The 72,089-nt window shown below is 40.9% G+C and overlaps 1 non-coding gene across 1 annotated transcript; it reads right to left on the bottom strand.

Moving 5' to 3' along the window:
• Positions 1–47,576: 47,576 nt before the first annotated feature.
• Positions 47,577–47,683, bottom strand: LOC116761448. The gene has a single exon (XR_004352015.1). It is a non-coding gene; the product is annotated as a U6 spliceosomal RNA (small nuclear RNA).
• Between the last annotated feature and the right edge of the window lie 24,406 nt (positions 47,684–72,089).

Here is a 72,089-nt window from a genome sequence, read left to right as displayed (position 1 = left end):
TCTCTTCTCTGAATCCCTACAAAACTTAGTCTGAGCTTCCTTGTGTTCCGGACCACTGTCAGCTTAATGTTGCCTATTTTGAGGGCTTGACCTCTCTGCTTCTCTCCTCTCCAGTTCCTAAGAGCTTTGGAGGGAAATAGTATATCATAGAACTTTTTAGAACCTTGCACAGCATCTGGGCCAGTGTCTTCTACATAGTCGTCTCTGATATATATTTGTGCAATGTTGAATTTTTAAAAAATCACTATAATTTTAGGAAACTTTAAAATCCATTTCTTCTGCTTTGAAAAGTTTTTGTTTCTTCCATTTACTTTTTATTTTAATTAATAACTGGAAAGCACTAGAAACTAGTCACCACACATAAACATCCTCACCACAAACTCATTTATGCTCTCCTCTTCTACTCTCACTAACATTTTTAGAGTGATCATGAATGCCTATTTAAATAAGTTAGTGGAAAAAGAAAATATAAAAATCCAATTGTAATGTACCCAGAAGCTTCTAGGCCATGATGTTATGGAATTGGTACTTCTTATTTAAAAAAAAAAAAATGCCCAAAGCTTTGTAATAATGAGACATCCAAGGTCCTGAGCACAAAGTCCCCTAGACTCTTTTCCAACACCCATTCTTATCCCCTTCATTCTGCCTGTAAGAGGATTTAAGGAAAGACAAATAACAGAAGGGTCTATACCTCATGACAAAACCTTAAGGAGATCCCTTACTGGTCTTTGTATGTTTTTTTATGACCCTGTACATCCAGAAGAAAAAAATAAAACTCAGTCGTCTACCTGGATATTGGTTCTTTATGTTTAAAATATATATATATATAGGGAAAATATCCTTAATACTAACAAAAAAAAAGTTGGCTATTGAGTGCATATCAAACCCTTGCTTGTTTCTCCCACAGGATTAAATCCTGATCTTAACACATAGTGAATGACGAATCAGTTCTCATCGATGGATTGTAGATGGCAGATTTACTTTTAAGGGACTATTTTGGAAACTTTCCTTAATCCCTCAACTCAGGTGAAAGTTGACAACATGTGTATCTGTATCCAGGTTCATGTATTGGCTGAGAACCACAAGAAAATTTTGTCAAAAAATTGGTTGTTGACAAAATTACATCTCTGTTAAATGGGGGGAAATGTGGTTGGCAGGTGGAATGCAAATCTTTTCATTTATGTATTTATTTATTTTTGGCTGTGTTGGGTCTTCTTTGCTGGGTGCAGGCTTTCTGTAGCTGTAGCGAGCGGGGACTACTCTCTCTTGTTGCGGAGCACGGGCTCTAGGCACGTGGGCTCAGTAGTTGTGGCTCACGGGCAGCATGTGGGATCTTCCTGGACCAGGACTTGATCCCATGTCCCCTGCATTGGCAGGTGGATTCTTAACCACTGTGCCACCAGAGAAGTCTTGGGATCCAAGTCTTTTAAAGCCAATTTTAAACCACGTATTTGTGTGCATGCGTGTGTATGTGTGTGTTTTGTTTCCAGATGCATTTATATGTAGTACAAATTCCCCTGGCTGCAGAATGGAAACAAGCAGTTCTATCTCACTTGGGGCGATTGGAGCCCTCTTCAACAGGTAGACTCCTCTAGCCATCTTGGACCACTTCTGTGCCACAGGGAAAGTTTTCTTCTTCCCAAACTTTATTTTGAAACAAGTACAAGGAAATTCAAAACAGCAGGGTTGGGTAAAAAAATAAGAAGTCTTTTGTTCTGCATGTACAGTTCGGATCGTGTCAGGAAATATTGCTACTTCCATTTCATTACACTTTACTTTGGAAGAACCATTTTTTTCTTTTAAACAAAATCAGGAGAACTCTAAGTCAGGAGGCTGTCCATAGCTGATTCTCATGGACAGATGGCCGGCTCAAACACATAACAAAGGGTCTGTTGTGATGTTGCCAATTCTATTCCATGAAATCTTTTTTGGTATAAACTGGAGAAAGCACTTTGTTCAGTTAAAGATTTTTTTTTCCCTGCCAGTTGTCTTTGCCAAGGTCAATGTTTCTATTACATGTGGGAAGTATACACTCCCCCTGGCGGCTGACTTAACACATTTTTCTTTAGAAAAGACCCATGGGTCTCAGTAGCTAGAATGTCCTGGTGTGATGTAAATTCATTTAACAAATATTTATTGAGTTCGTATTATGTGTCAGGCAATATACTAAGTAAGTAGTGTTGGAAAACCCAAGGTCTTGCTCTGGGTCTGCCCCATATTAACTAACCATTGGATCTGTCCACAAGGCAGCCACTCAACGTCTTTGTGCTTCATTTTCTCAATGCAGTAAATATCTGCCCTGCTTATCTCAAAGCATGGTATCAAAGATCCAAAAAGATAAAATAACAGCAAGAGTGATCATAAGTTGTAAATTAGATTAGGTCACTCCAATGCTTAAAGTAATTTAGTGCCTTCCTATTGCCCTTAAAATAAAATCCAACCTCTTTTCATGGATTCAAAGACCCTTAATAATCTAGTCTCTGCCTCCTTGTCAGCCTCATCCCACACCATTCTTCCTCTGGAGAATCTCACACCTCTGTGCTGGCCAACCATCATTTCCTTGAAAGCACGATTTCCTCCTCAAGGCCTTCATATATTTTCTCCTCTACCCGATAAGCTCTTTCTCGTGCCCTTCGCCTGCCTAAACTCTTATTTTCCTATTTTTCTTACTTTAAAAGCCACTTTTTCCAAAATTCCTTTGCTAACCACTAACTCTAAAAGTGGTTCCCTTTACTATTTTCTTTTATAGAATCTTATTTTCCTTCATAGCATTTATCCCACATAGGAAGGTATTTATTTGTTTGTTCAAAAAAAATTTTTATTGACTATCTTCCCCACTAGCTCTAAGAGGGCAGGTACCATGACTGTAGAATTCATTACTATATACCTCACATCAATTGGAATTTGGGGAATGAATGAATGAATGAATGAAACCTGTGGAGTATTATGGAAATGTGAATTTGTCATTATATAAAAATAAAATAATATGTACTATCTAAGACAAAGAGGATTGGAAATGCAGTTTGAGAAAGAGGAGGTTGTATACTTAAGAAGTACTATTGTGATATGGATTTTTAAAGTTCTTTTAATTGTATACTCAATTATGTTAATATCATATATTTCATGACTGCTTAGTTAAATAGAATTATAGAAATTCTAAACCCTCATGGTAAAAGGGTTATGATAAAACCCTCATGAAACGATGTGTCTAAAGTCACACAGGGGCAGACACAGGGCTAGAATGTGTGTCTCTGACCCCAATCTAGAGTTCTTCTCACTACATTATGCTTATTCATGTATGTCATTGTTATTATAAAACCTCATTTCTTAAAACTTGACAGGTTTATTAAACTCTTGTATTAATTCTAGACTAGAGCAACTGTAAACAAGTTGTTTAATATTTATCAAGCATTTTACCTTTCCTTCTGACCTCCTGGTACTAAAATAAACATATCTCTTAGCTCAACCCCTCTCTTCCTTCCTTCCTTTTCTTTCTTATACTTTTCCATTACTGGGGGCAATTTGTCATCCTTTGTGCTCAGAGAGTCTTTTCTGCCTGAAAACTCATACTCTTCAGTTCTGGGGAATTTTCTTGAATTATTTCTTTCATCACTTCTTTTTCCTCCATTGCCCATGTTTTCTTTTTCTGTAACTCTGCTTTCCCTTCAAACTCTTCTATTGAATTTTTCATATCTGCTATCATAGTTTTAATTAACAGTAGCTCTTTGATGTTTTTTACTATTTCTTTTTAAAACAAACTAATCTTGTTTCAAAGGTACAACATCCTTTCTTAACTTGCTGAGAAAACAAATGGCACAATTCTTGAAATTTTTCTTTTCTTTGCATTTTCTGGTCTTTATGCTCCTCTTCCCCCATTTGTATGTTTTAGTCATTGTCTTTGTGTTGAGGTTTTCCTCAAATGTTTGGTGATTCTTGGCTGTCCATTCTTATCTCAGAGAGGATAAGTTTGCCGGATAAGAGGCAGAACAGTTTAATTTGAATTTTTGATAAACAATGAATACATTTTTAGTGTAAGTATGTACCAAATATCACATTTTTTTATTTGCTAAATCTGGCCAGCTTAAGAGAGGAGCATAAAGCAGCTGAAGAAAGATCTGTGCACATGGATAAGACTTGCTGACTCCTAGGTGTCACTAAACTGCTCTAGCTGGGCCATTTCGTTCGAGGATACCTGGCCATCAGTATCTTTAAGTCTTAATGTTGAGCCGGTCAGAGTCCCCAGACCAGAATCATTCAACCTTCGGTCTAGGGGATAAAAGCATGGCTGTCGGTGTTTTCTGGGAGGTAAATTGAGACAAGAAGTTGAGATTCTCACCATTCAGAATGTGTACTTTAATGAATCTCCTTGTTCTCAGTAGGATATCTCTTCTCTCAGTAATGCCTGCCATCCCTCTGTCTACAGTCTTTCTGATACAGCCTCACTAGAGAGTCTGTCTGCAGTCTTCTCCCAAGGGGGTGAAGAGACCACCTCTAAAATACACTATTAGCAAATCCTGTATCAGCTTCAGCTGCGTGCCCACTTTCAGAGGTACTACTTGCTGCCACTTTCTGAGCCTTTCTTGGATTTTGCAGTGCAAATCAGGTTGCTTCCGGGCTTCCCCCACTGTAAACTTAAATTTCAGCTTCATGGGTCTGCTAAGCCAGTTACCACTCAACCATCTGCTTTCTATCTTCCAAAATGTTGTTACTGTTGTTTTCCTTCTCATTCTTTTTGTCCTTATGGGTTAATGTCTTTAAAATCAATCCCTTTATTGTCTTTTTAGTGGGTTTTGGAGATGGAGTGTAATGTAAAGCATATGTTAAATCTGCCATCTCTAACTAGAAGCACAGCTACGAATTTTCAAAGTGACTACAGGAGAGTCATTTAATTGCTCTTTTCTCAATTTTCTTTTCTGTAAAGTGAGAAGACTAAGAGAGATGATTGTTGATGGACCCCACACAAAATTTTATGATTGTATAATCTCCTGCATTATCATTCTTAACTGAGACCATCAGGTAACAACTTCCTAAACCTTCAAACAAATTCTGTGTTCAGTCTTCTAAGGAATAGACAAAGACACGGTCTACATTTTCAATTATATTGAGCCTCCCAACTCTGCCACTTGCTATCATGGGGTATTTTCTGAAGTTTATTTCCCCTCAAATGGAGATAATAATAGAAATTTCTCTCATAAGGCTATTGAGATGAGCAGATGAATTAATCCATAGGAAAGTGCTTCACATACAGAAAATTGCTACTCAAATATTAGTTGATTTTTCTGGATTATGCATCTTCTCAATACATTAGTTCTTGGCCTTTTAAAGTCTTCTGGTTGGGAAATCATAGTATTTAACCTTTAGTTGCCTGAACGTACTTTAATTTGTGCTACTAATCCTTGCAGGTTGCCAGTGAATTTGTTCCTATGAAGCATTGAGTCCTCCAAGACATTAATAATAATATGAGCCACTCTTAATTGAAAGCCATTAATGTGTCAGGTAATTCATGAAGTGTTTTATATAAAGTCAGCCCTCTGTATCTACTGATGCCGAACTGTGGATATGGAGGGTGGAGTATAGTGGACTTGAGCATCCAGTGGATTTTGGTGTCTGTGGGTGGGGTGAGGGTGCTCCTGGAACCCCAGATACCAAGGGATGATTATATCTACAGCATCTCTAATCTTTACAACACTCCTGAAAGGTGAAGGCCTATTGAACCCATTTTACAGGTAATGAAAAATGAGTCTCGTGGAAGTTGTCACCTGACGAAGTTCACTTAGTAAATAGTGAAGTTGGGATTCAAACCAGGTCTATCTGGCACCAAGATTCATGAGTACTCTTTTCCTTATGTCATAATGTCTTCTTAACTCTTCAAAAACCACTAGTAACTTTTATTATATTGTGAATAAGCTTCAAATAAGAGCTGTAATTTGGTTTCTTCTGGTCTTTATTTGGGCATCCCCCCAGTGGATTCTGAGCTCTGATCATAAGAGTCTATCGGTCACACTTTCTCATCTCTCCCTTTTTCTGCTCAGTGACTGTCTACTCAGCCTGCAGGGCTCCATCAAGGTCTAGCTTCTTTGTACAGTTTTTCTTTACTTCTCCAAGCAAAATCAATTACTCCCTTCTCTATGTTCTCTGAACATTTTAATTTGTGTCAAACAAAATTTCCTCTTTTTAACCATTCCTTTTTTCTAAACAGTTTTGACCTACAAAAATGACTTCGAATTGTTTGACCAAATATCTCTTTATGCCATCGTATTGTACTTGGGGACAGGATCTGTCTGTCCCCTCCCCACCCTGCTTTCAGAATATAAGGTTCGTAACAGTTAACCATAATAAGAGTTGGACTTCCGAGCACTCTCTATGGGGCAAGACTGATCTAAGCACTTTCTGTGAAAGAACTTTTAATTCTCAGAGCAACCCTGTAAGAGTTGCATATATATGCATTATACATAAAAATATTATATATTATAATAATTATATATTATATGTAAATATTACATAATATATAAAACAATATTATATATACTATGATGCAGTATATTATATAATATTATGTATAAGCTAAGGTGCTCCCAGGTATTATGGTTGTAGGCACCAAGAAAACTGAAGCTCAGCTCTTGCGCTTACGGAGATCATGGCCCTGCAGGAGACTCAAAGAACACAGCAGTGACAATGATAATGAAGAGTGATCGCTGGACTCCAGCGATGAGCCTTAGGGGAGGCATGAATGCCCTGCTGAGCACCTGGCAGAAAGGAGGAGGTGACGGAAGAGCCAGCCCAGTCCTCCAGGAGGGGAGGGGAGGGGTAAAATTATCCAAGTGAATAGGTATTCCAGGTCAGCGCAGTTGTGTTCCAGGCCTACGGAGCAGCTTATGCAAAGGTCCTGAGTGGGGGCGGGGTGGGAGGGGAGGAGCAAAGCAGCCGGCGAGAGTTCAGAGCCCAGCAGAGCAGAGTGGGGTAGGACTGGGGGCCGTGGGACCAGTGGCCTGGATTTGAACTCCAGCTCTATCACTTACTACCTTAGTGGCCTTGGGTAGATTTCTTAACCTCCTTGTGCCTCAGCTTTCTCTCCTGTAAAATGAGTGTGATAACAGTACCTACTTGGTGGGGTTGGAAGGAAGATTACCTGAGTTAATACTTGTAAAGCCCTTAGGACAGTGCCTGGTTTATAGAAAATGCTTAAAAATAGTTCTTGGGTAACGAATTTTCCTTTGTTTAGAGTTAAGGAAAGAAAAGTTTTGCTTCAGAAAAGGTAGAAGTTTATGATTAGAGCCCGTAATTGGGTTCTCATAATTATAAAATAATTAGAAGAATAGCCATCGCATACTTATTGTGTGATTAACAAGCGTCCCGTGGCATGCTAACCTCGAAACAACGTTGGAAGAACAGTACTGATGTCGTCATTTTACTCATGAGTTCACTGAGGCATAGAGAGGTGAGATAACACTCCCACACTCTGAACAAGTAGCAGAGACAGGTTTTTTTAAACCAGGCATTTGCTTCCAGAATCCTTGAGCTGGGCCACCATGCTGTAACGCCCTTTTGGTTTGCAAGATTTAAAATGAAAGGGAGATGTGTTGGGGCCTAGATCATTCATGGTTTAATGGGGCTATTTCAAAACAAAAACAAGAATACAAAGGAATGAATAGATGCTTATATGATGTATTCTTGTTGGTTTCTATTGCTTCAGGCTTTTTTCAGTGAACGGATGATGCCCCAGTCCCCCTGAGAAAAATCAGTAAGACCTCACATAGAGCTAAAAGTGGCTCCCTTGAGATGCTCAAGAAATAATGATCAAGCCAAAAAAAACAAGAAAATTAAAAATACAAAGAAATCGGTGGAGTTTTCTCTCTGCCTCATCTTTCATCTTCTCCTTTAAAATGTTAACCCAAGCCAAAGATTTCGTTTAAGGTTTTGATTGCAGTCTTCAAAAGAAAATATTTTTAAAAGAAAAAAAATCATAAAACACTGTCACTGGTAGAATTCTACATAATTTTAGAAAACAAAGCAGTAGGGTGTGGCTTCAGAACTAAAGATTTTGGAAGCTTATGACAGTGAACCTATATGAGACTTTCAAGAACATCCAACGGTGAAAAAGTTGCGGGCAAGGACCTTCTTTGAAACTTGTGAACTTAGGTAACTTATTTAACTTCTCTGTGCATCAGATTCCCTTATCTCATGAATGGGGATGATAATAATACTTGCCACAAAGGTGATGACATGAAGAGTAGGTGAGTTAATTCATGAGAAATGCTTCCTACGATGCCTGGCAGACAGTCAGTGCACAGAGTTACTTTCCTGGGGTCATCCAACAAGCTAATGTCCGAAAACAGAATTCTCACCCCCAGTCCTGTTTTCCAGGCAAGCTGTTGTTTTTTTAAACAACAGATTATTGTGAACACCCTCAACATAACTGATATTGAGTTCCAGGGTTTGTGTTGCTTCTAGGAACTGAATTCATATTCATTTCCTCTGATTCCCTTTTCTTCCAGTGTTGTAATGTTAACTCCTTAGATAGAAAGCCCTTTGATAAATTTCTGAGCAAAAATCATAATCTTAGGTCAAAGCTAGGCAGCTGAATTTATGGTATGTATCCTTTTAAAAATTATACTTATTTTAAATTTACAGAAAAGAAAAAAGCAACACCTGATGTTAAAACTCAAACGTGTGTTTGTTTTTAGCTAAAAAATCCAAACAGAATTACCGACGTATTAAAAATCTTCAGAAATTGTTGTAGAGGGAGCTATTAAAGTGACAGTGATGCTGGCATCTGAAAGTGATATAATTGCAAGGCTTAAAATTTAGCATCTTTTTGTTTTTGAAATTAAACCATTATATAAAGACACAGACTCAAGTTACCTACAGCTCACAGAGTCAGAAGCAGGAAAACTTGTCTCTTGCTCATTTTATGTTATGGAGTACAAGGTTAATTTGAGAAATTTTGTCATGGGTTGGGGAGACATGGCCATTCCTCCCGTCTTTCTCTTCTAGCCTGGCTGAGGGGCTTAGGAGAGATTCACAGTGGAGGGAATAAGGATTAGGAGGCTAACTGTATTATGAGAAAAAGCATGTAATTCGAAGAGGTCATCAGGAAATCATTTCCCAAGGAGGGCCCTTGTCTTTGAAATCCGTTCTCACTCCTGGTCTAACAAAGCCCTAGTTCATTGAACCTCAAAGGATGATCTCAAGCAGCTGGTTTTGGCTGGCCCGCTTTGATGGCTGGGGTGTTTGAACTGCAGTGGGGGTTAAAACGGTCGAGTTCAGTTGAATTATTTGTGTATCTGCTCAGGATTCCTCTCAAGGAAGAATGGGCTTCAGCCTGTGGGAAATGAACATCTCTCTGTGAGTAATATAGGGTCTTAGGCGAAATGAAATACCTTTTTCGGGAGCTCAAGTTAATGTTTTGGCGAATTAGTTCATCCTATAACTTGGTGCTTCTGCGGTCCATTTGGTTTGAGGGAGAAGAATCTACACTTTCACATCTCTGTGCCTTTTATCTTCTGCAATCTAGAAGACCCCTCCACACCTTCACACTTTCCTAAATCCTGCCCTTTCTCCAGGCATTTCCGTCTGTAACCTTTCCAAATCATTTAACTTAAAAATTCAAAATTAAAATATGATTTTAACATCCCTTTGGTATCCTGGGGAAGGAGCAGAGGGACCAGTGCCCTCTGGACTTGGCTTCATTTGAGAGAAGATTGTTAAAAGTATATTACAGGATGGAATTTTCTGTTTTTAGCCTTGTCTTCAAGGAGAGAGGGTAATTTTCTTCTACAGTATATCCCCTCTTTTCTGGGATAAAGAGTTGCTGAATTAGATCTCACTAGATTCTTCCATTAGAATATAAGTTCCAGGAAGGCAAGGACTTGTCTATTTTATTGCTATATTAAGAATGCCTAGGACAGTGTCTGGCACAGAGTGGGTTCTCATTCATTTAAATGAGTAAATGAATGACCCAGTGTATCAGTCAGGGTGGGCTGGGTTGTGCTGCAATAACGAGCAACCTTCAAATCTTAATGATTTATTTCTCATACATTGCAGGTCAGCTGGGAGCTTTGCTCCACTCCACACCTCCTCTCTATGGAACCAAGGTTGACAAAGCAGCTTTCATCTTGAATGTAGAGGAAAAGAAAGTTGTACGTTTCTAAATTGCAAAAGAATGTTCTGACCTGGAAGAGGTATGTGATCCTTTCACTTACAACTCAATGGGCAGAACTAGACACAGCACTTCCCAAACCACATGGGGGTATGCTAGCAGTCTTACTGTGTGCTCCAAAAGTATTGGTAGCAGTAATGACTATTACACTGAGAGTGGTGAGGTTTTAACTGAAGTGTTTGGGGGGATCTTATCCCTTATTAGAATTTTGGTGAGGCCATGAGGCTGTTTCATTTCTCAGAGTGACTTTTCTTTTTTTTTTTTTTTTTTGCGTTACGCGGGCCTCTCACTGTCGTGGCCTCTCCCGTTGCGGAGCACAGGCTCTGGACACGCAGGCTCAGCAGCCATGGCTCACGGGCCCAGCCACTCCGTGGCATGTGGGATCTTCCCGGACTGGGGCACGAACCCACGTCCTCTGCATCGGCAGGCGGACTCTCAACCACTGTACCACCAGGGAAGCCCCTCTCAGAGTGACTTTTAAAGTCATAAGTCAATTACTTTAAACAAGGGCAATATTACCCAGAGATGTGAAAATTGGTCCTTGGAGGGTGAAAACATTTACAACTTTTAGCTTTTCTAAGGGTCACACTACATAGACAGATATATAGTATATGGTGGTATTTAAATGTCATAGTAGTGGCAATTAGGAAAAATGTTTATACAAGCTCCATAGGGATCAATAATGAAAAAAAGGTTAAAACATTGCTTTAAACCTATGTGATGTGAGCTTGTATCTGGACATCTTGTTGCTGGTGGTATTTCATGGGAGTTATGGCTCCCTATGGTTTGTGGTTTGTTTCTTCTGGTAATGAAGAGATGATGCCTCCATTCCAGGCCACGTTCATTAAAGTGGTCCTTTCTTTCACTGTATCTGCTGTTCTCTAAAATGTCCTCATACCTGTTGGTATAAAAGGCCTATAGAGAGGACATTACTAATATTAGTAGCAGTAGTAATTTCATAGTCAAGGCAAATTTCCCCCCTCAGGACCACCATTTAGGATAACCAGTGCCAAATCAGATGGGCTCTTTGCTAAATAATGGACTGACTGGTATTCTTGTTCTGATATTTTTGGTCATGTGACTATGGAAATTTAAGTCTCAGACTCACATTGGCTAGTTAAACATTTGTTGACTTTCAGTGGAAAACCTTAGTATAAAGAGAAGATAAAAGAAGCAAAATGTCCCTTTCTTATTTCTTACGAAACCTGGGTTGGAATTTTTGTTCCATCTATTTCAATTGCACCTTGAGCACTTATTCACCATGGGCTCTTCTTCAAATTGAATAATTTCTTTGTGCCGTGGTTTCCTCATAGGTCAATGGGAAAAATAATAGTACCTCCCTCATAAGGTTGTTGCAAATATTAAATGAAGTAATTACCATATATATGTGTCTTGAACAGTGCCTGGTGTATAGCTAGTCCCAGATAAATATTTGTTACTGCTAGCTATATTACATTATTATTACTATCAATCCTCATACATGGTCCTCAGCCTTCTTTGGTATAAGTTTTCTCCCTCTTTCTGCAACTCTCTTTCTCCTAGCTCCAGAGCTTTGATTAGGTATGCGTGTGTGACTCAATGAGCTCTAAATGGAAGTCGCTGAATGGGACTTCAGGGAAAGCTACTTCGAAGAACTGTACCCAGAAAGCTTCTACTTACCAGCTGAAATGCAGATGGACTTTATTCCTGTTGGTGCAGCAGCCACCTTGTGACCATCAGGCAACAACAATGATGCTGTTACTTTAAGGGCAGTGCAGCAGAAGGCTAGAAAGAAGTTAAGTCTATGACATCACCCTAGACAAAAATCCCTCCTGCTTCTTGGTATGTGAAAAAAGCACATGCTTATGTGTTGAAGACACTGTTTTCTGTTGCTTGCAGCAGAAAGAAGGCATTTTAAGTTGATACACTATTTTTACCTATTTGAAAATGTGTGTGTAAATCTGGACACTTTATAAAAATGAATGGAAAATGAAAAAAAAGGTATACATTTATAAATTACTGGTAAGAGGCACATTACTGGAACACGGTAGGGGTAAAATAAGTTTTTGAATTTCTTTACCCCAAAATTATAAAATACAAGGGTCACTCCATATGACACTAGGCAAATAACAACTTGTCCATATTACTGTTTTTTAAATATTATTTATTTAATTTAATTTTTTTACAGCATGGCTGAGATATAATTGACATATAACATTGTGTAAGTTTAAGATGTACAAGGTAATGATTTGATATATATGTATACAGTCATGCCTCATTATCCACAGGGTATTGGTTCTGGGAGCTCCCACAGATAGCAAAATTCATCAATGCTTAAGTCCTCATATAAAATAGTGTAGTGCAGTCAAGCCCTCCATGTTCCCAATCCCCAATCTGGGGTTGGTTGAATCCGTGGGTGTGGAACCTACAGATACAGAGGGCTGACTGTATATTGAGAAATGATTACCACAATAAGGTTAGTTAACACATCCATCAACTCACGTAGTTACAATTTGTGTGTGTGTGTGGTTGGGGGGTGGGTGGTGAGAACTTTTAAGATCTACTCTCTTAGCAACTTTCAAATATATAATAAAGTAATTGTTAATTATAGTCACCATGCTATACATTACATCCCTAAAAATTATTCAGCTTAAAACTGGAAGAGTGTACCCAATGACCGCCTTCATCCGTTTCCCTCCCCTAATCCCACCCTCGCCCTGGCAACCACCAATCTTTTTTGTTTCTATAAGTTTGGGCTTTTTTAGATTCCAAATATAAGTGAGAGTATACAGTATTTGTCTTTCTCTGTCTGATTTATTTCACTTAGAATAGTGCCTTCAAGGTCCATTCATCTTGTTGCAAATGGCAGGATTTTCTTCTTTTTTATGGCTGAATAATATCCCATTGTGTATACATACCACATATTCTTTATCCATTCATCTGCTGATGGGAACTTAGGTTGTTTCCATGTGTTGGCTATTGTAAATAGTGCTGCAGTAAGCATGGGGGTGCAGGTATCTCTTTGAGATAGTGATTTCATTTCCTTCAGATGCATAGTCAGAAGTGGAATTGCTGGATCATATGGTGGTTCTATTTTTAATTTTTGGAAGAATCTTTGTACTGTTTCCCATAGTGGCTGTACCAATTTACATTCTCACCAACACTGTACAAGGGTTCCCTTTTCTCCACATCTTCACCAACCTTTTTTATCTGTCTTTTTGTTAGTAGCCATTCTAACAGGTGTGAAGTGATATCTCATTGAGGTTCATTCCCCTGATGATATGCCAACAAATTGGAAAATCTAGAAGAAATGGATAAATTCCTACAAATATACAACCAACAAAGACTGAATCATAAAGAAATAGAAAATCTGAGCAGACCATAACAAGTAAGGAGATTGAATCAGTAATCACAAACCTCCCCAAAAGAAACCCAGGGCCAGATGGTTTCATTGGTGAATTCTGTCAAACATTTAAAGAAGAATGAATGCAAGCCTTCTCAAAATCTTCCCAAAGAAATGAATAGAAGAAGGTAATTCTAATTTCATTTTACAAGGCCAGCATTACTTTCATCCCAAAGCCAGATAAGAAAAATATAAGAAAAGAAAACTATAGGCCAATATCTATGATGAATATAGATGCAAAAATTCTCAAAAAATACAATAAACAGAATTCAACAGCACATTAAAAAGCTCATACACCATGATCAAATGGGATTCATCTCTGGGATGCAAGCATGTTTCAACATACACAGATCAATAAGTGCAATACACCACATTAATAGAATGAAAGACAGAGGTCATATGAGCATCTCAATAGAGGAATAAAAAACATTCTATAAAATTCAACATCCTTTTATGATTAAAAACTCTCAGCAACTTGGGTATAGAAGGAACGTACCTCAACATAATCAAAGTCAAATATGACAAGCCCACGGCTAACATCCCTCTCAATGGTGAATGGTCGAAAGATTTTCTTCTAAGATCAAGAATAGGACAAGGGTGCCCACTCTCACCACTCCTATATAACATAGTACTGGTAGTCCTAGTCAAAGCAATCAGGCAAGAAAAAGAAATAAAAACCCTCCCAATGGGAAAGAAAGAAATATAATTGTCTTTGTTGGCGGATGACATGATCTTATACATAGAAAATCCTACAGACTCTACTAAAAACTATTAGAATAAAGTAATTCAGTACAGTTTTGGGATTCAAAAGCAAAATACAAAAATCAGTTGTGTTTTTGTACACTAACAACAAAATCATCTGAAAAAGAAATAAAGAAAACGATCCACTTACAATAACATCAAAAACAATAAAACACTTAGGAATAAATTTAACCAAAGAGGTGAAAGATCTATACACTGAAAACTATAAGACATTGATGATGAAAGAAACTGAAGAAAACACAAATCCTAGACCTCCTGCTCACAGTGCAGTTTTAAGGGAGGTTGGAGAGATGGAATCTGTTTTCTATACCGGGAAGTGGACATTACCTCCCATGAAAACTCATATATGGAAGGGCTTTTTCCAAACTTTGGAAGGGAATTCAAATATCGGCCAGCCAAAAAGAATGATCCTGCACAACTAAGCAGCAGAGTCAGAATTCAAAACCAGATCTCTCCAACAAATAGTCCGTACTTTCAAACACCATACTGAAAGTCTCATAATTTGTAGTCAGGAATCGAGATCCCACATTTTTCAGATAACAGGGCTCCCATCTGGTGAATCCAAGGGGACGAAAACACTGTCACGTGTGTGTTTTTCTAAGTCATTTTCCCCTTCTTTCTCTTTCGAGGTTTCTTCAAGGATCTGATGGCATTCCCATGGGGCGGATTTATCAAGAGGAGGCTTTATTTTTTTTGACAGCTACACTGACAGCTGTATAAATTGTAGTCATGAAGTGGTATATCTGTTGAGGATGTATTCCTAGAACAGGCAGATATGCAGGCATGAAACCAGCTTTGGAACATGAATCATTAGGATGACTCCCTTATCCACATCCCCTTACCCCTCCGATGGGTTTCTACACAAATAATGAATCTTGGCTGAACTGATCAGTTGCTTTCTGCACTTACTTATTCATGTGTCTCCTCATCTTTTGGGAAGGAGTGGGAAATCTGGTTGATAAGGACCTAGGCCATTTTGTTTTTACTGATGGGTGGAGTCACCATCAAAGGTTCTTAACCATGCTCTGTTTCTTATTGCTGCTGCGGTAACCACTTGCAGCCTCTGACCCTTGTTTCCTATCTCCATGTGTACAGCACAGAGGTCTGGGGGAGATCACCTAGCCTCCCTGAGCCTCAGTTTCCCCAACTATGAGGTGGGGCTAATACTATCTTCCTCATAGACACAAAGCCTCAGTCAGGACTGAAAGATACTCTGTGTGTTAAAAGTGTTACCTGGCTAGGCCCATAGTAGATCCTCAAACCATATGAGCTGAAAAGGAAGCATAGAAAAGACAGGGGCTGTTTACATCTTAAGTTAAAAATAGCTTGTTGAAAAGGGTAAAATAGAAAATCAGTGTAGGTCCTAATTTGTTGCGTTTAGGAAAGACAGTTTATTTCATTGAATGTCATTTCTTCCTCCTTAACAGTAGCTATTATTGAGGATTTACCCTGTGTAAAATACTTTACCAACATGATCACATTTAACCCTCACCAAAAAAATTCAGTGCTCTCATAAGTGGTCTCATTCTATAGATGAGAAAACTGATGAGAAAATCTAGAGAAGTAGTTAAGTGGCAGGACTGGGATTGGACTGGGGCCTGTCCAGCTCCAGAATTAGCATTTGTGACCATGGTTCTCTTAGGGGGGTACAAAGGAAAGTTGGCTCAGTCCCCACCATCACACGATTGCACTTCCCCGAACGGCGGAGGTGAGTGAGTGAAAGTCACTTTCCCTTTGAGCAAGTGGGTCCTCATTCAAACCCAAGTCTGTAAGCTGCCACACCTGGAATCTGTGATGCTGAGTAAGATTGCCGTCCTAGGTTCTGTGTAGCTTGTCTGCATGGGTGGATGTGTTCCAAATTCCGGCACAGAGGTCAGATGGGGCCCTAACTGCTGAGGCCGTCTGGATATGAAGTGACACCCCGTACCCGGTCAGGTTGCCTCATTTTGTTTACTCTTCTCAGCTGGCTACGCAAGTGGTAATGAAAGCGCTGAGGGGCCTGGTTTCATCTGGAGAGCCTGGGCTGAGCGTGATACCTATTGGGGGAACAAAGTTCTGTGGAATAAGCAAGCTGTGTTTCAAGAGAACCATCCAGCTCAAAAACAGGCCACATGTTCCGAATCTGATCTCTTGGCAATGGGGGCTCCCAGCATTATTGTTATCACGATATATTCTGACCCTTTCTTCACAAAGCCAGGTAAGTTCCCTTGAAAAGAAATCATGGTGTTGGCACTGGATGTCATTTCCAGTAGCAGTTCTTCTGGTACTGGCTACAGGAACCGAGTGGTAAGATATACTCACACGAAAGGGATCCTGGTAGGGGTGTGAGAATGGGGAGGTGTACGGAACATTATAACTGCAGGGCCAGCACACGCCTGCCACAGACAACACTCAGCTATCATGACTGTACACAGTGGTCCTGACAGGGAAGGATCTGCACGGCTAGGGAGGAATTGTACGCTGTGTGTATTTGTGTGTGTGTGCTGGTGTGGTGATGGTGGCGCGCTCTAATTAGACTCTCTTTTAGAGGGAGTCTAGACCCCAGAGTTCATCCTGTGAAGGACAAAGATATCAACAAGGTGCAGTTCCTGCCCTCAGGAGACTTAGAGTCCAGGGCCTAGAGAGGACTTAAATGACAGCTGGGAGGAGCGAAAGATTCTTTTCAGCTGGGGGGCTGTGACATTTGAATTGGGTATTAGGGTGGATGTAGGGTTGGGACACATGGGACGTGGGTGCAGGGGGCGGCCTTCAAAAGAACAGTGTGACAAGTTGTAAAGGGACATGAACTGGCTGACTGTGTATTGAAGCAAAGGGTATGTAAAGAAAAGTAGTAAGGAATAAGGTTGGAGATAGTGAGACCTTGAATCGCAATTCGCATTTCACTCTGCAGGAAGTCGTGTGAGAGGGTGATGTGGCCAGAGTATGTTTCAGGTAAATTAATCTGGTAAGAATATCAGGGAGACTGGGTAAAAATGTGTGATTTGACTGCTCTTTATGTTTTATTCCAATTCTCAATTTTGTATATTTTTACATAACACTGATCCCTTTAAAGCAAACTGTTCTAAGTGAGCCATGCTTACTCTTAAGTAATTTTATGTACAAGTTAAAGCAGGAGCATGGTTTTGTAATTTGGTTCAATCCTATGAGTGAATTTATAAATAACTGACATTTCTTATCCTGTCCGAGCTTTTTAAAAAATAAACAATTAAAAATAAATAGAATTCTGTGTTTGAGGAATTCCTAGCAATGCTGTTACCAGCCACTTGATTCGACCGTAACAGTCTTAGGCTTCCTCTTAGCTATGGCCACCTGTTTGAGCTGAGTAGGGAACTGATGGTGGTGGAAGTTTCTTCCAACCTTGCTGAAGTTTTCTTGCACTTGGACGGAGCTCCACTAGTGGGACACTCCTGGATCTTGTCCCATTTCTTTCTTCTCCCCATGGAAGTGGAGTAACTAATCTGATTGGTGAGTTTGGGAGAGGAACTGGATATGTATAGTTCAGCCACGCCCTCTTGGGTGTGAGCTGCCTGCAGGAACCATTGTTTTACTCTGTGCCCCCCCCCCCCCCCCCCCCCCCCCGCCCTAAGTTTTCTCTGGGCAAGCCCCGCATGGAGAGACCTGTAATATCCATACTGCTTGTACGGGGTGGGTAAATCAGTCTAATTCTGGAGTTAATTTTAGGAAGCCTATTTGCTTAGTGTTTCAGACTAAATTCTCAAGTATAATGATAAAGGTGATATTTTGATTTCTCTTCTTCCTTGCTTACTAGTCTAATTTCTTAATTGGCTCAGAATTTAGGCAGAGGAAGAAGTATGCTCTTTATTGGGTCCATGTAACTTTAACAACATTGTTAATGGGGGAAAGGAGGTATTTAATTGTGTTTTCATGTAACGTATGATGGTATTTATATTTTGCACAAAACGGAATCTGTTTCTGGCTCCAACTCCAAAGAGAAAGGTACTGTTTCTGTCAGATAAGGTCTAAAATGTACATCCCAGCCCAGCATCCCCATGGAAAATATCAGGCCATGAAAGTAAACACGGTCATCAAAGAGGACTCAGATTCAGGGTGTACCTGGGTGAGACAGAACTGGAGCATCACACAGTCCCTCTCCTTAATAGCTAAAGCTGGCAGTCGGCTTTTGGAGAGAAGAGCGACACCTTCTGTAGGAATCAGTTGACAGCAGAAATGGTACTTCAAGTGATACATACGCAAAGATCCGCTCTTCTTAGTAATTAGTATTGCTGTGGTTGGCTAAATAATGTTCTCTTAAAGATGTGCATGTGGACTTCCCTGGTGGCACAGTGGTTAAGAATCTGCCTGCCAATGCAGGGGACACGGGTTCGAGCCCTGGTCCGGGAAGATCCCACATGCCGCGGAGCAACTAAACCCATACGCCACAACTACTGAGCCTGCGCTCTAGAGCCCTTGAGCCACAACTACTGAGCCCACGCGCCACATCTACTGAAGCCCCCGCACTCTAGACCCCGTGCTCCACAAGAAGAGAAGCCACCACAATGAGAAGCCCCCGCTCGCCACAACTAGAGAAAGCCTGCACACAGCGAGGAAGACACAACACAGCCTAAAAAAAAAACTGTGCACGTCCTAATCTTCAGAACCTATGAATACATTACCTTACTTTGTAAAGGGACTTTGGGCATGAGATTTAGTAAAGGATGTTGAGATGAAGAGATTATTTTGGATTATTCTGGTGGGTCCAATTAATCATGATATAATTCTTATAAAAAAGAGACAAGAGGGGATTCCCTGGTGGCACAGTGGTTGGGAGTCCACCTGCTGATGCAGGGGACACGGGTTTGTGCCCCGGTCCAGGAAGATCCCCCATACCGTGGAGCAGCTGGGCCCGTGAGCCATGGCCACTGAGCCTGCGTGTCCAGAGCCTGTGCTCCGCAGCTGGAGAGGCTGCAGTGGTGAGAGGCCCACGTACCGCAAAAAAAAAAAAAAAAAAAAGAGGCAAGAAAGTCAGAATCAGAGAAAGATGTGATGACAAAAACAGAGATCAGAGCACCAGAGAGAGATTTGGAGATGCTATGTTTCTGGCTTTGAAGATGGAGGAAGGGGCCATGAGCCAAAGAATGCAGAGGGCTTCTAGAAGCTGGAGAAGGTGAGGAAATAGATTCTCCCCTAAAGGCTCCAGTAAGAGCCAGTCCTGTCTATACCTTGGCATTAGCCCAGTGAGACTGATTTTCTACTTCTTACAAAACTATACAACAAAAAGTTTTTGCTTCTGTACGCCAGTAAGTTCGCACTAGTCATTACAGCATCATTAGGAAACTATTATAAGTACCCTAAAACAAGAATTATAATCCTGACAGAATATCATTTTCAAATTAATTTTTTAATCAACTCTGTTTTGGATAAGATAGTCTGATTTACAACTTACAAATCCAAAGAAGGACGGACATAGGTTAGTTCAATTTTCCAGGTTGCCACAAAATATTATGTACCACACACATTTGTTTATGTATTGGCTACTTTTGCATTATAACAGCAGAGCTGAGTAGTTGCAACAGAGATCATATGGCCCACAGAACCTAAAATACTTACTATCTGGACCTTTACAGGAAAAATTTGCTGATCCCCGTGCTAGATGCTTAGGCTACAAAGTTACATCATTTTGCCTGCTCTCAAAGAGTTTACAAACTAGGGTGAGTGTTGGGAAAGAAAACCACCCAGTCCAGTGAAGACATTTCTCTAATTGTGTGAACCATGAGAATGAGATTATAAAGAAGGAAATGATTAGTTCTTTCTATGAAAAGGCTTTTAAAAGGCTTTGAAGAGGAGATGAAATTTAAGATGAACATCACACTGTGTAAGAATTTGCTCAGTGGGTAGGAAAAATACATTTCAGATGAAGATTCAGTGTGATAGAAGGAGGTGGGGAAAGTAAACAGAAAGTATAGGAATCACTCATTAAGTTGCCCAAGTGACTGTAGCATCTGGTGTGTGTGGAGATGGACAGAAGGAGTAAGTTAGGCTAGTGGTGGGTGGGTCCTAGAGAAAGAGAGGAAAAGAAAACCCTCCTAAACTCTTAACTATGATGTGAGAATCCCCTTGCTATTTTGTTGCAGTCTTCATCAGAGCTGCAGCTTTCTGGATGAGTCACTTTTTTCAACTGATACTGTTATCTTAAACCATGTAAAGATGGGGAGAGAGTAGCAAGGGTGGATCCGGTCATTGTGACATTAACTTCCTAATTTATGTCTTTATAAAGATGTTTTCATGGCAAAGTTAAATTTTATAATTGGGAAACTATGAAAACTCTTCTGGAATTGCTAACTATTCATTGTAAAAGGAATCCCATTTTTCAAAGCACAGTGTGGACAACACAAGAGAGTGCAAAGATAAGGGGAGAAATGTCTTGAGAAACTGCCCCACTCCCCGCCATAGTCGTTTAAAAATGACAAGTACATGAATTTTGGATAGAAGATGGGAAAGAAAATTCTTTTTGTAGAAAGGCAGTTTCCAAGAACAGATTTTTCACTGAGCAAGCTATGCCAATAGCCCCTCACATGGTGCACAGGGAAGATGCTCTCCTTTCCATCATTCTTTTGTCATTGAAATCTGCCTTCTTGATTGCCCCTTCCTTGAATTCTGGATAAATTCAAACTCCACCAGGTTCTGTTGGAAGAAGAAAGGTTAAGTGGAAAGTAAGTGCATTGGGAGGATTTGGGAGAAACTTTATTAGGGACCACAGAATCATAAGCATAATTGTGCCGTAATAATTCACAAAGTTTCAGCATGCTGTATTTAAACTGCATTTGACTAGTTCTTCAGATTATTTATGTTTGCTGTTACAAATTGATCCTGGATACAATATCAATTTCTTAATGAAGAGTTGCAGAAGTGGATCTGCTTCATTACCTAGTTGTGTGGCCTTTGACATGTTCTTGTGTCTTTCCGAGTACTAGTCTTTCCAAGTGCAAAATAAGCATGCTAGAGAAGTTGTCATGGAGGGGTGGAAGAGCATTGGGTTTGAGGCTAGGATACAGGACTTCCCAAGACAGCTCTAACTCAGTTGCCTCTAATTTGCTACTTATTTATTCTGTGTTCTTGGACAAATGGCCCTTCTGAACAACAGTTTCCTTATCTGTAAAACAATAAGAATAATACATAGAAATCTTATGAAGCTGCTAAAAAGATTAAAAAGTAAAGGAGAATTATAAACTAGTCAAGAAAGACTTCATCTTCCTCTACAGTTTGTTAAAGATACAGAAGTTAGGGTCAGTCAGATGACGAGTTTTAAAGATGCTTAATCACTTGTTTTTCATATGTTTCAAGAGCCTTAAACATAATCCTGACTCCTACCAGTAATCTTCCTCTTGGAAATCTTTCTTAAGAAAATAATCTAATATTTAGGATTATTTTGTGATAGCAAAAATTGTAAATAATTTTTATAATGAATGTTTAACTAATGGTTAATAAAATAGGCTGCCACTTTGTGGATTATTATGGAGTTATTTATATGGGTTTATGATTCTATAGCCCCTGGTGGAGTCTCTTCCAACTTGTCTTTAAAAACACAATGGTAATTTATACAATGTATCTAAAAATCACAGCGTTAGTATGTGATATGGTTTTTCCCAAGAAAAAAATATAAAAATTTATGGTATTGTGCCTGGAGGAAAAAAAATTACAACACTGAACATTCCTACTGACACGCAACCTAGTGCCAGAATCTTTGACAATTTTCTGGTCAGTGGGGTTGGACTGAGAAAAGTCAATTGGTGGCCTACCAATCCATCATCCAATTAAGACTAAGAAATCCTGGACTAAAATGGGACAAGGTGGGATAATATTTCATCTCTTCCCCACTGTCTGCCCTCTGGTTCAATGATTCAAGACCTTTACTTATAAAAAAAAAAAAAAAAAAAAGACCTTTACTTATCAGAAAACAAGGTAGTCATGTTTAAATCAGATAAGTCCTATGTTTTGAGGAGGCCATTGTTGTCTTCTTCCCTATCTGCTCTGGACTGAACATTTGTGTTTCCTCCCAAATTCATATGTTAAAACCATAATATGATGGTATTTGGAGGTTGGCCTTTGGATGGTAATTAGGTCATGAGGATGGAGCCCTTATGATGGAATTAGTGCCCTTATAAGAAGGGACATGAGAGAGTTTCTTCTCTCTTCTCTCCACCACGTGAGGATACACTGAGAAGATGGCCATGTATAAGCCAGGCATGGTCCCTCACCAGACATTGCTGGGACCTTGATTTTAGACTTCCCAGCCTCTAAAACCATGAGGAATGAACTTTTGCTATTTAAGCCACCCAGTCTACAGTATTTCCTATGGCAGCTCAAGCTGTCCAAGATGCCATCCCGCCTCTGATCTATCTTTCAATATCATATTGCAAAGTGTTTTCTCCAGAAAGCAGGGTAGGAACCTGTGGGATGGTGGTGATAGTGGTGGTAGTCATCCGGTTACCACTGCACTTTTGCATTCTGGAAGTAGAGCTCCCTTGAGCAAAGCACTTTAGACGAGACAGCAACAGGTAACCATCAGGTCGGGTAACAACTCGAGCTGTGCAGTTCAGAATTTCAGAGAACCACCCTGTAGAGGTAGGCCACATTCCATTGTGGGCCAGGAGAGCTGTCCTAGGTGAATTCCTGCTAGGCATTGGCCAGAAGCTCTGCAAATTACTGTACTCCAGTTGTGCTTTAAAGTGAAGGTGATGGATATGGAAGGTAGAGGACAGCAAACTAAAATTAATTAAAACTTTCTTTGCCTAGAAAAAGTCCTTAGCCCATCCTTCCAAAAAGCCCACTAAACTCCAAGTAAGCAAATATGAAAATAAACTCCAAGAGTGCGAACATTAAAAAAAAGTATAAATAAAAAATCCAGCAAGGATTGACAATAAAAACAATTACCCACTGATTAGTTAGGAACTTGTTTGGCTATCTAAAACAGAAAATCCAAATAGTTAGTGATGGCCCAAATAAGATAAGGTTTATTTTTCTCACATGTGAAAGAAGTTCAGAGATGGGCAGTTCAGAGCTGGAAAGGCAGCCCATGATGTCATTCAAGGACACAGGTTCCTTCCAGCTTTCCCCTCTGCAATCCTTAAAGTGACCCTCTCAAGATGGCTGCCAGGACTCCAGCCATTGTGTGGAGGCAGGAAGATGACAAAAGGCAAAAGGAACACTTGCTGGTTGATTCTTTCCCATTTAGGGGCCTTTCTGAGAAGCCCCACTGGTGACTTCTGCCTGTAATTAATTCATTGGCCAGACCCTATTACATGGCAACCCCCTCTGCAAGGTAGGTTGGGAAATGTAGTTTTAGCTGTGACTATTTCTACACCCAACTAAATCAAGACTCAGTGATAGCAGAATGGATCAACATTGAGTCAACAACTAGCAGTATCTGCCATGTCTACAAATCTACAAAAAAAAAAAAGTCTGGGGCTTCCCTGGTGGCGCAGTGCTTGAGAGTCCGCCTGCCGATGCAGGGGACAAGGGTTCGTGCCCCGGTCCGGGAAGATCCCACATGCCGCGGAGCGGCTGGGCCCGTGAGCCATGGCCGCTGAGCCTGCGCGTCCGGAGCCTGTGCTCCTCAACGGGAGAGGCCACAAACAGTGAGAGGCCCGTGTACCACAAAAAAAAAAAAAAAAAAAGAAAGTCTGTTCCAAGAATCAGAACTATAGCCAATTCCCAGTAAACCTCATCTGTGGGGCTTTAGGAAAGCAGCTCGTAGAGAATCCCCAAATCAAAGTTAAGACTATATTAACCACAGAATATAGGAACTGGATTGAATGTAAACTTATTTAGTTAAACTTCTATCCTGTAATTAGGAATCCAGTTTTCATTCTATAGATATTATCTGAAATTCTAAAAACTATAAAATAAATTAAGAATTGTATCATATTAATTGCTTGGGGAGAAATGGCCAAGAGGTTAACTAACTAAAGGATTGTTACCTATCCTTTGCCTTTCTTTAAATATTGGAGTGGAATTGAAGTGTGCGCCTTCTCTCTTCTCTTCTTTTTTACCCAGTCCCTCTATCTCCGGCCTTGAGTTTATAAAATTCAGAGCCTCTCAAGCATTTTCTTTGTTGGGCCACTGACCCCTGTTGGGCGGGCGTTAGGGGCAGAGGGACCAAGCTTAGGACTGGCCCCTCCCCTGGTGGGTGGGGGAGGGGACAGGGCTTCCTTGTGTTAGAGTTAACTCCATAGCAGTCCCTGACATAGAATTGGTGCCTAGTAAATACTGATTTGAATTGAAGCTCAGATTTAAAAGATGGGGTGGTGGCAGTAGGCACATTCTGGTTCATTCTTCTTGGTACTTTACCCCAGCCCTCCTTGTTCCTGAGTGAGTGCAAAGAGTCACTGAAGTGCACCTGAACTTTCCTGTGTTCCTTCTCTTTCCCACAGCAGCGGGGTGCATGGTGGAGGGAAGGGGGGAGAATTAGAGACAGATGGGAACCTACTGGTTTCCTGTTTGCATGCCTCCCCTCAAGAATTATGGAAGAAAATTTATATTTTATTGAAAAATACAAAATTTGAAGTGAAAGAGGAAACTAGGGCATCTAATAATAATAGTAATAAGACTTAGAATCTGTCCCATCTTACACGTAGCACAAAGAGCCTTCTGAAGTGTGCTTCCATTCCCTCACACAAGTGATTCTGTCCAGGCACTGGCCCACCTCCTACATCCATGGGCTCTTTTTTGGGCCGGGCCTCTTGCTGGGTGACTCCACCTAGATTCTCAACTAAGAACGGAACATTTTCTTCATTTTCACCACACAGAGGAATGATATTATGTGCAGAACATCTGCAAATCTTAAGTGTGGGCCTCATGCTGTACCAGTTTCCCACACATAAATCTTCCCGTGAACTCAGGTCCACTGATACTTGCCTTTATAGGTGACTGTGAGGCCAAGCACATGTTGTCCTTTGGAGCAGAAAACCAAACCCCCTTTCCAATGGAAAACAGTCCACAGTTTTAGGAGGTTTGAACAATAGCTCACGGCCCTCTTGCTTGTCTGCTTTTTCCTCCCACAGTTCTCCAGTCTGGATGACTGGACGCTCATTCAGGCAGCCGGATTCTGAGACTCTCAGATTGGAGGGTGTGGCCTATTCACCCATCCAGGGCTAAGGTTCCTCCTCAATGTGTACAGTCCAGCCTCTGTTTTCCCTTCTCCTTGGGCAAGGAGGTGGCAACGTCTTCGAGATCTATCATTCACTCCATCTTCAGACCACTTCAGTCAAACAAATTTGCTGCTAAACACCTTAGGTGGCAACTATAACGAATGGCTAAAAAACTAAGCAAATGAAAACTGGTGCTTCCATGTGACAGGATGTAATGCATCTATTAAAGATCACATTTTAGGAAAAATTATTGAATCACCTGGAAAAAAAGTTTATGATATATTATGACATAAAAAGAGCAGGTTATAGGACAATATGTAAAGTACGATCCAGATAGATAGATGGATAGATAGATGATAGATGATAAATAGATAATAGAGTGAGCGAGTAAGTGGACATAAGGGATGACGAGCGTTTCAAAACACTTAACTCTACCCTGAGGGCTGTGTTACTATTACCTTCCGTTCGCCTTACACCATCTAGAAAGACCAGTAGACACTTCTAGAAGGAAAACAATCTTATGACTACCCAAACACAAAAATGCAGAGAATTCAGGGGATGGTGTTCCCTTCCAGTCCATTCACTGAGTCAGTGATGGTCACTGGAAGCCAGCCCTTTGTCTCCCCTCTCTCGCCGTGGTTTTTCCATCCTCTCACATTTCTGCAGCATCCCAGCTCCACCCTGGCATTAAGAGATCCTTACAATCCTCCACAGGAGCAGGCATAGGGCTTCTGGAAGTTTCAGGGTGTGGCATTGTCGAGATGAACTCCTCTTGTTAATATTCAGTCCAGCACATAAAATTTAAGGTATTATTTACAATTAAAAGAAAACCTATCAAGATTATGGGGAACAGAAAGCCTCATTAGGTTACATTGACTTTGCCATATAATTAGGCAGATGTCATGATAAAATGTGTTAGCCTAGAAGGGAAAATACTACAGGTTTTTGGAGAGCAGATGAGTTACCCAATCATAATCATGGTTAGTCTTGAAAGTTGCGATTTCCATATCTTAAAGGACTCTCCTTTCTCTCTCTCTCTCTCTCTCTCTCTCACTCTTAATCATTTCTCCATATTCTTTTATCTCCTGGAAAAAAATTTCACCACACCCACTATTTGCATTGCTTCTTAGAGAACATTCTTCTTTGCAAGCTGGAGCTATGAATTTTCTGATTCAGGTCAAAGTTACTGAAGCCAAAAAGAATATGAAAGAAACGATAGGGAAAGTGAGGTGAGCTCTCTAGGTTAGATCAGAGGATGCCTGTTGGGGAGTAGGGAGTATGGAATGGGTAGCTAGGATGAGGCTAGACCATGGAGGGCTGAAATCTTAACTCGGTTATGGAGCTCACTAGAAAGACAACTGCTGAGTTGGGGCAGCAGGGTTTCCCCCCTGGCCCTCTGCTATTATCTTGTCCCAAATTCTGTTCCTGGCTTATTTCCCTCTTTCCTTCGTAGATGGGGTACTCAGCTGTTCTGGACAACAGAATGGGAAGTCGCTTAGATGCCCTGGAGTCTTGCTTTTGCAGTTCTGGTACAGAGCATTAGACCTAATTTAATTTGAAAATAATACAGTAAGATGAAAGGAAATCCAACTTGAGCTCCTCATTTTAGAAAGAGTCCAAAAACAAAAAGATGATGTGAGCCCAAGAGATGAACCTCAAAGGAGGCCCTCTGGTCAATGGAAGCAGACGGGGCCAAACGTTTTTCCCATCCGTGTCTTGTCCCTCTGGCATGGAGGCTGGATGAGGGAGGGAGGTACATAGCAGAAGAGCTGGCCAACTTGCTGACGCTGCCCTCTTATTCAGCTCATGGAAACTTCATAGCATCTAAGGTCTATCTTTCCCCCTGGATTTGAGGGGAAACCACCTATAGCCCTCTTGAACTAGTTTCATGGAAGGAACTTCGATACTGTGCAAAATTTCACCCAAGATTAATTGAACTTGACATCCTGGATGTCTTTTGCATGACGTACTAAGGTAGTATTTTTGAAAATGTCAGTATCTGATCCTTGGTGTGTGGTTTTTAGATGTCTAAAGTATTCCCACTTCTCAATTTTCCTCTAAGAAGCTGGAATGCAATACATTTCGGGGTTTTCTTTATTTCGGATGAATCTCCACCTTGCTATAGCAGAGCTAAATATACTCCAAATCAACAATTCATCACAATAAAAAAAAAAAAAATCCTGAAGGATATCCAGAGTGGCTGACCTCAGTTCAACACAAACCATTCTCTACTTTACGGGAAATTAGGATCACGGACCAGCTTTACATTAAATGGAAAGTGTACGCTACCATCTTGTGGACAAAATATAAATAACACTGAAATCTACTCAAGACTACTTACCCTTCTCGGTATTGCAGTGAACAACTATCTCGTCCTGGGTTCCCCCATGCCATCATGATGACCGTCCCATGCAGTTTGGGACTTTGGTCTTTAGTGATCTCTGTCAACAAAATCAGGTGTAGTACAACATGAAAAAATGGGAGTTTACTGAGAAAATTGTAGAACACAAATGCCAGAGACCTGAGTCCTTGTGTAACATTGTGACTCGGGCTTCTTCTAGTTTTCACTTTTCCAATTGTAAAATGACTCTGGTCACCTCGTATGGCACACCTAGGTTTCTGGGTGGTGTTGACAGAGTTAGGTTTGCACCGTGTCCTGTGGAGTTGAATGTTTTAAACCAAAATAAACTGGTTTATTAATCAGTTATTTTCTAATGAATGTAAAAATTGGTTATTTTTCTCCTGAATGATTTTTACACATACACATGCACTAACTCATACACAAACACACTCATTTCCCACTTCCCGTGTACTAAAAGAATGACATTCTAGAACGTGGAAACATGAATAGTGTCATCACAGCTGAATAAAGAAGAAAACACAGAATCCCAGCATCTTAGGGTGGACAAGAACATCCAAGTTCATCAAACCCAATCACTTTTCTAATGCTTGCATCACTCGTACAATATCCACCCATTCTCTGAACATCCTTTTCCAGAATGTAAGAAAGTACTGGCAATGGTAACCACATAAAAGACAGAGAACTAGATTTCTACCATAAATTTCCAGGGATACATTTTGTTGTTAATAGAGACAGATGATCAAAATTAAGCTAGGCGCTAGAGAATCTTTACAGAAGATTCTGGAAATATTAGTCTCTTTTTCCTGATGTAGAGGCTGTAGTCTATTTATAGTATGCTGAATGGCTCTCATGCCCACTGGAGCTTAAAAGATCTAAAGTTAGAACTTTCCAGTGTTAAAAGTTCTTTCATCTCGTAGGGAAGCAAGACATCTACCATGAGCTGAAGGTGTTTCATTCCATTAATTCTTCCTTTAAGCATCATATCTAAGTTAGGGATATATGTGCAAGAGTGTGTGTGTTTGTGTGTGTGTGTGTGTTCCATGTGTTTTTCTTACTCATAGGAAAATCGTGACTTTCAGGTTGATCCTAGTGGTAAATCACCACTTAAGAAGGCATCAAAATGTTCATTTTTGTTGTGAGCAAATAATGTAACTGGTCTCTCATTGTTTTCCTAGCTGTATAAAAAGAAATAATTTATGTCTTCTCTATCTCCCATAGAGAGATCGCAAAGTTTATGATACCACTATCCCTGATTAATCTCACTAATCTCGGTATTTATATTTCTATTACAACTTTACAATAGAGAGCAGAGTCTATTTTGAAAGAAATATGTTCACCTTCACTTTACTGTCAACGTTGAAGCACTGAGTTTCCACAAATAGAAAAGTTCTGAAACCACAACAAAATGACAACAACAGTAACGAAGACAGACAGGGCAGGGACCTGTTCTCAGCACTGGCTCTAGGAAGGACAGGTGAGAATTAGAAATTTTACTTAACATACTTGAGTCCCAGGCCTTCCAGATCAATTCCATTTGTCTCTGCATTTTTATTTTTTTGACCTCCCTCCTTGGGGCGGTGTGGGGGGCGTAGTTTGTTTGTTTGTTTTTACTATACTTTGTGGCCAAACGTATAAATGTAGTCTCTGAAGGGAGGCCATTACTTTCAAAGGTCTGAGGAAGCTTTAAAAAGAAAGGACATAAGGGATGTCCTTGATTAGCTAGGAGACCACCAGTGCTACAGTACCTTAAAATCAGTAAGAAAATTTCTCAAATCTGGTAAGAAGGAGACTTCTGTATTGCATTGTTTTCCACAATTTAGACATGGTATTTTCAGTTTCCATATATTTTTCTGTGAATGATGAATTTTTGAATGTTAATACTAACATTTTATCACAAACATTTCATGGTTTTTCTTGTGCTTCAGAAACTGCTGCATTCTTACATATATATTGCATATATCCTTAGCAATCTGGGATAACTTAAAAGTTATTCTTGTCTCCAACAGGACTTATCTCCAAATTAATAATGGAATTCAATGGGAAAACAAGGCTCAGTGTCTAGAATGTTACTGGACAGTCAGCTGTTTGTATACTTTGCTCTGTATTTGAAAACTTCGTGTAATAGACATAAAAGATAATCTGAGTTGAAGGCATTATATAAATTCCAAATGAGCTCAAGGATAGGACGAATGATATTATGTATTGAGTGTCTGTGATGTAACAGGTAGTCTGCCAAGACGTTTCCATTTACAGGAAACTGACCATCTCCATTTCAAGCTTGGTGTGTATGAGTGACTTACCCAAGTCACAGAGTTAGAAGTACTGAATTAACACTCGAAGCCCACACCCTGTTTAGGCCGTGCCTGTGGTTCCTATATAAAGATTGAAGTGTGGCCTGGGTGAGTTTTGAATAGAGAAGTATATTTTATAAAGCAAATCATCCACCTCAAAATTTCCAGTGAACATTTTGGCTAAATAAGATCACATCTTGGGAGAGAAGTTGAAGTTGGTGATACAGATTTTGTGATTACCTGCAAAAATGCCAGACCTAACGCTCTGACAAAGGGTAAGATCACTGAGGGATGACATGAAAACAATGGGGCACAAATCCTGAATCCTGGAGAATGCCCACAGGTAAGTGAGCAGGATAAAGAAATGAGCCTCAGGTTCACAACCAATCCATTAGACAAGGGGGTGGTGGTGGTGTCTCATGACTCCCCCCGTTACAGATCAGGAACTTGAAATACAGTGAGATGAATGATTTATTCAAGGTCACACATCAAATCAGCCTCCAACCCAGGACCATAAACCAGAGTCCCTGTCACCCAGCCCATTGTTTTTTGCCCCCATGATTTTAAACTGCAGGCCTTCTGTCTTTCCTCCCCAGTGGGTGAGAAAAAATAAACAAATTCCAATGAGTGCACCCAACCCAGTCTGGGCTTCCATCTCTGTTGTTCTGACAGCTTCCTGGTCCCTAAATGAAATGATCCCATATTAAGCCTTGGTGTACGTGGAGGGCGGGAGGGCAGACAGTGGGGGAGAAGCAGGAGTCAGTATTACTTTTCTCATTTAATTAACTGTATTCAACAGAGCTAATGCCATAGACAAGTTACTAAAGGCCAGTAACACATCCCTTAAGGAATACTTGGGGCCCATTTTTTCAGCCCATTAGTGACCAGAAGAACAGCCTCATAAACCCAGGTCTGCCAAAGCCAAAAGAAAAATGTGTATAATTGGAAAAAGGTTGAAAACAATCCTGGATAATAAATTACACTTAGTTCCTTTGTCCTTCCAACTCTACAGCTAGCATCACATTTCATAAGGGAGCCACGGAGAAAAGGCAAATGCTGAGAGGAAGTCTATACTTATTAGACACCAGAGAAAGGCCTCCGAGATTAGTGAAATCAGTTGTTTACTTCGAGTCGCTAACTTGAAGGGTGCATCAGGCCAAGGATGCTGCCTGATTCCCTCAAGGAACAGAGCACGCACGGCCCCACAGCTTGACCATTATCTACAGGAAAGCGGGCAGGAAGAGCTTAACAAAATATCTCCTAATTAGGTGTTCTGATAATCTTCTAAATTCTCTTGTGCAAAAGCCAGCTACCTACCTCATCTCCTTGGACTGCCCAGAGTCATAATCTACTCTTGACATTTAATGGATCTTCCTCTCCAGGAGACAGCCATTCAAGCAAAAGGAAGATGAATGGAGGTCTCCTGCTTACCAAGTGCATTTTCTTTAATAAGTAGATACATAAACATGCGTGCACACACATGCTGGTGTCTCGTGTGGATTGAAACCAGCTGGAATACATTTTTCAGGGAATGCCAAGCTTCAGTTGGTTGGTCTTAGAACTTGAAATGGATCCTCTCTGTGTTCTGGGATAAGTCCTCTGGACGTTCGCTTATGCTGCTGCCAGTGACGCGTGAATTTGATCATTCAATCCTTGTCCATTAAGACATTGGAAGACATATTTTTAAGCCCCCAAACTCCTGGGAGAGCCAGAGGAACCAAGGCAGCATGACCTCCCTGCGGAGAAGTTCTCATCACTGTCCCTTGCCTGGGCCACCACCTACCTACCCTATCTAGCATTCAGACTCGTTTTGCGTACCATTTCCCTCCTGGAAACATATCCAACAAGAGCTGGCATGCCCATATGCGTGGGTTGCACAGTGCAGGCTACTGGGAAAAGAATTTGCTCCCAAGAAACATCCTCTAGAAGTGGCCCCTTTTCAACATTATTAAGATACTACGTGCACCTCACATTTACTATGAGCTGTTGTGAAAGCAAGGTCAGTCTGTTGGCTACTTTCTCTATTGGAACAGTCGGTAGTCAGACCTTGAAGCAATACAAAGACAATGTCTTTTTATGCAAGGTCACCCCCAATATTAGAACCAGGATTAATTTCTGGTTGCCAGAAAGTCTTTCTGATGTGATTTGAACGATCTCTTGCTCTTCCAGAATCTCTTCCACCCAACCTCCCCCACACCATTGCCCCCGGCCATTTTTAAAGCCCTGCTAAGAAAGTAAATCCTGTGAAAGCAAGAATCTTACCTGTTCTGTTCATCACTGTGTTGGCACATCACACGCCCTAGACACACACCATAACAAATGTGGAGGGAAGAAGCAAGTAGAGAGAAAATTTTGAACTACAGTCAGTGCTCAGAGAAAGCCTGTCCCTTTGGCCATTATGTTGGTGCAGACTAAGTAGAGAGCAGGTGAAGTGTGCGGTATTGGATCTCTGATTGGTGAGAACAGCACACCCTACCTTAGCACAAAAAACCCTTTGGTTCAACCAAAGGTGCATCTTACAACAAGCATGGATTTTGTGTTTAGGTCTCTATTGAGGTGGCCAGCTCATCCAGGTGTACCTGGGAATTTCCTGTAGGTCCTGCATCCTGGGAAACTCTTCTATTCCAAGCAAACCATAAAGATTGGTCACTCTAGCCTCTAGATCTTCCTAAAGGAAGAAACGATCGTTGCCTTAAACTTAGATTCTGAAGATCTGAATTCAAGTTCCAGCGTCAGCACCTTCCATTCCCCTTGTCTTATGCAAGCCACTGAACTTCTCTTTTCCTTCTTCTGAAAAACAGAGAAAACTTTATATAGTAGTTGCAGGATTAAATTAGAAGCTATAGCCTTAAGATCATCAAGGCAGGGAAATTTATATTCCATCTTAGTAGCCCTGAATGAGTGTTTCTGAACACACTTTGTGAACTGAGACATAATTTTGCGTCCGAAGTGTTGCCAGTATTATAAGCATATCTTTTTCTCAAATACCTCTCTGTTCAATTCTAATGAGTCTGTATAGCTCCAGGTGAATCATAGTCTCTTCTGTGAAGCCCCTCAACTCACTCCTGCCACAGTTGTTTCCCTTGCTTTCATAGACTCTTAAGTCACTTGAAGAAGATTGTTCAGCATCACCACCATTAAGAGTATGTGCTCCACATCCAGAGATTTTTACTCCCTGACAGGCAGGGTCGACACCCCTACTCAGCCTTGAAGCAGTTACAGAAGACAGACCATCGCCCTTCTGCTTCCCATGAGAATATGAGATAAAATCTCCGAGGGGGGAATGAAACAGGAGGGAAGGGGGCAGGACACAACCTTTCAAAGAATGACATAGCCCAAGGACATAAACCGACTAGAACTAAATGGGTCCAAGGTGGCGGACACTTCCACTAGACCTTGAGCCTCAGTATACACATCAGCAAGCTAAATGACGTGCCCACGGGCACCATGACAGTTTCAAGGCCAAGCATAAGGATCAAAAGGTGGCCGGTGGCCCAATTCCTGGAAATTCCCGCCCCTTCCTGAAATAGCTGGAATACTCCTCCCACTCATTAGCCTATGAAATTACCCACCCCTATAAAAACTGACAACCCCATACCCTGGGGCCGCTCTTGCCTTCTGAGGTAGCCCACACTCTGTCTACGGAGTGTGTTTCTCTCGAAATAAATCCACTTCTTACCTATCCAAAAAAAAAGTGTGTGCTCTGGAGTCAGTGGAGCAAGTTTGGGCTCCGCCACTTAACATTAAGGTGACTTTGGGCAAGTTAGCTAACCTTGTGGGGCTCAGTTGTCTTCCTTTGTAAAGTGGGAGCAATTTGAATAGTATCTATCTCATTTGTAGTTGGGTGTATGGGATGAGATAATGTTATATCTATGCCTGGCATAAGCTAAATGCTTAGATATGTCAGTTGCTCTGCCCCGAAATATATTTAATACTTACATGCTTACAATCCTTCTTGTATGACCTCTGACTTGGAGAAAGATCCCTTTGCAGTTATAATCTTTCATCTTCCTTAAGCTTTTTATGGATTTACTGTGTTTCCTTCTCCTAGATTGTAAGTTCCTTGAGGTTAATAATAATAATAATAATATAATATAATCTGGACCACCTCCACCAAGACCAACAGTAGTGATAACATTTTGAGTGTACTTTTTAGTGTACCAGACACTGTACAAAGCAAATTGTCATCAATGGGGGAGCCCTAACTATGAAGCAGGTACTTTACTTAGATCACTTCGTTAATCCCCATAACATCTCAGTGTGGTAGGGATTATTAGCTCCACTTTACAGGTGACCTTAGATGAGGTGGAAATTAGGTAACTTCCCTATTAGCTGAGACTCATTGAAGACTGACTGGTTCCAAAGCTCGTGCCCTTTCTGTACTGCTTAAGTCCTGGGGTCCCCCAGACCATCTGGTACAATTCCCCTCACACACATAACAAAGCACTGCTTCTCAAATTTTTATGTGGATACAAATCACTTGGGGGTCTTAATAAACTTCAGATACTGGTCTGTAGGTCTGGGGTGGGCCTGAAGTTCTGCATTTCTAACAGGTTCCCAGTGATGCTGCTGCTGCTGGTACAGGGACCACACTTTGAGTAGCAAGGTCACATAGCTGTCCAGTTGGGTTGTTTAACAGGTGAAGGCTCTAGGATCTACATCTTCTGAAATTCTTGGGGCTAGAAGTCGGTGAGGGGATGGCAGGAAGAGAATATTTTGTGAAGCTGAATAAGCGACGGGTCATATTTCGGTATTATTCCTACTTAGAGTGAACATAACTTGGGACCACTTTTATCTATTTCTCTTAAATTCTATGATATTCGCTGTTCCTCAAATTCCCTGATGATCAGCTGGGGTAGTTAGGAACCATGCAGCTTCCCCAGGCCCTTACCAAGGTGGGGTCCAGGAATTTTTAATTTTAACAAGTATTCCCAGTGACTCAATATTAGAACATTTTGGAAAAATGCTGTTAAGTGCTAGAGAAGTTGCAGAAGCAGGCAATAAATGAGGGTGGTGTTATCAAGAAAGGCTTGAAGGGGAAGTAGGAGATGGAGTTTGTCTTTAAAGAATGAGAGGGAAAAACAAAAGGAATTCTTACACATTGGTGTAAATTGGTATAACCATTTTAGACAATTATTTAATGGTATCTACCCATGTTGAAATACATCTATCCTATGAGTCAACAATTTCACTTCTAGATATAGACCAAACAGAAATTCATCCATATGGGTACCTGAAGTCTGACTGAGGATTTCGTACCAGCGTTACTTTTAATGGTCCCAAGCTGGAAATAAATCAGATTTTAATCAATAGTAAAACGGAAAGATTGCATTATAGTCATATGATTGAATGCTATAAAGCAAGGAAATGAATCAACCATTGCAATAAATACACACAGAAAAATATGTACAATATGGTTCCTGTTATTTGAAGTTAAAAACAGGCAAAACTAATCTATGCATTCGAAATCAAGACGTGACTATCTATGGTGAGCTGGAGGGGGCTAATGTCTGGGAGGGGGCCTAGTAAGGGAGCTTCTGAAGTGCTGGTAGTATTCTATCTCTTAGTCTGGGTAGTGGTTATATGGATATGTTCATTTTGTGATAATTTGTTCAGAGGTACACTTAACAAATATGTGTTCTTTTCTATAAAATACTGTGTTTTAAGAAAACACACGGGGCAGACACACACACACACACACACACACACACACACACAGAGGTTTTAAAAAGAAGGGGGAGACCACAGCACAGTTATGCTCTAGGCAATGTTTGCATTGACTATATTTCTCAAGGCTCATCTCTGGGATATAACATTGAACGGGCCCTCAGGGACTTTGTTTTCCCAATCTTATGGTATAAAAATAATGTTTGACATTGATTCTTCCCAAACCAGGTATTTCTGAAGAAAATATCATATGGACCACATCCATCTTTCTCTTGGAGAGATATTTAAGCATCAATCACCCCGTGGACTAGTTTTGTTCTTGATTGGAAGGAATAGCCAAGACTCATTGCCTCTGGAAATTTGCCATAACCATTGGGCTTCCCAGAGAATTTTCAGTAAAGCACAATAATCCTGCAAACAACTTAGTCAGCTCAGTAATCACGTTTCCAGTTTCCATCTCTCCACACCTCCCCAAGCACACAGACATGCCCATTGTTCTGGCTTCTGTGACCAACCTTGAAAAATCTACCTTCTACAGCTCCCAAGGCATGAAGTTTGCTTTTTCTGATTACCCAGCTGGCCCTTAGTCCTGGCTTTATCTTCAAGCCAGAGGCCTGGGTGGTCTTTGAGAAACCTGAGGAGAAGGTCATTAACAAGGCATCATATCCCCAAACTGATGTTTTACGAAACCTCAAACTTAAATCCTCCTGGAGCCTTGTCTTCTCCTAGTTGAAGGTAGTATCATGGGAACTTGGGCAAGAAGTTGGAAGTGTTCTGAAATGATGCAAAAGCAAGTGTTAATCTCAAAACAATACAAAGCAAGTGACTTATTTTAATAAGTCGGTCAGTAGACACATAGTGGGGGGTTAATATGCAAATAACTAGAGTGAAAGGAAATGAATTATAATAACGGGCCAGTTGCTCATAGGTCATTTACCTTCCTTTCAGAAGATCTGCCCTTGGACACCAGTTTTTAAAGTAGGACCTGCAAACTGACAGCCGGCAGGGCTAATATCACCCACAGATGAGTTTGGTTTGGCTTGAACAGATAAGTTTGGATGAGCTTTAAAACTCAGGAACTTCACACTAAAATCCATACTTATGGCTTCTCTTTAAAAACGGAAAACTCTGGTACCATTTCCCCATGTTAACAATTGCTGGAGCCACCATCTCCCATTGCTCTACACCAGACTGCTTGGCTCATTTATAATTTATGTTTTCTACCCTGCTATGACAGTGTCTGTCTTCAGAGACAAGTCCAATGCAAGGGGGTTTGTACCTGCCCACAGGGCTGTTGACAGGACGGGCTTAGGCAGCCATATTTTCCCTGATGTTACCTCTCCCTCTGGCCCTCCACACCTCACCTGTGGCTGACTTCACCAGGGATGGCACCCGAATCAAAGTTGGCCCGTCCTGAAGCTTGCCAGGACTTCTGGCCTGGCAAGGAAAAGTAAGCAAGGGTAATTGCATTCTTCACTCAGAATGCTGGAATTAGAAAACTGAGCAACTTTTGCCAGCTAGTGGGGGAGAAAACTGAAGATTACCAAATGCATTTAGCATCACAGCAAGACAAAGCCCTGTGTGAGCTGAGCTTCATGGTGGAGAAAACCCACTGAGAGAGGAGAATAAATTGTGCACCAAAAGAGGCCGTGATAAGACACCAGGTGGCCCTGAGAGTTTGAGAGCACAGATTTGCCCCTTGAGGCCATGCTCAGTTCTAGTTCTGGTGAGAGCTGATGTCTTCGGTTTCTACTCCTCAGATGTCCATGAGTTAGGAGAAATTTACCCCACTTGTCTTATATCCACCCTTCTTAGGAAAATAATACCATGAATTTCCTTAAGGGAACCATTCCACCGTGAGAGAATAGCCCATGTGAAAATGAAGCCTATGCACAGGGGAGAGAAGACCCCTACCCTAAATATTTCAGATCTTTCTTGTCTCTGCAGAAATGGTTGTGTGCAAAAAAATAGGCTCTCTAAGCCTTCATTCAGCATATGTGCCTATATTTAAGGTACAATTGAGAAATTCAGTAATGATAAAAATACATTTCATAAGCATTTATAGAGTGTCATTTGTACATTGCCCACTGTGGTAGGCACTGAGAGGGAAACAAACATGACCGAATCCCTACAATCAAGGAGCTCATGATCCAGTGGAGAAGACAGAAAACGTACATGAATTTCTATAGCAATACAGAATGAAATAAACATTATAGTAAATACTTGCCAATCCTCATAGGGAGGAGAAGGGAGGGAAGAGAGGGGAGGGAGCGGTTCTCTCTAACTGGGGTTGGGGGCAGTTTGGTAATCTGGCTTCCTGGCAAATGAGAAGGAGAGATGGCAGATGCAGACCAATTTACAAGGAGGCACCGACAGCAGGACCATGTTGATGGACATGAATACAAGGAAAGAAAAGGAATACAAGAGAGCTGGGAGCATAGCAGGACAGAGGGAATAATCTCCTTCCCAGGGACTTGAGGCATCATTGAATGACAACCTGTAGCTGCCATCATAGTGGCACCAAAACTGAATTATCATGAAGGGGCAGAGGAGGAAGAGATCATTGTGGGTGTGGATGGTCAGAGAACCTGTCCTAAAGAGACTTTGGTGGGGCTTTGAAGTTTACATAGGGTTTAGAAGAGAGTGAGAGGCAGCAAAGAGCACTCCAGGTGGAAGGAATCACGGGGCAAAGGCAGAGGAAGCTGAAGAAGCCGTCCTTTGTCCTCTCAGGGCCAGTGTGTGTGTGTCTGGGAGGAGGAAAGAGGGAGCAGACCAGCTTTACTGGAGTTGATAGTTCAGAGTGGAGAGTGGTGGAAAAACACTGTTGATAAGGCCGTCTGGAGCCAGCCCGTGGAAGGCCTTGGATTTCTGGACGAAGGGTTTGGACTTGATCCTGGAGGCAGTGGGGGCCAGAGAAGACTGGGGAAAGGGGTTGACTTGATGAAAGAGTTCCTCATTCACTAAAGAAAAGCACCAATGCAGATCATTTTTCTCCTTAGAAAACAATCACAGAATTTAGCTTTAAATGCACCCCCAACTCCATGAAAAGCATATACCAGCCCCTGCAGGGCTCCCGGGGGGAGTTCATGAGTTCAGACTCAAAACGCGAGACGTGTTTTACTTGGCATTTAAGCATGTCTATGGGTGATGCATGTCCTCAGACGAGGACAGAATGATATGATTAAACATTTTATATCAGCTACTCTGCCTCTCCCATCGTGCCTTTTCCCTCCACAGTTCAGCCTCTGATTCCTCCACTTCTGGATATCCAGAGCAAAATAGCTGTAAGACAGATCGTATGGCTTCTTAGTGGCATCTGTGGTGTAGATGCTAAGGATAAAGTCTTTGGAGACAGTAACTACTGCTTTCTCAAGCTTTCTAAGTCTCTCTGGGTCCTTAGCAGTGTTTAGGAGCACCTAGTCTGGCACATGGCAGGGACTCAGCTAGAAATAACTATTAACAATGCTTATGATACATTTGGTTTTTAATGGAAACTTTCGAGATATTTATTTTCTTCTTTCTCTCATCCTTCCTGCTCAGTGTCTTCCTACTATTTCTTCCTTTCTCTTTCTTCTTTTTTCTTTTCGATTTTCTGTTCAGTTCATTCTTCTCTCTTTCCCCACTTTTCCCTCTTTCTTTCTACTTTCTATCTCCTTGTAACTTTCTTTTTCCTTACAGGAACTGGGAAAGACAAGGGTGTGTGGGCGGCCATGGCGTCCCTCCAAGGAAAGTGTGAGGCTTTGGGCAAAATAGATCTCTCATTTCTTCCAAACATAGGTCTAATCTGAACTGTCTCCAGGCTCTAGTCTCCAATCCAACTTCAGTGGTTTCAGTTGGACTCCATGAGAAGGGACCCCAGGGATGCTGTGTCGTTAGTCTTGTCTTGGAGAAAATCACTTTCTGTGCGCCTACTTGTCTCGAAGGTTGGGGCACCCACATTCCCTTTCCTCAAGTCACCAGAGCCCAAGAGAGACTTCTGAGCAAAATGCCTGGCTGAAGAGAAGCAGGACTTCATTAAGAGTTTGATTTATCCCCAAATGATCTATTGTTATGCATCAAACATGTTTTCCCTACAAACCAGTTGGCAGGGAGCACGCAGATAAATTACTACAAGATGTAACCAGACAAGCTGTTCAAAAAGGAAATGGCTCTCTGTGTGTGGAACTCAGGAGAGCACATCTATAAACATGTGTTGGGAAATCAATTCAGTCTAAGTTTGCTGGAAGAAATGAGCTACTGCCCCCAAACTACCAGCTTGCTGTGATAGCTGACTGCTCTTTTGAGGTCATCGTCCATTGTCTCAGTGGTGAGGATGAAAAAACAAGGTCGAGACCTACTCTGAAGTGTCTTCAGAGCAAAGGGGATCTTGAGTTATCCATAGACAATTGTGAATTCTCTCCTTCGGTACAAGTCAAGTTAGCTAATCTTGTTCTGTTGGAGAGAATGGGTTAGAGTTTATTCTATCTGCATATTACAATATTTAGTTGTAATGATAGATTTCAAAGGAATAATAGTAATATAGAGTATAATATAGTATAGTACAGTATAGCACAGTGCTGTATAGTTTGATGTGGAAGAAGAACCCCTGGGCATGACATCAGAGAAAAGTGGGAGGTATAAATCCTGTCTGACCACATGCCAGTTGCTAGCTCTGTGACTCTTGGAAAGTTCCTTAACTTCTCTGAGATTTCCCCCTCTTTTATAAAGGGGGGCAGGCACATACGACTTGCCTTACAGGTTGTTTTGTTTTAACGCATGCAACATGCCTCATAACTGCACTGTGGCCAATTAAATTTAAACGAATTAAACTAAATACAATTAAACTTTAGTTCCTTAGTCACACTAGCTACATTTCAACTGCTCAGTAGCTACATGGGGCTTCTGGCTACTGTATTGGGCAGCACGGTTATATAACATTTCTATTATTATGGAAAGTTCTACTGGACGGTACTGTCCGAGAACATTCCAGAAGCAGTGTAAGTACTTCACGCATAATTGTTGCTCCCTGCTTAATAGTTCAAAGCACTTTCACACATAGGACCTGATTGAAGGGCTGTCTATCCAGCAAAGTTGGAATGCCCTTTCTCTTAGGCATCACTGTCTCTCTGTATCGTGTTCTAACCTGACTCAAGTCTACAAAGCATGGTGATTGCTGGAAAATTGGAGAGTATACAGAAAGAGGATTTCTGGGTCTTTAGTTAAAAGATACCAAATGCATATACGATAAGCCTTAACTCCAGCCACAAAACACATCTCAGTAGAGATAACAAATAGGAGTAGAAATGAAGTGCAATCAACAACAAAAACAAACAAATCTTTATCTGATAGCCCAGTATCCCTTTTTCTCTGAAGACACTTCAGAGTAGGTCCTGACCTTGTTTTTTCATCCTCACCACTGAGACAATGGATGATGACCTCAAAAGAGCAGTCAGCTATCACAGCAAGCTGGTAGTTTGGGGGCAGTAGCTCATTTGCTCCAGCAAACTTAGACTGAATTGATTTCCCAGCACATGTTTATAGATGTGCTCTCCTGAGTTCCACACACAGAATATCCACCAAATACTAAACATGGGCTAGTGCTAACATGCATGTTACCCTCTTAATGTTTCATTTAACCACCTTGGAAAAGTCCCAGTGTAGATGAAAGCTACCTCAAGGTGTACCGCTGAAGCTTAAGAAATGTTCTCAAGGTCAAGGCAGAGTGATCACAAATTCACTTTCGTTTGGCTGAGGACCATCTTGACTTTCCACGCTGAGACCAACACATCTGTGCTGTAGCTGAAGGGGTTGTAGCATGACAAGAAGGTCCTCTTGATCTTCAGAGCATATTTCTTGGCAGAGACAAAGTAAAGTAAGCCCAAGGTAAGGTGGCCCTCCATATATGCAGCAGTGAAAAGAACAAAAGCAGCAGCTACATTTGTTGAGTGCTTAATGTATACACTGTTCTATTCATATTATGCGGGTCATCTGATAGTCTCCACCATAACCTTATGAAGTAAGAACTTTAATATCTCCATTTTATAGGTGAAGAAGTGAGGCACTGAATGGTTAAGAACCCACCCAAGCTCACGAGCTACTAAGTGGTGGAACCAGGACTGGCCTGGGTGGTTTAGCAGAAGTTCACATTTTTAACCACTGTTCTCTGAGGCCTATCAAGGTAAGTGATCTCTCTGTGGTTTCCTCATTTCAGTTTCAAAAAAACATTGAATTCTTTTATAATATTTAGGGTTTTCCGTCTGCAGTGTTTCTGGTCACTGAAGGAAACAGCTCTAAATATTAAAGAAAGTTATCGTATTACAGACGATGATGGAAACACTGCTTTCTAGATTAGTCAACTTATAGATTTATGTAAACAAGTATTTCATGAGTAAATGAAGATAATAAATGCAAATGAGACAGTGAGATCATTTTATCTTTGAAGATGTGGAAACATTTTGTCCCATTGTTTGAGTGAAGAACGTGTGAAGTGAAAAATGGGCACTTAGATGGGAAGGTCAACAGACCAAGACCTCTAGGCCAGCTGCCTGCTTTCATAAACAGTTTTATTGGACCACAACCCCACCCAATCATTTATGGATTGGCTATGGGTAGAGCTGCATAGTTGTATGGCCCACAAATTCTAATATATTTACCATCTGGTTCTTTCCAGAAAAAGTTTGCTGACCCCTGACTTAGATGGCAGTGAGAAAACAGCGTTATGTTCCGAAAATGGGTCTTATCTTATAACCATCATTTTCAGTGGACTGAAAACATACGACTTCAGTGGTACAGTATTAATAAAATTTGATATTGTTGAATTTTACATAATTGAAAACTGCAAATAAGAAGAGTTGAGAGGTCAAATGGTAACTTTATAATAAACGCTATTGCAGTCCTGAATTTGGAGGCCAAAGGCAATCATTAAGTAAGGTAGAAGGAGGGTCTGTTTATTGACCTCACAGGAGATAATATAGTAGTCCATTGGTATCTGCGGGGCAATTGGTTCCAGAAATCGCCCCCCAGCCCCCACCCATGCCGCAGATACCAAAATCCAAATGGATACTCAAGTCCCTTATATAAAATGGCATAGTATTTGCATATAAGCTACGGACATCCCCCCCTATACTTTAAATCACCTCTAGATTACTTACGATACCTAAAGCAATTTAAATGCTATATAAATAGTTGCCATTGTGTGCAAATTCAACTTTTGGTTTTTGGAACTCACGGGAATTTTTCCCTCTGAATATTTTCAGTTTGCGCTTGGTTGAAACCGAGGATGTGGAACCTATGAATGCAGAGAAATGACTGTATTCTGTACCTCTGGAGGTATGAGAGTCAAGTTGATAAGAGCTTGATATACTAGGGGCAAAGGCCCCATCCTGGCTGTAAAAAGACTTAGTGGTTCACAGTTCTGATTGCATGATGGGATCACAAGGGGAGCTTTTAAAAACCCCAGAGCTATTCAGGGTTTTTTGTGGTTCCAAATTTTAGAATTGTTTTTTCTATTTCTGTGAAAAATGCCACTGGAGTTTAGATAGGGATTGCAATGATTCTATGGGTAATATAGACATTTGAATAACATTAACTCTTCTGATCCACAAGATACCGTTCCATGTATTTTTGTCTTCTTCAATTACTTTCATCAATGTCATAGTTTTGGTGTTTGGATCTTTTACTTCCTTGGTTAACTTTATTCCTATTTTATTGTTTTCAATACTGTTATAAATGGGATCGTTTTCTTTATATCTTTATCATTCCTGGTGTACAGAAACACAACTGATTTTTATATTTTGATTTTGAGTCCTGACACTTTATTCATTTTTGTAGATTTAACAATTTTTTTTGGTGGGGTCTTTAAATTTTCTATATACAAGATCACCTCATCTGCAAACAGAGACAATTTTACTTCTTCTTTCCCAATTGAATGCCTTTAATTCCTTTTTCCTTTCCTGTTTGCTCTGGCTAGGATTTCTAGTACTATGATGAATGAGTGGTGAAAGTGGACATTCTTGTCTTGTTCTTGATCTTAGACTGAAAGCTTTCAAATTTCATCATTAAGTGTGATGTTAGTTGTGGGTTTGTCACATATGACCTTTATTATGTTGCAGTATGTTTCTTCTACACCCAGTTTGTTGAGTTTTTATCATGAAAGTATGCTGAATTTTGTCAAATACTTTTTCTGCACCTATTGAAATGATCATATAATTTTTATCTTGCATTCTATTAATGTGGTGTGTCACATTTATTGATTTGTGTGTGTTGAGCCATCCTTGCCTCCCAGAGATAATTCTCACAAAGCTATCTTGAGAATGTACAAAACTGGAGGCATCACACTCCCTGATTTCAAACTGTATTATGAAGCTATAATAATGTAAACAGTGTAGTACTGGCATACAAACACATAGACCAATGAAACAGTATTAAGTGACAGAAATAAACCCATGAATACATGGTCAACTAATTTTTGACAAGGAGCCAAGAATACTCAATAGGGAATATATAGTGTCTTCAATAAATGGTGTTTGGAGAACTGGATACTCACATGCAAAAGAATGAAATTAGACCCCTATCTTACACCACTTACAAAATTAACTCTAATGGATTAAGGACTTAAATATAAGACCTGAAATCATAAAACTCCTAGAAGAAACATAGGGGGAAAAGTTCTTTGGCATTGATTTTGGCAATGATTTTTTAAAATATGACATCAAAAAACACAAGCAACAAAAATAAACAAGTGGGACTGACTACATCAAACTAAAAAGCTTATGCACAGCAAAAGAAACAATCAACAAAATGAAAAGACAATCCATGGAATGGGAGAAAATATTTTCAAGTCATATATGAGATAAGGGGTTAATATCCAAAATATGGAAGAAATTCATACAACTTAATAGCAAAAAAAAACCCCCAAAAGACCTCAAAACCAAAAAACAAATGATCTGATTTTAAAATCATCAAAAGACCTAAATAGACATTTTTTTCCAAAGAAGACATACAAATGGACAGTAAGTACACGAAAAAGTGCTCAACCATCAATAATCATCAGGGAAATGCAAATAAAAACCACAATGAGATATCACCTCACACCTGTTTAGAATTGCTGCTATCAAAAGACAAGGATGTACGAAAAGGGAACCCTAGTGCACTGTTAGTGGGAGTGTAAATTGGGCCAGCCACTATGGAAAACAGTAGGGAGGCTCCTCAAAAGACAAAAAATAGAACCACCATATGATCTAGCAATCTCACTTCTGCGTATTTATCCAAAGGAAATGAAATCACTATCTCATAGAGATATCTACACCCCAAGTTCATTGCAGAATTATTCACAATATCCAAACATGGAAATAACCTAAATGACCATTGATGGATCAATGGATGAAGAAAATATGGTATATATATATAATATATATATATATATATATATATATTATAAAATATACACACACAATGGAATATTATTCAGCTTTAAAAAAGGGCAATCCAGGGGCTTCCCTGGTGGCGCAGTGGTTGAGAGTCCGCCTGCCGATGCGGGGGACACGGGTTCGTGCCCCGGTCTGGGAGGATCCCACGTGCCGCGGAGCGGCTGGCCCGTGAGCCATGGCCGCTGAGCCTGCGCGTCCGGAGCCTGTGCTCCGCAACGGAGAGGCCACAACAGTGAGAGGCCCGCGTACCGCAAAAAAAAAAAAAAAAAAAAAGGGCAATCCTGACATTTGTGACAACATGGGTGAAACTTAACGTGCATTATGCCTAAGTAAAGTAAGTCAGGACAGAGAAAGACAATACTGTATGGTGTCCCTTATATGTGGAATCTAAAAGGTCAACTCACAGAAACAGAGAGCAGATTGGTGGTTGCCAGGAGCTGAGGGATAGGTGAAATGAGGAGATGTTGGTAGAAGGATACAAATGTCCGGTTATAAGACATCTGGGGATCTAACGTACAGCATGGGGACTATAGTTACCAATACTGTGTGTTGTATGACAGCATAAATAAAATGGTAATTATGTGAGGTGAAGGATGTGTTAAGTAACCTTATTGCAGTGAACATTTCACAATATATAGACATATCAGATCATCACACCTTAAGCAACATTATATATCAATTATATCTCAATAAATCTGGAAATCAAACAAATAACCAACCCAGAGCTCAGGCTGCTTACCATACCAATTAGCTCAGAACCTCTGGGGGTGGGATCTAGGCATCAGTATATTTTAAAGATCCCTGGGTGATTCCAGTGTGCAGCAAAGGTTAATCCCTCTCTGGAAATGGGCTGTTCTTTGTGGGAGAGGGCAGAATGTGCTTCTATTTGCCTTGAGACTTTCCCATGAGATAGTACTTCTACCCAGACCCTCTCCACTTGGGTAACTACCGACAAAGGTTCTCTCTTTGACCAAATTTTAGTCAGCCTCCTCTGAGCCCTCTGCTCAACTAGACTTGACTGTGGGCTTTGGTCTCTATCCTTATAGAGTCCAGTTTTAGCAAGAATCCTCTGAAGTCATTTAGCTAGAATCCCTCATCCTCAATATTTGGAGAACACCCTCAATATCTGATCACTTTCCTCATCCCCCTCCCACAATTCCCCGGTATCGGATCCTCTTGGCCTGCCCTCATCAAGAACCCTGTTTGGTCAGTTTAGCAAGAATTATCCTACCCTCTTAGTAATTTTCTATCCACCGACCTCCGCCTTGCTCCTTGGCTATAAATCTCCACTCCCTTGGTATTCAGACTTGAGCCTGAGCTCTCTCTCCTTCTGCCAAAAGGCTTTGCAATAGATCGTCTTGAAGGAAGTCTTCCTTATCATCTTTAACAAGCACCAGAATAATTTTTTCTTTAACACTGCTACTCACCCTTAATGTCTCAGTTTAAGTCTTAAATGTCCTTTTCTCTAGGAAGTCTGAATTAGGTGTCCCTCTCTATGCTCACAGAGCCCCCTCTACTCGTCCTATCAATTGCTATTGTAATTTCCTGCGTACTCTTCTCCGTGTCCCATTTGACTCAAAATGTCATGATGGCAACGCTGCATCCACCTTGCTCCACGTGAACAACAGCCGCAGCAGTGAATACTCACTGCATCACGCACGGACTATGTGTCACTCCCTGCGCATATTATCTTAGTTAATACCTATCTCAACCCTATTGTCATCTCCATTTTACAGGCAACAACCTGAGGATGGGAAAATTAATTAAGTTGCCTCAGGTCGCACTGCTAGGAAGCTCTTAGTGCTATATTCAGTTTCTGGCACATGGTAGGGTGTTCAATAGAGATTTGTTGAGTGAAAAAAAATAAATGCATGAGTTGCTTTCCTCTCTAGTTTGTCCACGACCTCTCCGGTGGGACTGAAACCACAGTGAGATTCCCTTCCCCTACTCCCATGCTTACTAAGGCTCAGCTTTGACCTCTTCCAAGTTTTCTGTCCCAGAGTAGATGGGCTGAAAGTCCTGACCTTCATATGACTGGACAGCAGCAACTTCTAATGAAAGGGCTAGTATTCCAGTTTGTTTGACAGAGATACTTAAAGGAAAATGAAAATAAGAGAGGAGAGACTGTATGTGTAACATTTCCCGAAGTGTGTGCTTTCAGCTTACAGCCTGAGAACCCAGTGTGGGAGAAATAGGGCACGGAATTGTTGCAAAAGACCCTTAAATCCTTAGACATGTCACACATCTTCTGAAAATGGAAATAAGCATTATTTTCCACTTCTAGATATACTATTGGATTTACTGCTGTCACAACCAATAAAGCGTGAGCTCATTTAAAATTATTATCGAATCCATATTAGCTTCCCATCATCTCATTCAGTAAGTACAAACTGCAGCTCTAAAACATTTTGCGGGGTCCAGTGGGAATTTATTTTATTAAAAATATGGAACGCTTTACAAATTTGTGGGTCATCCTTGCACAGAGGCCATGCTAATCTTCTGTGTATCGTTCCAATTTTAGTATATGTGCTGCCGAAGTAAGCACCAGTGGGATTTTTGCAGTTATTAGTAGTAATAAAAATTCTAAATATTTATTGACTGGGCAGTGTATTGTCGATGCAGAATACCTCATTTAATTCTCCATCAACCCTTTGCAGTAGATACTATCATTCTCATTTTACACAAAAAGAGCACAAGATATCCTAGAACACCGACAATAATATTCCTGCCTAATACTGTGATGAAGACAAAACACCTAGGGGACTGCCGGGCCAGTGCCGGAGTGGCAGCAACAAGAAGGGTCCATGGAGGCTCACAACGCTTGGGTAGTTAGAAGGGGGTTGCTACTAATATCCGGACATGGAGAAGGGGCCTCAGGTAGACTGACTGTGTCTAGAGTTGGGGATCTCATAATGATCCAAAAAGGGGGCGGTGTATACCTAAAGATTAGCAGGGGCTAAAGTGGTTGCCTCGGAAAATGGCGATGTTCTTGGGTGGGGTGGGGAGAATACGTGAGGGACCTGGAACCTCCAATGCTGGGAAGAGCGGTGCATGAGTGCTCAAGTCTTCATCGAGTCCCTACTGTGTTCTGGGCACAATGCAAGTGACTGGGATACAGTTCTAAGCAGAAGAGCTGTGATTTCTCTCTTAATTGGAATTGTTGAGAAATTATTCAAATATTAACATAACACATAACTTAAAACTGTGATAACTGTGAGGAAGGAAAGGTACAAAGTGCTCTACAAGCGTACAATAGGGGAACCTGCTCTCATCTGGAGGATCGGGAAAGGCTTTCTTGAAGGAGGAACTGGAGAGAGGGAAGGAGAGTGAGCATTTCTAGCAGAGGAAACAGCAAAGGCCCTGAGGTGGAAGGAAAAGGATACATTTCAGAAAATGTAAGACAGCCAATATGTCTACAGCCCAGTGTGCTGAGAAAAACACCGCTGGGACTCTGAGCACGCTGGAGAACAAGACGAGGAACAAGCCACTGAAACTTGCCTCCAAGCTAAGACCAGACGGACTGAGGCTATTGAACTATATAGGTCTGAGCTTCCTCAACTGGCTCCACACTAAGGATCCAGGTAGTGCCAAGGTAGCCTTCACCATGCTGCCTGGCAGTTTCGCAGGTGACAAGTACCCTGGCTAGGGGGGGGAAAATTGGGTTTCGGCCCTAGTTCTACCTCTTTTTCAATTAGGAACCACTGGAGCTCTGCTGACCCTGTGGGATTGTGCAGGGGGTGGTCCTTATACTGATTAAAGTTTTCGCAGCACTGGTATAGAGCAGCGGCCTTCAACCTAAGCTGCATATCAGAGTCACCTGGAGGAACTTTAAAATTGCTGCTGCCGTTATCCACAATAGCCAAGGTATGGAAATGACCTAAGTGTCCATCAGTGGATGAATGAGTAAAGAAGTGTGGTATATATGCAAAGAAATAGTATTCAGCCATAAAAAATGAGGAGGTCATACCATTTGCAACAACTTGTATAGCCCTTGAAGGCATTATGCTAAGTGAAAGAAGTCAGATGGAGAAAGACAAGTATTGTATGATCTCACTTGTATGGGGAATCTTGCAAACAACAACAGCTACAACCAAAACAGAAAACCAAACTCATAGCGAAAGAGATCAGACTTGCGGTTACCAGAGGCAGAGAGGGTGGAGGAAAGGGGATTTGGAGAAAGATGGCCCAAAGGTACAAACTTTCAGTTATGAGATAAATAAGTACTAGGGATGCAATTTACAGCACGATGGCTATAGGCAACACTGCTGTATGACATACGGGAAATTTTTTAAGACAGTAAATTCTGTGAGTTCTCATCACAAGGAGAATTTTTTTTCCTTTTTTATTTTCTCTTTTTGCCTTTTATTGTATCTGTATGAGAAGATGGATGTTAGCTGAACCTACTGTGATAATCGTTTCACAATATATGTAAATGAAACCATCCTGCTGCATGCCTTAAACTTACATAGTGATGGATGTTCATTATTTCTCAATAAAACTGGAGAAAATTCCTACTGCCTCAACCCCATGCCCACGGTTTATGATTTAACTGCTCAGAGTATATAGGCTGGGCATCAAGACTTTTAAAAACCTTTCCCAGTGATTCTAATGTTCAAACAAGTTTGAGAACCACAGGGTTAGAGGCTAGTTCCCAAATGTCAGTCTACAGATCAGCTATATCATAAGTACTTGTAGGGCTTATAAAGAAATCTCCAGCTCTATATCGAATCTGCTGTGTCAGCACTTAAAAATGGAAGCCTTAGGTGATTTTTGAACCTATCCAGGTTTGCTAAGGCCTGATTTAGATCATGGCCTCTCAAACTTTAATCTGATTCAGTCTGGGGTGGGGCCTGAGTTTCTGCATTTCTAACAAGCTCCAAGGTGTTGTTGCCTTCCAAGCTTGAATAGCAATGGCTTCCGGGGATGCAAATGGAAGAATGGGTGGCTTTTCTCCAAAACCTGCCAAGGGCTGGACCTGAAATCTATTAGCATACAGGGGCCTTATTTACATGTCCATGTCCCCTTCCCAGATCACTTTCTTTGGGGCAGGGATTGAGTCTTTTTTTTTTTTTTAACATCTTATTACAGTATAATTGCTTTACAATGGTGTGTCAGTTTCTGCTTTATAACAAGTGAATCAGTTATACATATATATAAGTCTTTGTCAGGGCACTATCTCTAGCATCTTAAACTCAGTGCCCAGCATGTTAGAAGCACAATAAATGGGATCTGAATTGAATAAATACCATGATGTCCTCAGGGTCCAAGATGTAGAGCCAGCTGAAGGTGAGACACTGCTATAACACGGGCCTTCTGCCACTTCCAGTCATAAATTCCAATTGGATGGGTCCAATGAGAAGCTGCGTGTTACCAAAGCCTGCTCGGTAGGGGGTAGGGTCAAAGCAGGCCTCTGGAATATTAATAATTCTGAGCAGTGACCACAGCTATGATATTTACAGACCCATGAAGCACAGGGGACAGCCTGAGGCTGCACACACAGCTATAGACTCCAAGGATTTACTCTGCTCCAAATGGAGCATGTATATTGCCCAATGCTGCCAAAAGCCATACGGCTCATTAGCTTTTACTATACAGAGAAATGTGCCAGGCCTGGTGCTAAAAGGACATGACAAAGCACATTTGACAGCAACGGTCAAAGGAAAAAGCACAGTGGGAGCGGAACTGCTCTGTGGGAAGTTGCTCATGCCTTTGGAACAGGAGACAAATACCTCTGCCTCTCCGTTTGGAGGCCCAGGCTGGTTGGAATCTGACAAGGACTTATTACTTTAGAAACTTTTTTCAGGGGTTTGGTTTCTTCCCCTGGATTCTCCTTGCATGGTGATGGATGTTTTATTCCTGAATATTTTTTGATGCTATAACTCTTGGTGTAGTTTGTGAGTTACATATTGGGAGGGGGTCAGAAGAGAGAAAGGAACAGAGAGAGAGCAAAAAGAGAGAGAAAGAGAAAGAGACAGAGAGATACAGAGAGACAAAGAAATAGAGAAGGGAAGGGGAAAAAACCCCACAATTATAAGTAGATGGAAAGGAGCAGAAACTGTAAAGAAAGGGGTGGGAAGTCAGACAAGGATGGAGGTAGGACTTCAGGCCAGGGCTCCCCCTTCTTTTTGTTGCTTTATACTAAAGGATGGTCGAAGTATCCTTCAAAAGGAACTTACGTGGTACACACCCTTACATCCTGCAAGAGGCATAGAGGGTGATGTTTTTGGTCTCACCCTTTAGCCCTGATAAATCGCTGCTTACTCTCACCATGAAATCTCACCCTTATATTTTTTTTCTGCCACCATCACTCTCTTTACTTTCTGTCAAAGGCTAGGCTATCTGGTTCGGGGCAGTAACCTTTTATGGGTTACATGTTTTTAGTGGTTGGAATAATTAAGATCTAGTCTCTTAGCAAATTTGATGAGTATAATACAATATTATTGTCTATATTCACTGTACCATGTATGAGATCTCCAAGCCTTTTTTTACTACTTGTGGCAAACTTGTGCCCCTAAGCAACATCTGTCCTATCCCCCGACCCTGTATCCCCTGGTAGCTACCATTTTACTCTCTGTTTTTACAAGTTTGGCTAAAAAGAAATGATAACTACGGGACGTGACAGAGGCACTAATTATCGCTGCGATGGCAATCATATTACAATATATAAATGTATGAAATCAATATGTGTACACCTTAAATTTACACAATGTTATATGTCAAATATATTTCAAAAAAAAACCCCAAACCTTTGTCGAACTATTCGAACCCAACTATATCTGACCCTACCACACTTAAATCTCTTCATTCAACTCCCCCCATGTCTCTGGCCCTCTTCTCCACACACAGCCTGTGATGAGATCTTGTCCTCTGTCCACCCCGCCCCACTCCATCCTGAGGTATAGATCCCACATGGAATGCTACACATTGCTCAGGGTTTCCCAAAGTATGTTCCCTGGACCACCTGCTCCGGAATCACACAGATAGGGGTAAAGAAGGAGGAAGAAAGGAAGACTTTTTCACATGCAGCTTCCTGGGCCCAGTCCACCCAACCCTATTAAACCAGGCTGGGCAGGGGGCGACTGCGGAAAACTGCATTTTAAATCTTTGGCCCAGTTGATTCTGATACACAAGACTGTTTAAGAACCTCAGCAAGATCAGCCCTTCGGGGGTCTCAAATCCTTCCTCTTTCAAGACCCTGTTCAGAAGATCAGAGACCACCCTCCCTAAACACATGCTGTGTCCAGAGAATGGGTCACACACTTACACAACTCGTGGAAATTCTCCAGGCCTACACTTTCTCACCTAAAAGCAGGGGGCGGTGTCTGAGTCGTGAATGGGAACAGGGACAGGACCGGTAACAAGTACAGAAGTGCAGCTGACCTGATGGGAATTAGGGGAAGCTGGAGGCTACATGCTCTGGTTAAAGGGGCAGCTGCTTCCCCATTGCACTCACTTGTGGCTGGAGGGGAAGGCCACCCAGAGGTGCCAAATATTCTGAATTTTTAAGGAACGCTAGAAATCTGGATTTGTACGTAAATTTCTCTGATTTTTAATTTCTGGCTAAATTTTTTTTAACAGGCCAAACAAAATAGTATACACGTTCAGACTGTGAGTCTATGTTTGCAACATCTGGCCTAGAGCTTCCTAGGGTTGCCTTTAGCACGAGGGTGCTGGGATTCACTGACCTGGAACCTTCCTGGCTTAATAAGTTGTTCTGTTGCTGGTCGAAGCTTCTCTGCCGTCTCCTCTCCTTTTCAGAAGAACCAAGGTTCTTAAAAATTAGCACACATTAAAATCACCTGGTGGACTTGTTAAACTACAGATTACCAGGCCCCGCTCCCAAAGTTTCTGATTCAAAAGATCTGAAAATTTGCACTTCTAACAAAATCCCGAGGGATGCTGAGGCAGCTGGCCTAGGCTTGATGCTTTAAGAACCACTACTATAAAGCACCACTCACTGCCTATAATGTTTCCTCTCCCTAAATCAGCGCTCACACCTTCGCTCCTCTCGCATTTCTGAGTCACTTCACACAGCAGCCACTTTGGGCCCTTCTGGGGTTGCTCACATGATCAAAACCATTTTGACAATAATAACTGTCTTTTTTGAGTGTTTACTACGTGCCGGCCATTCATGTAAACACATTACTATATTAACTTTGACCTTCATCACAACTCTATTAGGAAGGCGTTAGCACCCCTAATTTCTACCTGGAGGGAAGTGAAGCCCAGGGAAGTTAAGTAACTTGTCCGCAGTCACGTAGTTAATGAGAGGCAGAGCCAGAATCCAAACCCAAAATGTCTGACTCCGGAGCCTGTTTATCGTAGAATTTCTAGACAAAGCCTGGATACTTTTGAGAGTGAAAGGAAACATTATTAATGATTATGCCCGACGACAGATGTAAACCAGGACTGTCATAGGCAAACCAGGACGTAAGGTCACCCTGTGCGTTCTGCCATTTCAAATGTCCTTTTTGGATGATCTACAACTTTGTGAAAAGGGCACAGATGTTGCAGCCAGTCAAAATACAGCTTAATTGAGCTAAAGCATGAAAGGACTTAGGTCAGGGCCTGCTCCATGGTAGGAACTCAACAGATGTCTATTTCTTTCAGTCAAGCTTCTAAATCCTTACAGGGGGATATAGGCAAGTGTCATATATAGCTAAGATTCTGGGGGCCTTACAATAATGTTGATAGAAAAAAAAAAGAACATAAATGAAAACTCTTAAAAGGTCACACTAAGATTCTAATAATCCAGGGCTAAGCATAGGAGTTCATGGAGGGCAACTCCCTCAGGTTTTACATTTTTAAGGAGGTATGGAGTTTGAAGTGAGTCTTGAAGATTGAGTAGAAGATGGGAAGGCTAGAACTGGTGATAGGTAGGGAAAGACACAGACTTTATGCAGAAACTAAATCAAGGCTAAGAAGCATCTCTGTGACTGAACGCTGTTGCATGCTTCAAGTTCACTCCAACCCTTGTAAGACTCCAGATCGGATAAAAGAGGGAAATATCTTTATTTATTTAGTGAGTTTTGTATACTCTGTCATTGTTTTGCCCTCACTCACAAAGCCCTAGAGAACCTGGATGAAGACCTGATCCTCCCAGGCACGCAAGTACAGACAGAGAAATTTCTGAGAAGAATTGGCCTGGGGTTTTCGAGAACTTTTGAATTTAGGGATTTTGAACAAAATCCTGCCCATCACAATGGTTTTCACAGTAAGAGCAACAGCTGCTGCTACTTAGTCCCCCTGATTTATGTGAAAAGGAAGGGCAATTTCAACATACTTTTTCTCAGTCCCAAGTGTGGGAAATTCCAAACAGGCTCAACGCTACCCTCTAGTGTGCAAAATGGGCAGATGTGGGGATCAGAGAGCATTTGTGACAAAACCCCTGGAAGACTGGAGAAGGTAAGGAGAAAGAAACATTCTTGTATTTGCAGAAGGTCCATGAATTAATAAGTATCCAAGGGCTCTAAGAAACAGACAAATACTTCCCTGATGAACGGTCTAACATGGTACTTCCCATAGAATATAATGTTCTGTAAAGTACCAGTTCTATGTGATATTCCATTCACATACCCTCCTGAGGCCCATAGTGAAAAAGTTAGGAATTCTCTGTCCACCATGCTCCCCAAGCCCTCGTTAAAGAATCAGTGTTTAATAAAGGCTTGTATAGTAAAGGCTCTGGGAAGTTATGCAATGATGAAATTCTACTTCCCACACATATTTGAACACTGAAACCTTTTCTGTTTTGTTTTCTCACAAATCCATATTATCCCCTGGGAGAACTGCTCCTAGAGCATACATCGGCCAGTGCTAGTGGGAAAAACACAGAGTTCTTACCTTAAGCTCTCCTATGATGAAAGAAGATCTGTCTCATAGGGTTTGATTACTCTACTTTGCTTGCAAAGATAGAGCTCAGTAGTAACCCAGTAGAGCTGACCAAGGTACAAAAGGGCAAAAGAACAGGGTGATGACTGAAACCAAGTATCTGATCCATGGCACCAAGGACTGGAAGATCCCATAAGAGGCTAAGAGGCCATCCAGCTCCACCCCACCCTACATCCCATCCAAGTCTTTAGGCAAGACACGCAATCTTCTTACAGTTCTCCTAACGTGTCATTCTCACTCTCTGTCCATCAAAGTCCAAATGAGGCTTCGTTCAAGTGTCCCCTTCTTCAGATTTTTCTCCTGACTCTAGGCTCCATTGAGCATTTCCATTTCTGACCTTCAGTTAGATCATTCATTTATTCATCGAAGGCATATTGAACACCTGCTATATGTACAACATGGTGCTGGGAATGCAGATCTGAATAAGACAAAGAGCGTACTTTTGAGGAGCTCATAATTTCTGCCACTGAAGGAAGATGTGAAGAGGGGACAACGCAGACTCCACTGAAGCAGATGAAGATACAATAAGCCACAAAGACCTTGCCGAATACCATCCAAGAGGGTTGTCAACATGATTGCCTGGAGTTCCTAGAACAAAGCCTGGCTCGTGGTAAGCATTCCGTAGATGTTAGCTGTTTTGTTGTTATTACTACCACTGCTATTACAGATTACATTTTTTTGCATTACTTGGTTCTTTTTTTTTTTAACCAGATACTATTTATTTATTTATTTATTTATTTATTTATTTATTTATGGCTGTGCTGGGTCTTGGTTGCTGCGCGTGGGCTTTCTCTAGTTGCGGCAAGCGGGGGCTACTCTTTGTTGCGGTGCGCGGGCTTCTCATTGTGGTGGCTCCTCTTGTTGCAGAGCATGGGGTCTAGAGCACAGGGGCTTCAGTAGTTGTGGCATGTGGGCTCAGTAGTTGTGGCACACGGGCTTAGTTGCTCCGCGGCATGTGGGATCTTCCCGGACCAGAGATCGAACCCGTGTCCCCTGCATTGTCAGGCGGATACTTAACCATGGCACCACCAGGGAAGTCCCATTACTTGGTTCTTAATATGCTGTAAGTGTCCAAGAAAATGGAAGGGTAAGACGCCGTCTCCCCCACAAGTGGTTTACTTGGTGAAATTACTCCTTTACTCGGTGGCTGATAAATACCAAAGCCAGCGACACTTTATTTCTCCGCCTGTAAAATGACGTTACTGATGACTCTCTTGTTGGCTTATTTCATTGATTCATCAATTCCTTCCTTTATCGTTTTGACTAATACTTATGGAGTCCCCATTACGTGCCAGACTCTGTGCGAGGGATGGGGAATATAGTAATCAACAAGACAGATATGATGTCTGCTCTCCTGGAGCTTGCTATAGCCCAGGACTTGGGAGAAAATTTAAACAAAATTATGTTATGTGAATGTATTTTGTGACACACAAGGCAGGGGTAAATGTAGGGTATTACTACAATTTAACAACTTACCAACAGTACTGCTGTCAATCTTGGCCTTTAGTCTCTGGAATGGAGAATATCATTGTGCTTACTTGGCACTGGGCCTGGTTTCATGACCTTCAGAAATGTCTGCTGAACAAATTAATGAGTGGACAAATTAATTAGAAGCATTATTACTAAAATTCCATTTGCTACATAAATACAATCATGATGAAAAGAAAGGGGGGCCATAAGAATACATATGAATTAATGAACTCCTATTCTGTGATAAATGACATTATGTACCTCATTTTAAGGGTGAGAAAAAAAATGAAGTTCAGACATATTAAGTAACTTGCCCAGGGCTTCAAACCTATACACACAGTTAGTAAAGGAACCAGTGGCCTGAGAGCACACATTCTCCTTCCCCTTTAGGGGGAAGCTACATTCTTTTCCCCGATCCCGTTTTTATTATTGGGGAACACGGTCTTCTTTTCCAGACTAAACTAAGTGGGAATGGATGAGGGGATGACTTCCACCTAATATGTCGCAGCTGGAGATGGGTGCCATGGCCATTAGCTGAAGTCAATGCCCTGAAGGCAGTCATTACCTGCCCCAGTCTACTAGGAACCCAGAGCATCTCTGATAATGCAGTCTTGATGTCCTCCCAACATTTTCCAAATAAAGTGAAACAAACAACAGATTTCCTTAACACCAAAAGGCCAGGGGTCTCTGTGCTGAGTGAACTTGATGCAGAACTCAATCACACAATAATGGGACCTGAAAGTCACCTAGTCCAACTGTTCACTTGACTGTTTAATCTCCTCTCCTCCATCCCCACCAAGTAGCCTCTAGCCTATGGGTTGGTGAACTTGTTCACATTTAGGGGAAGCTATTTGGAGTGAGCTGATTGGAAAGTCTCCTATATGTTGAGCTGAAATCTGCTTCAGGCAGCTTCTACTCATTGGTTTTCACTTTCTCCCTTGGGGTCACCCAGAAATCTGATCTGCTGTCCACACGATTCTTATTTCTATATTTCTCCTATGATAGTTGACATACCACACGCTCACGCTGTTATAAACTTAATCCTTTTCCTTTCAACTCATTGTAAGTAAACACCTATTTTAATCTCAAAACTGAGCGATAATATCCATGAAATCGTAGGTTTGATATGTTTGTTTTCTATTTTTTCTAATAAATATTAACTATAATATCAGTATGTTATTAATTACATGTATTATTTGTATTAATGTATTATTAACTAACATTATTATTAATGTATTATTAATGTATTGGTGGTGGTATGACCACCCCATTTGGGGAAACACCATACATATTCCTTGAAAATTTGAAAATATCAACCACACCCTTCATTAGAACAAACATTCCCATTACTTTCAATCATATAATATTATGCAAAATTAATTTACCATCCTAGGTATTTGCCTCCGATTTGTCTACACGCCTACTTAGGTTTGTGGGAGCCAGTCTCATATAAAATTCTCTAATTATTTATGTTCTGATTTTACTAATACAATCTGTGTTTTTATTAGCTTTCTGGGCAGTTGAACTACTGTGTGTATTTCTAAAGAGTTCACTCGTCCTTAAAATCCTTAAGCATTTTTTTATCCACACCAACGTTATAACATCCTTTCCCATCTTGTTCATTCTTTTTTTCTTTCCAGTAGAGAATGTTCTTCTTGCCCCCCAGCTCTATTGAGATAAAACTGTTGTATAATATTGTGTAAGTTTAAGATGGACAGGTTGACATGACACACATATTGCAGAATGATTACCAGAATAACGTTAGCTAACTCATCACCTCACATAACTATCATTTTTTAATGTGGTGAAGACATTTAAGATCTACTCTCTTAGCAACTTTCAAGTATATAATACAGTATTTTTTTTTTTAATTGCAAGTCTTGGTGGCTTGTTCTTATTAATTTATTTATTTATATTTGCTGTGTTGGGTCTTCGTTTCTGTGCCGAGGGCTTTCTCCTGTTGTGGCAAGTGGGGGCCACTCTTCATTGCGGTGCGCGGGCCTCTCACTATCGCGGCCTCTCCTGTTGTGGAGCATAGGCTCCAGATGCGCAGGCTCAGTAGTTGTGGTTCATGGGCCTAGTTGCTCCGCGGCATGTGGGATCCTCCCAGACCAGGGCTCGAACCCGTGTCCCCTGCATTAGCAGGCAGATTCTCAACCACTGCGCCACCAGGGAAGCCCCAATACAGTATTTTTAACTGCACTCATCATGATGTGCAGTAGATCCCCAGAACTTATTCCTCTTATAACTAGAAGTCTGTACACTTTGATCAACATCTTTCCATTTCCTCCCACGCCCCAGCCCCTGACAAACCACCACTTCCTCTCTGTTTCTCTGTTTGGCTTTTTTAGATTCCATGCAAGTGATATCATACACTGTTTTTCTTACTTATTTCGCTTAGTATATGCCAAATTGTACTAAGAAGACACAAATCAATGGAAAGATATCTCGGGTTCATGAATCAGAAGAATTAATATTGTTCAAATGCTAATACTATCTAAAGCCATCTATAGACTCAGTGTAATCCCTACCAAAATTCCAATGGCATTTTTCACAGAAATAGAAAAACAATCCTAAAACTTGTATGGAACCACAAAAGACCCCAAATAGCCAAAGCAATCCTGAGAAAGAAGAACAAGCCTGGAGGAGTCACTTCCTGATTTCAAACTGTACTACAAAGCTGTAGGAATCAAAATGTTATGGTATCGGCATAAAAATAGACTCATAGAACAATGGAACAGAATCGAGAGCCCAGAAATAAATCCTGGCATACACAGTCAACTAATATTTGACAAGGGAGCCAAGAATACTCAGTGGGAAAAGCATAGTCTCTTCAAAAAATGGTGCTGGGAAAACTGGCTATTCTTTTGCAGAGGAATGAAATTGGACCCCTTTCTTAACCCCATTCACAAAAATTATTCAGAAATAAGTAAAGACTTAACATAAGACCTGAAACTTCAAAACTCCTAGAAGAAAATATAGGGAGAAGGCTCTTTCATATGACACCAAAAGCCCAAGCAACAAAAGCAAAAATAAACAAGTGGGACTCATCAAACTAAAAAAGCTTTTGCACAGCAAAAGAAACAATCAGCAAAATGAAAAGGCAACCTATGGAATGGGAGAAAATATTTGCAATTCATATGTCTGATAAAAAGTTAATATCCAAGATATATAAGGAACTCATACACTCAATAGCAATAATAATAATAATAATCCTATTTTAAAAATGGGCAAAGCACTTAAATAGATATTTCTCCAAAGAAGATGCACAAATGGCCAAGAAATACATGAAAATGTGCTCAAAATCACAAATAATCAAGAAAATGCAAATTTAAAAACTCAACAAGATATCATCTCACACCTGTTAGAATGATTATCATCAAAAAGGCAAAATATAACAAGCTGGCAAAGACGTAAAGAAAGGGAACGCTTGTGCATTGTTGGTGGGAATGTAAGTTGGTACAGCCACTACAGAAAGCAGAATGGATTTTTTCTAAAAACAAAAATAGGGCTTCCCTGGTGGCACAGTGGTTGGGAGTCCGCCTGTCAATGCAGGGGACATGGGTTCGTGCCCCAGTCTGGGAAGATCCCACATGCCGCGGAGCGGCTGGGCCCGTGGGCCATGGCCACTGAGCCTGCGCGTCCAGAGCCTGTGCTCTGCAGCGGGAGAGCCCACAACAGTGAAAGGCCCACATACCACAACTAAATAAATAAATAAAAATAGAACTACCATTTGATCCAGCAATGCCACTTTTTATTATATACCAAAAGGAAATGAGATTAAGATCTAGAAGAGATATCTGCACCTCATGTTCTTTCTAGCATTATTCACAATAGCCAGGACACGGAAACAACCTAAGTGCCCATAGACAGATGAATGGATAAAGAAGATGTGGTGTATACATACAATGGAATATTACTCAGCCATGAGAAAGAAGGATATCCTGTCATTTGCAACAACATGGACGGAACTTGTTCTTTCTTTTGGAACCAAGTACGAGAGCTTGCATTGATCTTTACTATATTTCATCTTGGCCTATCAATTTAACTGTAAAGATGCTTGCTGATTCTGATTCTGTTACCTAAAATAGTCATTCTCTCTCCTAGCCTCTTGCCATCTACAGATTTGATAAACATGCATTCTGTATCTTCATCCAAATCATTGACATGCATATGGTCCTAGAAACTTGCTTCCAGGTTGATATTAATTCATCAGTCATCTTACTTTGGGTACTAGTTTCTATTATTGAATTCATGTTTCTTCATTATTAATCTTCTAGAGACTTTTGTCATTTAATATGGTTTATGTAATACTCTGGTAATCACTTTTGACATACTTAAGTACTGCTTCATAAGCACATTTTTATTTTTGTAAGATTATTAAAGAATTTCTTAAAGACCACTCACCACTGGATGTTATAATAAGGTTTATTATTATAAAGTACCTATTTATCCACTCATTGAACAAAACACTTGACATATGCTGGCCCTTTTTAATATAATCAACTCATCATGGTATGTATTACTGTTCCTAAGATACAGGGGAGGAATTTCTGAAAGGTCATAAAACCATCAACGTAACCCATCTAGTAGTTGGAGAAGCTAAGATTTAAAAGCAGGTCTGTCTGACATCATAAAAGCACAATCCACTTTTATTCTAAAATGGTAGACTCAGAATGGGAATTGAGTTTGGACAGATAGGCATGTCTGCTCTCAGCAGAGTGTCTGCATTTGCAAAGCTAATATGTAACAGCTATCCTGGAAAAATATCAAACCTCTGCCAAGGGCTTTGATTTGGAAACATTGAAAACCTTAGTCACATAATCTGCCCAGAAGAGAGGTTCATATAGAAGAAAAGATGTGGCATACTTTGTGTGAGGAGTCTCAGTATGGAAGCCAGGAGCAGAGAGCAACGTCGGGAGGGGTACATGCTTTAGTTCTGCATATTAGAGAGTAATACTCCTGAAGGCTGGTGAATTCCAGAAACTGGAATTGAAAATGAGTTTATTTATGGTCTTTAATTGTGGTACAATTCCATGGGAAGAAGAAATAAATATTGCCTCGATTGAGCCTCCAGATCCTGCAGCTGCTGTCACTATAGCTACCACTATTTTGCTTCTACTGGATGAGTAACAGAGTAATGCCATCTCTCTGGACTTCTCCGACCACATTCATGGACACAAAAGCAACCCAGGTCGTTTCCCTTAAGAGTTTCTGTACTAGAAAGGGAGCTGCATTCTTCACCCCGTCCTACACAGGCTACAGAGCTCCAGTCAACATGGGAACCATTTCAAAGTGATGTAGGAGACTACTGGCTCCCAAAGGAAAGACAGACTAGTGGCTGTGTTGTATGAACTTCAGTTCCTGGACATTTATCCCTTAGGAAGAGAGTTGAGATGGCTGCTTTTCAATGGGTACAGCCTCTCTGCAACCTTGGTCCTATTTCTTAGCTTTTAGAGGGTGGGTAGCAAGCAAGCTTTTCCGGTAGAAGGTTGCGGTTCCAGGTGCCAAAAATGGCCATGGAACTTGGCCATGGAACTGCTGTAGAAGGTCTCTGGGGGAACCTCTGTGTTTTTGCATGGTTGTGGGTTGCTAGGTCTGGGATAACCTGGGGCAGGGTGCATTGCTCACCAAATCCTTAAATGAAGTGCTTTAGCATCAGAGCATGGGGTAAGCTTGGCTGGCTTTTCTGTCGGGGTTGGCAAAGCCAACTACATAGCTGCCATGTCGAAGACCTCACGCAAGGTATGTCCAGCTGAAAGCATGGAACGTCTTGGTCAGATCAGATGGCTGGTCCGTGTGGAAGGGAGCCAGTCATCCACCAATGCTTGTTTAAGGTAATCTGAAACATTTTAAATAGTAATTTCATTAAAAAGGCCTTTCCACTTGCCTCTAAATAGCAGAGGAGGCCAGTCTATGTAACTGAAATCTGACCTGACCTATAATGTGATCTCCTTGATTGCTAAAACAAACAGAAGGCCCTCCCACATCCTGCACTAGAGAAAGGCTTGAGTTGGCATCCCTCTGGGTGTGGTCCCTTCACGCGGTGAAGGGAAACTTCCCTGTTTTAGATGATGCCTCAGAAGTAACCAGCCTATCTTGACAGCGGCTAGCTAGCTCAGAGAATTTTCTGTATTTGGCCAATGGGGGTTGGCATTTGGGGTTCCATGTCTGGCCCCAACCAAACAGCAAGGGAAGTCTGTCTCCACAGCTGCTCAGTAGGCCCTGGTGCACAGGAGAACTAGGGGGTACTTAAGAGGTGCCCACACAGTACAGTGGGAGAAACTGTGTTACTTTTCAGACTGGCTGCTCTGAGGCTCTTCCCCGTCTCTGGCTGGGATTATCGTCACAATCTCCTAATGGCCTCCCTGCTTTCTCCCTTGCTCCCTCAGTCTGTTCTCAACACAGCAGCCAGAGTCATGCTGTTCAGACCTAGGTCAGATCATGTCACTGCTCTGCTCAGAACCTTCCAAAGGCTTCACACCTCACTCAGTAAATTAGAAGCCCAAGTCCTCATGGTAACCTGTAAGACCTGATTCTATCCTTATCACCTACTACTCTTTCCTTGTATCCACTCCGTTCAGCCACAGTGGCCTCCTTGCTCTTCCGTGGACACATTTCTGTCTCAGGGCCATTTCTGCCTCTTACTTTTTCTTTGCTTATCTACATAGCTTGCTCCCTTATACACTCTAGATTTGTTCCTATTTGATCTTCTTAAAGAGACCTTCTCTGACCCATCCTCACCTAATAGCACCCTCTCCTCCACTTCCTCGCCTAATGTTTCACCCTAGCATTTATCAATGTCTAATATACTCTACAGTTCACTTAATATTTTATTCATTGTTTGTCTCTGCTGGACAATCTCTGGGAGCAAAGATTTTTGTCTAATTTGTTCCCGATTGAATCCCCAAGATCTAAAGATCTATGATAAGCGCTCAACAAATATGTGCTCCGTAAATGAATTATACCATTTAATCCTTTCAACAAACGTGTGAAGCAAATTCTGCTGTATCCATTCACAGATAGAGAAAATAAGCTTAGAGATGTTAAGTGACCTGCCCCAGGTCACACTGACAGCCATTGATCTTTCTTTGGCCTGGTCATTTACTGCAGGGCATCACTATGCTGTTTCTCCTGCCACAATACCAAGTCTTCTAAAATCAGTAGCTTTCAGGTTCAGTCCTACCACACTGCTAATAATCGCTAGTCCCTTCCACACCAATTCCTACAGACTGAAGTTAACAGCATTTCTTCCATAATTTCTCTTAGGCTTTCCAAAGTAGTGACCCATACTTTTCCATGTTGTAACTCATTCTCTGTCCACCGTGGACCCGTGAGATGAGGGGCTCTCCTTTAGCCCAGCGCAGTCAGATACCAAAAAGAAATCCTGTAAATGAGAACATTCTAAGTAGACTTTCTATAGCATATTGTGTATGAAGCACACTTTAAAATGCTTTCTTATTCTTATTGTATGTTACTTCCTGACCACTCCGGGAAAGAACTTTGACCCCGAACTCAGAAGGTCTTCACTCAAATTTCATCTTTGTTATATAGGCTAGCTGTGTGACCAAGGGCAAGTGACTTCAACATGTCTTTGACAAGACTTTCTAATCACCAAATAGCTCTTACTGAAGACAGTTATTGTAAGGTGTGAATGAAATTATGTTCATGAATATTATGAGAAAGCACAGAACACTTAGATATGATAAGGAGATGGTAGTTTTTAATTTTAATGGTAATTATCGAGGGTAGGGATCTAAAGAGGCCCACATCAGCTGCGTTGTTTGTCACCATTCCATTGGCCCAAGTTAGAATGTGTGAATTAATTCATCACCATTGCTAAAAACAATAAGAAATCTTCAAAATCATCAATCAATCAAAAAGCATTAGTTAACAAACTTCCACTATGTTCTCTTCTTACCAGGTCATGAGTTAAAACAAATTCCCATTGGAACTTGCCAGTATATTTGTGGAGATAGACATTTATATGGGAAAAAAGAACTAAGAGTACTCTACAGTAAGCAGGTAGGGCCGAAGACACAGCAATGGCCATCAGCAATAGAGGGGTAGAGATCTTTCCCAGAAAAGGTAGCCAAGGAGGGCTCAGTAGGGAGGTAGTACTTTGGGCTGGCCTTACATGTGAACTGAATCTGAATAGGTAGCAGGAAAGCAGACACATCACTGAAAGAATAAGTTAGCTTAAAAGATGAGGCTGACAAGGGAGGATGGAGTCAGAAGCTAGAGGGCCTTGAACAGCAGTTGAAGAACTTTGACCTTGATCCTACAAGAAATGGGGGAGTGGGTCAATGTGTAAGAACATAAGAAATGTTTAAGAGGCAAAGAGGCAAAGAAATCTGGAATGTTGGAGCTTGAAGTTACCTCATCCACTTCAGCCTCAACCTGGGATTGAAGAAGACGCCCAAGAGACCATGTCAGTCAGTCCATGACAAAACCAAGACTTCAACTCAGGTCTCTGGCTCCTAGTCTGGTACTCCCCACTCTTCAGAAAAGGACAGCACATGCATGGCTAATTTTATGGACCATAGCACCAAAAAAGTCTTCTCTTATCCCATCTCCTCACATGTGCATCAACCGTGATGCACATTTACCATTGCTAAATTTTAAAATCGGCATTAAATGATCTAAGATAATTAAGTCCAGTATTCTAGTGAGCAAACAAGAGGGACAAGAGTTAACACATGCATCTACACTTGCTTTTCCAATAGCCTGAAATCAAATGATACCTGCTTTTCTCTCACATTTGCTCTACTTTCCCTTCAAATTCCACTTCTTCCTCTCACCCATTATTTAATCATAAGGTCTTAATCCCAGGCCCTGTCCACACCATGTCTGAGCCTTGCAACCAGGTCCTGGTTGCCAACAGCCAAGTATTTTCTTAAGAAACTAGAATTGACTAGGCTTTGATTGGAATAAAATTTGTTTTTACAATTCACATCTTGAAATAAAATTTAAACTTCTGCTTGGTGTGTTGAGAGGAGCCAAATAATAAACTGAAAGTGAAATTGTTGTCCCTCCACACAGTCCAGCAACCACATGGGAGTGTGATTTGCCTGGACCAAGAGGTGATGATGGGCCTGACAGTGTGATGGGCTGAATATTGGATCATGCTCAGCCTAGTATGTTCCTCCAGAAATTACTTCCTGGAAATAGAATTCCCTCGCTGTACTAAACTCTTGAATTTGTCTTTGTTTGAACGTCTATAACATAAGGGTGGGTAGATATGTGGATGAGCTAGATGACAGGTGAACTTTAAGAGTCATTGAGGCCCTGTAATCATTATATTCAATTTGAACCAAAATGACTCAAAGTCAGCTTTTCAGAATTCTAGTTATTAGGAGGAAAATCTATGCTTTCTTGCACTGTACATTGTCTTATGCCTCATACAATATTCCATACTTAGGGATCACAATGTATTAGCTTATGAAAGGCGCCAAGAAGTTTTGCAGTAAGTAAACTGCTTAAACAGCTGCTGCCCAAACTTATTTATCACGGAATCTTTTCTTTTCCTGCAAGAAATCCCTAGCCTAGTTTTACTAAATTTACTAGCAGGACAATAATGAATGAAAAGAATAATTACCGGTGAGAACTGGGCAAATTTCTTATCTACTAACATGAGAATATGATCCAGTAATTCATGACAACAGTCCCTAGAGGAGAAAAACAAGAGGCGATAAATATGATTTTTAATCAACTAGAGAAGGCTATATGTAGGGGTATGTATAGAAAAACAACTAAACGTGATTTACATTTTGACATTCAGGAATGATTCCAGAGCAGCACACCCGCTGGTTTGTTAAAATAATGTTATCTCAGAAAGTCCAGCTATTCAGAAGATAAATTCCTATATGACACAACTATTACAAGTAGGTTCAAATATCATAAAGGATTCATGGCAGAAACACTAAAGTCACATAAATCCCCTGTAACATCAACAACCCCCATTTGCATAATCACGTCGCCAATAAAATCCTTTCTTATACATTATCCTATTTGAGTCACTCCATTATTCTGATTTTTATCTCCAGGTTATAGATAAGGACACGAAAACTCAGAGAGGCTAAGTGTAGTGGATGTTGCAGTGTGCCACCCAGATTCCCCTTAGCACCAAGACACCCCCTTCCTCCTGTCAAAATTGCAGGCTGCTGGTGGGTCCCCACTGAGTCCCTCCCCCGGAAAGGAGGAAAGATCTTGCACAAAGGCAGATCTGCCTCCCAGGATAGCCCACATCTACTGACTTGTCAAGGAAAGGGTAGAAAGCTTCATCCCCTTGCCTCGATTCGGGACATCTCTGAAGGGCTAGCCCAGATTCACAGTTTCTGAACCTACTGTAACAACTTCATCACAGTTCCTGAGCCTCTGTTGCCTCTTCCAAGTTCTCCTTCTCTCATTTCTCTTAGATGTGGATCCCCAGGGCCTCCCCAGTTAACATCCTGCATGTCAATGTCCACCTCAGAGCCTGGTTCCTGGGAAACCCAACCTAACGACTCTAACTTGACTAAGGTCACCCCACTAGCAAATAACAGAACCATAACATGAATGCAAATTCCATGCTCTGTCAGCACACAGATATGTCACTTGGCAGGTGGGCCTATGAATGGATGTGACCTCTATATTCACATCCCCTGCCTTTAGGCACCGCATTTGCTAGCTTCAGTCACACTGGCCTCCTTTGCCTTCCTGGAACCCACCAAACCCAACCCCATCAGAGCTTTGTGCTACCTCTTCCCTCTGTCTGGAAACTTCTTCCTCCAGATCATTATATGACTGGCTCTTACTTGTCTTTCAGGGCTCAGCTACAGGATCGTCCCCTCAAAGGTGTCTACCCTGACCATCCAATAGCAGGTAATCCTTTTGTTCTAGTCTTTCTTCTCTAGCACACCGTTCTGTTATATGTTCATATTAGCACTTAATTCTCTGACATTAGCTTATGCATTTACTTGTGTATTATCTTCTCCCTCAAGGCTTGGCCTCCAGAAAAATGTAATTCCCATGATAGCAAGAATTTTATGAGTATTCTCAGTACTTTGAACAGTAGTTCTCAAAGCGTGGCCCATGAACCACCAATGAAACTGTTTTCATATTAATACTTAGACATGAAATGTCTTTTTCATTATGTCAACATTTTGCAATGGTTATATGAAAGCAGTGGTGGGTAAAGCTGCTGACTCCCTAGCACGAATCAAGCAGTGGCATCAAACTGTACAACTACTTATGGTGTTCCTCACTTTAATGTCCTTAGAGGGGGGAAGAAAGCTAGTTTCATTAAAGAATGTCCTTGATGAAGCAATAAAAGTTATTGTTTTAAAATTGTGACCCTTGAGTACACAGCCTTTGAATATTTTATGTGATGGAAAGAAAGCAACCATGAAGTATTTCCCTTGAGTGACAAAGAAACTTTGTGTTGAAGAAAAGCATTTGTGTGCTTGTTTGGTATGAGCTATACCAGCTGCATTTTTCATGAAACACCATTGTTACTTGAAAGAACGACCAACGGTCAAACTATGGTTATTTATATCTGGGTATCCGACAGACATTTTCTCAAAAACGAATTAAAATGCCACTGCAAGGAAAACAGCTGACAGTATAGTTGCCCATGATAAAATTCAAAATTTCAAGTGAAAATTAGAATTTTGGAAAACTTGCATCTGTCATCATCATTTTGACAGCTTCCCACTACTTAAAGATTTTTTCTGATGAAATTGACGATATTAACAAATATGTGATTTTTAAAAATATAGCATATATAGTGTGATGCAATGTGTCAACTTTTAGACTACCTGAATAACTCAGGGAACTACCATTTTCATAGTGAACAACGCATGAAGTTACAAAATTACGCATGGTGAAAGGAACCATTCTGAGTGCAAGATAGACCAATGGATTTTAACGTAATAGAGTATGAAAAATTAATTGATATGGTTTCAAAATCCTCATTGCTGCTAACTTTTAAGAACTCACTACTAATTGAGTTTTATTTTAGCATCAAAGATTATCCACAGTTATCCAAAAAGGCTATCAAATCACTTTCCCTTTTCTAGTTACGTAAGTATATGAGAAACAGATTTTAAAAATATACTTTAACCAAAACACATATCACAACAGATTGAATGCAGAGTGCAAAGACAGAACTGTCAGACAAAGCCAGATACTAAAGAAATTCACAAAAATGTGAACCAATGTCACTTGTTTTTATTCCATTCTTTCTTTTTTCTTTTTTATTGGGGTATAGTTGTTTTACAATATTGTGCTAGTTTCTACCGTACAGCAAAGTGAATCAGCTATACGTACACATATATCCCCTCTTTTTTGGATTTCCTTCCCATTTAAGTCAGCACAGAGCACTGAGTAGAGTTCCCTGTGCTATACAGCAGGTTCTCATCAGTTATCTATTTTATACATATTGGTGTATATATGTCAATCCCAATCTCCCAATTCATCCCACTCTCCTTATCCCCCCTTGGTGTCCATACGTTTGTTCTCTGCATCTGGGTCTCTATTTCTGCCTTGAAAACAAGTTCATCTGTACCATTTTTCTAGATTCCGCATATATGTGTTAATATACGATATTTGTCTTTTTCTTTCTGACATACTTCACTCTGTATGACAGTCTCTAGGTCCATCCACATCTCCACAAATGACCCAGTTTTGTTCCTTTTTATGGCTGAGTAATATTCCATTGTATATATGTACCACATCTTTATCCATTCGTCTGTTGATGAGCATTTAGGTTGCATCCGTGCCTTGGCTATTGTAAATAGTGCTGCAGTGAACATAGGGGTGCACGTATCTTTTTGAATTATGGTTTTCTCCAGATATATGCCTAGCAGTGGGATTGCTGGGTCATATGGTAGTTCTCTTTTTAGTTTTTTAAGGAACCTCCATAGTGTTCTCCACAGTGGCTGTATGAATTTACATTCCCACCAAAGGAGCAAGAGGGTTCCCTTTGCAACAATTTCACTTTTCTCACTAGTTTTTTTATTGTTTGGAAAAATAGAGCTCTTTTATAAAATTTATCAATGTTATTTTTTGTTATATGCAATGGAATTATTGACTTAAAATCAATATCAATTTTTTAAATGTCTTAGTCTTATTTAGAAATTGATAAATATTGATAGATACTACCCACATAAACAAAAGCTCTTTGGGGGTCTTCAAAATTTTTTAAGAGTGTAAGGGGATCCTGAGACCAAAATGTTTGAGAACTTTTGGTCTAGAATTAGTGCTGGCATAGATTCGGTATTCAAAAACTATGTATTGAATGTTCCAATATTTATAAAAGGAAACAGGTAATTTTTAAAAATACATTCCCAGTTGGGTTATAGATCATGTCTCTGCACAATGCAAAAGTAGAATATTGTATCCATTGGAGTGAGCAAGTACACTTTCCCAGTGGCTCAAAGTACGTAGCTGTCAAGAAAGAGAACATCCATCCCAAGTGTGATGGTCTTGTAAGGAAATCTCCATTTCCTACAGACAGCCAAAATCAAAGGTTTTTTGGGACGCAGGAAGTCTGTCGGCTTAAAATTAGTTCTCATAGACCTTGCCTTGCTTAGTAGAGTTCTTTACCTGTAGCCAAGGAACATTTATGAAAGAGAAGAATCCAGCACAGTCCCAGACAGTTAATGAGTTCCTCTGTGCTCTACCCATCGGGCCTGTCTAAAGACATGGCAGCCAATGCTGTTTGAACAGGAAAATCTGCTTTGGAAGCCCTGACACTTAAAGTTTCTCTTTAAACGGATATGGATCAGATCAAGTTCATAGTCAGGAGCACCAAGCTGCCCTCTTCCTCAAGCTCCCCTCTCAGCCAGAGCATGATAACCAGAGAGAAGCAAAAATAACTAGGATTATCAACTGAGATGGGGACCCTTTGTAGTGCCAATGTTATGAAAGCTAAAATTAAGAGGCACTGAAGTGAGCGTTCTCAATGTTGAAACTCAAAGATGACAATGGGATTCTCTGCCCAACATTTTCTGGAGCTGACCCCGGGATTTTCAACAGTTTTAAAGCAGGCTCATTCTATGGCTCGCCAGATTTTGAGCAATAGTCCTGACCGGACCTTCATCAGAAAAGTAGAGGAGGTTCACCTCAAATTTGGATCAAGGGCTTCCCTGGTGGCGCAGTGGTTGAGAGTCCGCCTGCCCGATGCAGGGGACGGGGGTTCGTGCCCCGGTCCGGGAAGATCCCACATGCCGCGGAGCGGCTGGGCCCGTGAGCCATGGCCGCTGAGCCTGCGCATCCGAGCCTGTGCTCCGCAACGGGAGAGGCCACAGCAGTTAAGTAGAACCAAAGTAACAAGACTGATTAAGTAGAACCAAAGTAACAAGACCTCTCCATTAGACAGACACTTTTTGTCCTACTTTAAAAAAAATGAAGTGATAAGAAAAGCAAGTTTCTCCTAATTTCATAAGGAGAAAGGACTACTTACAAAGAGTATCTGGGGTCAAACATCCTTTCGGCTCAGTCTTTTCTGTACTTTCATTGTTCAGTGCAATTGATATAATTAATAACAACTATGGTTCAAAACGATGATTCAGAGGCATCAGAAATTCAGGCACTCACCAACTCCTCATGAATCTTAGAAAGTTAACAGACACAATTTATTATTGAAACCTTTGCATCGTGTCTTGAGATAACTGGGAAGGCTATGAATAGTTTGTACTACTACTCACAGGCTACAAACTGCTGTGACACATTTCCCTGGACTGATACGGTCACATTATAGGTACTACCAGTTAATAGTTTGTTACTAAATAGTAGCTGAAATATTGAAGGTGGATACAAAGTCATCTTTATCATAATAAAACAGCCATCCCTGGACAGCCTGAATGTCAGGTCCCCTCGCTGTTCTTCCTTCACTCTCTTCAGTTACTGTATTATCAGTACAAGTGGTCCATGTTTATTGTTTGTCTCTCTCCATGAGAAAGGAAACTCCAGGCATGAAGGGTCCTGGTCTCATTCCCCGCGGTTTCCCTGCACCTAGAACACAGCCTGCTGCATTGTTAGGGCTGATAACTGTTGCTGAATAAATGAATCTTGCACATTACTCAAGTGCTTGCATGTTCAATCATAGGTGACAAGTTCCAGTCTCTGCCTCTCTCTGTCTCTCTGTCTATATCTGTCTTTCTTTTTCTCCCTCTCCTTCTCTTTCTCTCTATTTCTATTCTCTCTCTCTCCTCCTTGTATTCTGCTGTTTGTTCAGAGCCTAATCAGGTACCTGGCACATAATAGGAGTGTCTCAGGTATTGAATTGTCTTTGTTTGTTCAGGCTGCTATAACAGAATACCATAGACTCAGTGACCTACAAGCAACAGAAATTTATTTCTTACAATTCTAGAGGCTGGGAAGTTCAAGATCAAGGTGCCGGCAGATTCTGTGTCTGATGAAGCCCTGCTTTCTGGTTCATCGGTGGCACCTTCTCATCTTCTCATGTAGGTAGAAGGACCTTCTCTAATAAGGGCACTAATCCTATTCTTGAGGACTCTGCCTTCGTGACCTAATCACCTCCCAAAGGGCCCATCCTCTAAAACCATCAACTTGAGGGTTTGGATTTCAACACATGAATTTGGGGGGAA

Source organism: Phocoena sinus, chromosome 10 (genome assembly GCF_008692025.1).
Source record: "Phocoena sinus isolate mPhoSin1 chromosome 10, mPhoSin1.pri, whole genome shotgun sequence".
NCBI lineage: Eukaryota > Metazoa > Chordata > Mammalia > Artiodactyla > Phocoenidae > Phocoena > Phocoena sinus.
The sequence above is the reverse complement of the archived record's forward strand: the minus strand, read 5'-3'. Positions and strand labels throughout refer to the sequence as shown.